A 72,089-nucleotide genomic window follows, 5' to 3' on the forward strand; every position below is an offset into this window, starting at 1 on the left:
AGGCAGCAGGAACAGAGCTGCCGATGGCAGAGTGGTCAACAGTGCTGTTAGAAGCAGGTGGATACATTAAGTCACCTGACAGGGGTGGGTGTGTTGCAGCCCCAGTGGAAAGTACTAAATATTAGAAGGCTCTTTAGAGTTAAAAGAAATGCAAAATGCAGCCCCTCCCACCCACATGTTTGTGATTACCAGGAAAAAATTACCATCTTTTTTGGACTATAAGACGGACCTAGGTTTTAAAAGAGGAAAGTAGGAAAAAAATTTTTGAAGCAAAAAATGTGGTAAAATATTTAATAACATAAATAATGTAATATTTCACCAATGTAAATGTAAACAAAACTCAACAGCAGCATTAACAGCCATTATTTCTCCCAAATTTGGTGGAGGGGGAGTGTATTTTATAGTTGGAAAAATACGTAATGCTCAGGTGTTACCATCTAAGACACGGTCTTGAGAGGCCTCAGTATCAGGGTTCATTTGTTCGACCTTGCTCAGGTTCCTCTCTGCTCCTGGTTAATGATTAACAAGTGGCACCTTGGTAACGGGTTCAGGGACCCTCTCTCCCTGTTCTCCTTAAGAACAGGAAGTAATCCTGAGCCTGGGGGTAATCCCATCACTCATTGTCAGAGCTGCACCCAGGACACTGTTGGAGCTGACCCGAGCTTTGTTCAGTGAGATGGCTGGTCCCCAGCCTGATACTCTGCTGACAGCTGCTGTTTCCCTTCTCTCTCTCTCCCCCCCCCCTTATGCCAGAAGGACATTTATGTAAGCTCCACTGGCTTGGTACTGAGTAAACCAAGAAGAGAAATGAAATGGCTGGACTCAGCAAGGTAGTGAAGTGCGTTTTCCACAGTGAAGAAGAAGCACAGCCCCAGAACTGCCAAGATGAGCTAGAGTCATTCTCTGGAGATTCCTGTCCTGGAGGTTTTTCTTCCTATGATGGCTCTTCGGTGCCCACGACTTCATTCTAGGATGGAGGCAGCTGTCAGCCCTAATACATGTTTCACTGGGGAGTTGTGAGAATCAAATGAGATTGTGAATGGGGAGGCATTTGGTTAACTGTGAAGTGTCATACAACCCTAAAGAACTGTCATTTCCACTCCTCCCTTACATCAGACCTGGGGGCTGCCTCCCACACTGCCAGGCTGCCTTTCAGCCTGAAAGCCAGGTCTTTTTCCCAAGAAGGAAAGCTTCATTCAGGACATATTTCTGAATGCCAGCCACTCCTGAAAAGAATCCACCAATATTTATAATTCACATGCGGAAATGTGTCAAACATATTTAGCAAGCTCCCCATGAATTTCTTGTGCCTAAACCAAAACAGAAAAAGCAACATAAGGAATTTGTGGTTATTTAATACCAATTTGATCTGAATGAACAAGCAAATTTTCCCATGTTTCCAAATGTGAACCTGGTACAATTACTATTGCCTATGTGTGGTGGGTATATAGTGTTCTTGCTACTAAAATTTTAGCACTTCTGTTTTTTTTTTTTTCCAAAATGAGAATTTTAATCCTGGCAAAGAGAGCCATTGAATCTAGTATGTATGTACTCCGATATCCCAACACACTTCTCTATGCCCTGCCTTTTCTAATTGGAAAAGGTGGGGCCTAGAGAACTTCAAGTTTCCCTCAACTTCAAGGTTATTTTCTCCCTGCTGGGCACATTGTATCAGGCATTATGGCAGTAACAATTTTCTCCAGAGGAAAACATATGGCCATTAACTCCACCTCAGGCAGGAAACCCTTTGGGCAATTCTCACTGGGAAACAACCAGAGAATACATTTGTGGGGTATATCTTACAAACATATCCTCTTCAACATCCCAATTGTCTTGCAGTTTCACCCAGTCAATTTTAGTAGAAGATGTGTCTTCACAATTACCCACTGCCAACCCTTCACCCCTCACTTACTCCTCACTTCTCACCATTCTCACCCCTCACTTCATCCAAATCCCCCTGTCCCCCTCCCCTGCCAACACAAAAAGTTTTGGAATTCTAGGATCATTGCTGGGGACAGTAAACTCAACCAGGAGTTTTACCCTTTTTGAGTGTCAGTGACTTGAGTTCTTATCTTTACCCTTCTACCTCCTTCTGCTCCCATAAGCCTATTATGAGATTCTGTGGAGACAAAACTAGTGAAAGGATTCATCATGAGATACACACGACCCTCTCTGTGTAGCCTTGGCTGGCAAACAGCTCACCTTAGCTTTCTTACCAAGGTCTGTAAACTGGGTCTAAAAATACCTTTTTTGAAAGAATACTGTATTGTAATAACATATAGTGGGGTACTGGTGTCAGTCAGGGTTTTGGCTAGAAATCAATGGGACATTTATTTCATCTGCATGTTTGAGAAGATGTTCATGAATAAGTAGTTGACAAAGGTTAAATCACAGAGGACCAGTGATTAAACACTATAATTAACTCTAAAGGAAGTAAATTAAAATTCTTGTAAAATTAAATATATCATGCTTAAGTATTATACATGGTATTTGTAGAAAATAATAAGTTAAAATTAAACTATCTCTCCAGTTTCTCTTCTACTCAGATATAGGTATATTCCTTGCAGACGTCTCTACATGCAGGTACATGTAGCCAAAAAATGAGTCTATACCACACTCAGCACTCTAAAACCTCTGTTTCCTCTTCTTTACAATGGTCCCAAAGGGCTGTTGTGATTACCAAATGCGTTATTACACATAAAAGTATTAGTTTTTCACTCAACAATACAGGAATTCATCACAGTATATGCCAGAAACTGTTCATAAGAACTTCACATCCATTAATTAAAAAATGGTCCCCTAGAGCAAGAGACATAAAGGAAAGATAAACAAATGGGATCTCATCAAAATAAAAAGTTTCTGCACAGATAAAGAAAACAGCATTAAAATGAAAAGAGAACCAACCATATGGGAAAACATATTTGCAAATAATACCTCAGACAATGGTTTGCTCTCCAAAATATATAAAGAATTCACACGACTACACTCCAGAAGACAAACAATCCAATTAAAAAATAGGCTAAGGACCTGAATAGACAGATCTCCAAGGAGGACATACAGAGGGCTCAGAGACATAAGAAAGGATGCTCAGTATCACTAGTCATCAGAGAGATGCAAATTAAAACCACAATGAGATACCACTTCACACCGGTGAGAAGGGCCATCATAAACAAATCAACAAACAACAAATGTTGGAGAGGATGTGGAGAAAAAGGAACCCTAGTACACTGTTGGTGGGAATGCAGACTGGTGCAGCCACTGTGAAAAACAGCATGAAGTTTCCTCAGAAAAATAAAAATAGAATTCCCTTTTGACCCAGCAATACCACTGTTGGGATTATACCCTAAGGATCCTGAAACACCAATCCAAAAGAATCTATGTACCCCAATGTTCATAGCAGCACAATTCACAATAGCCAAGTGCTGGAAGCAACTTAGGTAAGTGCCTATCAATAAATGAGTGGATCAACAAACTGTGGCACATTTACACAATGGAATACTACACAGCAGAAAGAAAGAAGGAGCTCCTACCCTTCATGACAGCATGGATGGAACTGGAGAGTATTATGATAAGTGAAACAAGCCAGGTGATGAGGGACAAATACCATACGATTTCACCTATAAGTGGAACCTAACTAACAAAACAAACAAACAAGCAAAATACAACCAGAGATATTAAAATAAAGAACAATCTAACAGTAACCAGAGAGGAAGGGGAAGAGTGATAATAAGGGATAATGGGGGACATCAAGGAACATGTATGGAGAACACATGAACAAAGCCAAAGGGGGTGGGTTCAAGGGTGGGAGGCCAAGATGGGTAGTGTGGGGTGGTGCACTAGGGTAAAAATGGAGACAATTATACTTGAACAACAATTTAAACAAAGAATAAAATGAGTTTATTGTGCCCAAGAAGTTCATGAATAAAGTAAAACTTCTGTAAGTCCCTCCTGATCCTCTCTAAGAGCCAAGATCAGGGTCATGGATAATAAATAACAATAATATTTTTCAAATTTCTCTTTGGTTTCAGAATTTCTTTTATGTGCTTTGCACTGTCTTCCAAAAAATTTGTCTATTTAATCATATTCTTGTCTGGACAAGGTTAAAATGAGGTTTTTTTCTGCCCAGAAAAGCCCTCCAAAAGGAACAGGTGTTCACATGAACTGTAAAGGAGTCAATATTAGGAGCCTCGGGACAGTCTAGTAACTAGAGATTTGGGTTTAGAACAGGCTTTGGGTTAACCCGAACCCTGTGCCTGGCTGTTTGACATTGAAGAATAAGTATCTCTACACCTCATTTTCTCACCTGTTAGATGGGTGTGTTATCCTCTGTTACAAGGCTTCTGAGGGAAGATCATTGGAGAATGTGAGTGACATATTCTCCATCTTCTTGAACAATATAAAGGTCTAAACAAATGAAAGTAGTTTAGATTTTGCAACAGAACCAAATTCTAGGTAAAAAAAGAAAAGGATTTTCAACTCTTCTTCATCCCTTTCCTAACCACTCTCACTTAGGCCTGGAGCTTGATGTCCTAGCTGAACAGTCTACCTTCTTTGGTGTCAAAGCTGGATTCTATCACGTACACATCACTGGCTCCTGCTATCCAGTTGACCCTGAGAGTCATGGTTGGGTCAAGCTGTGGAAGGAAAAAAGCTGATGTCCTTGCCCTGGTCCCTGTTCCTTTATTCTTTTCTCCCTTTAGAATCATGTGGAACTCAATGTACCAATAGCCACATCCAATCACCTAGAGCTTCATTAACAGTAATAATAATTACTAAAATAAATCAATAACATGGTTTATCTTCACCTGAGTACATTTTTTTTCATTACTTTTTAGAGAGAGAGGAAGGGAGAGTGAGAAACCTCGATGGGAGAGAGAAGCATCAATTGGTTGCTTACTGTACATACCCGGATGAAGGGTGAGGGATTATGTACACCTGGACTGGGGATCGAACCCACAACCTAGATATGCGCCCTGATTTGGAATAAAACCTGCCACCTTCCTGTTATGGGATGACATTCCAACCAACTGAGCCACACAGATCAGGGTAATAAATCAATCAATATGCTTAATAAAGCATTTAACTAGTATCAGACAATGTGAAGAGTTATTGACAAACATAACCAAATTTAAAACAATCCAATGAGATAGGTGGTTATATTATTTTCATTTCACAAATCTGGGAACTGAGGTTTAGCATGGTTAAGTAACTGCCCAGATTACAAAGCTATGAAGTAGGAAGGGAGGAGAAACTAAATCAGTGTCTGACTCACAGTTGAGGCTTGGTAAATACTTGGAGAAAAAATACATACAAGTTAATCAGAGATGACCATGGGACACTACTATTATGAGGGACTATTATTTTTATAGGGTCATTTGGCTCTGAAGCTTGTGCTTGTAAGTACTCTTCAGCTACCTGTCATTCTCCTGTTTTTTTTTTTTTTCATTTAATTCTTTTGACTCCAGAGAGCATCCAAGCACATGCTAGATGTGAGTTCTACCCCAACAAAGTACAGGGATAAGTGAAGCTAGAGTTTGCCTTCCAGTTTTCTTAAAACATTACTTTTTTTACCCACCACTCACTCACCTCCCTTCTTCTCTCATTCCTTAAAAAAAGAAGTCATTACATCATTGTATTTTCTCACCTAGGAAAGACTTTTTAAGTACCAGCCATCTTCAATTCAACACCCTGCGACCCTAGGAGCGCCAGAGAAAAATGTGGTAAGGAGAGCAAATATATCAAAGTGAGGAATAGATGCTTGCTGAGTATATTAGCACCCAGGCACAGAGAAAGAAATTGCTATTTTTATCAAATCCACCTTTATTGAAATAAATTTCAGAGTAACTTGATAGAAAAAGGGTTCCTTTGGAAATTTTTGTTTCTTCTAATAAGGACTGTTGTCTTACATGCCCTTTCTAGCCTGGTTTTTATTCCTGCATGCATAACATGAAAGTTTTTGCATTGGTTCCCTTATAAAATCTTCATCTCAGCCACCAGCCTTGGTATTGTAGCCCAGGAATAGGCCTGACAGGAAGCATATTTTACTTTTGTAACTATGAAAAATAATTGCTGGGTTTTTCTTTTTAAAGAAAAAAATGTTGCATTATATTTCCTCTTTCATCTTCGAAGTCACAGAAAACAGGTAAGGGGAGGATGGCATATCAGACCTAGCTGCCTCTGCTTGGGCTGTTGTCCAGGTGAAAGCATTCTGTTCATACTGCACTGAACAAACCACAGCTCCCAAGAGAACAAGACTAACATCCTTCCCTGAAGACTGGCCTGCCACATTTCCTTGCAACTTCTTCAGAAGTATGGAAAACCACTTTTTGAGCATATACTCATTTTCCTCCTAACATTTCTAAATATCTCCCTTGACAAATCTAAAGCTTAACATTTGACAAATCAAGAGGCCATGTAGAGTGGAAAATGCACCAGACCATAAGTCAGAGAATTGGGATTTGCCCCACCTGTGTTAACACTAACTTTGGTTCTGGACAAGTCACCAAAACTGAGACTCTGAGATTCTGGTCCTTTAAGCAAAAGCAAGTACCAACCATTCTATACTCTGTCTATTTCATAGAGGTGTCAAATACAAAATAAGATAATACATGGGGAAAGAGGTGAAAAAAAGCATATCTTCAAGTGTTTGTAATCATTATCATGATTGTTATTATGATTCTCATTATTACTATTACAGCTCTTACAACAGAAGAAACTAGTAGATGATATTGTAATTTGACTTTAGTTTCTTAAAAGGAAAAAGACCATCCCTGATATCCAGATTACCAGGTTATCGTTGGCCTCAATTGAGTTTGTATTGTTATCCTTTTTAATGAAAGAAGAGTCTTGCCTTCATGATGTCAGGGGCATATACAGTCATCTGCTTGCTCCTCTAAAAGAAGGCACTAGAACACTATTGCTCATGCTCTTTTCCATCTGCAAGTGGTTGCCCCTCACCTCTCCCTTTATTTTCTATAAAGAAGGACCAGCTCCAAGCTGCTTCCTTTGGGTTTATCCCACATATCTTCTATATCCTCAGAGATGAATATGTATAAGTACTGTGTTTGGTATATATGTGCTACAATAATAAATGATTTTTTTCTGAGCGCTTTTTAGGCAAATCACAGTGATGGGAAAACATGGGGCAAGGAGAGAAGCTTTTAAACAGCAGTGGGAAATGCAGACCAATGAGCATGCATTATAGGGCATCAGGGGCTCCTGGAAGAGAGAAAGAGAAACTACAGTCAGCATAGGTGGCAGTCAGAGGTCTTCTTCATGGTCTAGGAGAGTTGAGTTACATCTGGGACCTACCACACTGGCCAGGGTTTCTGGATGATGCAACGAAAAACATGGCTTCTCAGGCTTTTGGGTGTGGAGATGCTCAGGGTGCTTCCAGAGATAGGCCATATGCTTAATCAACATAAAATATTCTCTCCAACACTCTGCCAACTCATGATTCTCGTGACCATGCTTGGGGAGATCTGGACTAGGAGTCAAAGGACATATGGCTTTGCCAGTCACTGCTAATAACCTTTGTCCAGCCCAGGCCATCTGTTCCTGACGACATGAGCAACCACTCTCTAGATCCCACCAGTCTTAACATCCATCTAACCTGAAGCTCTTTATTCAAGTTTACTCTCTAGATCTAGGTTGTATCTACAAAAAAATGAAGGAGTGAGTGAGATGACCTTTCTTATCCACCTCAAGGTCCTGTGAGTCTACATTTTCATTGACTTATTCAATCACTTGTCATTTGTAAAGCCTTGCTCTGTGTCTATACAGGAACTACAGTCACAAAGATCATTATGAATCATCAATACCTCAGAAAACTTCACAATGTTATGTTGCACTTAGACACACAAGAAAAGAATCTTTGGTGGGGGGGAGGAAAACAAAAAATGCTCCAATGAAGGATCTACTGAGAGCAGGGTAGTAGACCAATATGCCAGGTTTCCTAAAGCCTCATCTAGCAGAGCTTCTTGGAGGTAGTGTCATGAGGAGTTATACTTGGCTTCAACATCACACTGCATGAGCCAGAAACTAGACACAGCCATGGACAGGCTCTGTGACCTAGGAAAGTTGATTTAACATCTTCACATTTTGGTTTTGTCTGAAAAGTGGGTGTACTTATTCTTAGCACTTTCCTTCTAGGCTGTAGTGAGGATTAAAGAAGCAATACTTAACACATATTTCCTGTTATTGAAATCATGAATAGAAATCTTTAGACCATTCAGATTTCATATAAAAAAGTTTTCAGAAATTTTTTTAATTGCCTTTAGAGAAACAAAAAATATGGAGGGGAAAAATAGAAAATTAGGTAAAAAGGGAAAATGTCTTTGGCAAAATCAATTATTTGCAAAAAGTTTGGCCTCTGCCTGGAGACAAGCAAAGTTCCCCAGATCAAATGTCTCAAAAGTCCCAACAGTCACCGATTCTATATTTAGGTGCCATATGTTCCTACTGGTCAGAGTTGTCCACAAATACAGACATTTCAGTGAACACAGCAGCAATTTTCAAATATGTCCCTTTTAGGAGAGAGAGATGCAACAAAGCTTAATCAGTTCTAAGTGATTCTGAAATATTGTATCAGTTTACAGCAGAAAGGTCATTGTGGTGAATAAACATGAGGATTCTGCTCAGTGACTGGGATTTAGCAGACTAACTCCCACTCATGTTAATGGGGCCATGCTCCAAATCCCCAACCATCACCCTGGTTATTTGCTCCAATCCCATACTGTTGAGATTGAAATGTGTTTTCCAAATCAAAGCTGATCCTGAGCTGGAATCTCTGCATGGTCAGACAGGGACAATGTGGCTGATGCCTGGAGCTCAAAAGGACAGTATTAAGGAGCTTTGTTGAAAGGTGTGTCTTCACATTGTCTACCCAATTCAGGGTGTCTTTCTTCGCCTGAAGCACAACATGGTCTGCTCGCTTTACAAGCACTTCTGCCACTCCGTCTCTCTGTGAACTCCACGCACAACAAAGTCCCCCCAGTTCTCCAATATACTCCAGGCTTCTCTGCTGGAGGGGAATGTTTATGTTGGTCCCTACCTCCTTCTTACTACTTTAAGGGGGTCCATCTCAATGCCACCTTGTCAGTGAAGTTTTCCTATACCTGTTACCACCTCACCAACACTCACATACACAGTGGATGTGGTGTCTCCCTCCTTAGATCTTAGAATATTTGGAGCCTTGAATATGGCACAGTTCACATTCAGCTTTACGAAGTTTTATTATTCCCCTCAGGTAGCCTGGAGGCTCTGGGAGTGTAGGGAATGCATCACATCTGTCTTGGCAATGCCTTTAACACCTAGTCCAGGCCCTTGCACACCACTGGTGCTAAAGAAAGCAGTAAATTGAACTCACTGATTTTCTATTGCTTGATGTTTTTGGAAATTGGGACTTTCAAGGAAGGGGTTAGAATGGGAGAGTTGGGGTATAATTATAGGTGATAGATCCTTTGTTAAGTTAAACATGTTTCAGCATTCCTAGTCTTCAGGCTCAGAAAAAAGAATTGGTCCATTTCTCAGAACTCTTCTCAGCCACACCTGCTGGAGACTGAGAGCACTGGCCACCAGCCTGAACCACAGGCTTGATTCACAGCAGCAAGTCAGACACTGACTTGCTGGCACCAGCATCCCTGAAAAGCCTCTAGGTTTATGACTACAGCCCTCAAGACCAAAAGCTGACAAAAGCCACAGAGTACATTTTAGCCATAACTATTCTTTTCAGTTTGGTTCTACCAGATGTATTTTAGCTAATCTATCTGGTGTGTAACAATCTTCTTCATGAACATAACCTTTGGGTAGTCACAAAACTGGCTCACCATGCTTGACTGGATGGCTGAGCCCTGGAGGGGATGAGATCGATCATTTACCCTTCGCTTGCTCACAGTTTAAATGCTTCCCTGGAGCCTGCAGGAGTTCTGGAGGTTTGAAGCAAAGGATAGTCTGTGCTCACTGTTTCTATATTCCCACTTACCCACCAAATCTAGTGGATGTGTTTCAGGCTTTTATTTAGCTATTTGTCTAGCTGAATACTTACTAAAATTGAGTACTAATAACAGACCTTATTTCTTGAGATTCTACCTCCCTCAAATTTATGACATCACTTTGCAACTTTCCTTTGACAACCAGCTCTTTCAACCTCCATCCCAGGCTCCTCCTCCTCTGTCCACTCCAGGCCCTACCCTTGGTCAGCTCCTCTCACTGCCATGGCCGCAGCTTCCATTCCTGAAGCCCTGAAGATGGCTGCTAGTTGTCCATCTATAGCTCCTCATCACTAACTTCACATGTAATGTAAACAGGGCAGCTCTTTTGTGACAACTTCATACTTTCCTACTTCTCCTTTTCCAGCTTCTCCTCCAGACATCTGATTCTCATAATTTCATATGTATGTCTCCAAATCGGTTGTTCTCAACCATGGCTACACATTCAAATACCCTAGGGATAGAAAATTTAAAAAAATGTTGATGCTAGGCTACAGCAACAGATTCTAATTGAGGTATTCTGGAGTGGGCCAGGGGCATTAGTATTTTTTAAATACAGTACTATTTTCCCATTATTGACATAAATTTTCACCTTTTTGTCTGATAAGTAGCTTTGACAGCGCTTCTCAAGATCTAAGACTTAGGTATTATACTTATCTCCAGGGTCCCAGGCCCTGGAACACAGGCTCAATGGTTGTTTATTGTCTTAAGTACACAACTTGATTTGCTCAAGACAGATTTAATTTATACCCATTGTTTTAGTGTTTCATTCAATTAGCTATTCTGCCCATTTCATTACCTGAGGTATCCCATTTATCCCACTAAATTATACAACCCTCCCTAACCATAAAGACCTAAAGGTTTGAAAATACTCCTATTACTGGCCGAATTGTGTTCTTCCAGATCAGAATGTGACTCTATTTAGAAAGGAGACTAAATTCGAATGTCATTAGAATGGTCCATAATCCAATCTGACTGGTGTCCCCCAGTCAGAGGGGGTATGCGGGTAAGAAGGTATGTGGACACATAGAGAGACACTAGGGATATGTGTGTGTGCAACAAAGAAAGACCACACAAGAACAAATGAGAGGGTGGCCATCTGAAAGCCAAGGAGAGGGGCCTCAAGCAAAACAAAATGTGCTAACATCTTGATCTTGGACTTCCAGCTTCCAGACTGTGTGAAATAAATTTCTGTTGCTCAAGCCACCCAGTCTGTGGTATTTTGTTAAGGAAGCCTGAGCAGACTAAAACCAATACAAGTATTGTTCTCTAAATATTCCAGTACTCCGAGATGAATATTCACACTGCTTTCCAAGACACCCACTGTCCTCATTTGAGGTGTTTTGGATTCTTCAACAGTGCAATAAAGGGCTTGACTTAATGTCTTCATGGGATGCTTTTAGCTTTCATACATTCCTAGTCTACCAGACTGTTCCCAAATGACAGGCTGTGGCTCCCATCTCTCTGGTGGTAAATGAAATGGTGATAATAAATGTCACATATGGTAACAATGGGTAAGGCACAGTTCCTACCCTCAAAGAGCCACATACCTATATAGAAATGTCTCATCTGCATGCAGCTAGTGACAAAGTGACTTTTATGGAGACTCAGTGCAGGAGTACCACGCCAGTCCTGGGAAGAGTTTAGGATAGGTTCCTGTGTGTGTGGACAGCCAAACTGATTTTAAGGGTAAAGAGGAACATACCCAGTGAAAGGAGGTGATGGGATGGGTATTCCCTGCAGAAGAAAGGGCTTTTTTTTTTTTTCAAAAAGCAGGGATGAAAGAGAAACCATGTTATTTCTGGTAATTCCCCAACCTCCCACACCAGTCCAGTCTTTCTTCAGCCCAGTCTTTTTTCTCTGTCCTCAGAACTCAGTGAGTACAGTTATCTCCAACATGTTTTAACCTTTTAAATATTTGAGTACATAAAAATGACAAATTCTGTACTTTCAGCTTTTCTTTTTCCTGACTAAGTAACTTCACTCTCTCCAGGATATTCTTCAAATTTTAAACCCAGTTCATGCACTGGCACCAACTATCTACACCAAAGTGTGTGCATGTGCACACACTTGATACACACATGCACACACAGGCCAGGAGGGCCTGTAGTTCAGCAAAAGGCTCTTAAATTTGAGAGAAGATATTGGTGCTGTCCTCTCACAAAGTACAGATTAAGGTCACAACAGTCACATAGCTATGTGAACCATCAGATCATCAGTATTCTTCCTTCATTAAATAGAAAGCAAAAGAATCAGACTGACACCACAGTCCTTCTGAAGGCTGGCCCATACACAAAGAAGAAATAGATCTGCCCCATAGATATGAAATGTATTTCTACCAGGAAACACTATTATTCTTCTATCTTACATAGTGGCATAAATACAACAGTCCTTGTTTTCCACACAGATTCCTACTTCTTTCACACCCAAGCATATGCTAAGAGATCTTAAGCAACACTCTTCCTCCATCTCTGGGAGGTGTCTTAAAACATTTTTAGCTCACCAAACACAAAACAGAGGAGGATATGTTTCTTTATTCAAGAATAATCCTTTTTCAACTGCCTCTTTATACTGCAGATGGGAACCCATCAATTGAAATAAACATTTTCATGCTAAAATTGGTATCTGCCCCACCATAGTTAAAGGGTGCAACAACTGTGTTGGAAAAACAATCATCCAGGAAATTCCACACTGCTTCACTCTGTTCAGACCAAGTGCTCATTGGAATTAGAAAGTGAATACCATTAAAGAATTGAGAAAGAACATTAGCATACTGAACTAATGGGGCCACTGATAGGCAGAAAATGCCAAAAATGATAGCAAAATGTGTGACTAACAAGTAATACATTGTGACATATCATCAAGGGCTCAGTCCCCTTGGAAAGAACCCCAAAATAAATTATTAAAAGTCTACAATTGTGCTGTATAATACAGTAGCAACCAACCATATATAGCTTTTTAAATTAATTAAATTTAAATAAAATTAGAAACTCAGTTCTTCTGTTGCATTAGCCACATTTTAAGAACTCAATAGTTGTTTCTGTGTAGAGCAGCAAAGATGGTTTAAAATTTCCACCATTATACACATGTGTTTGCACTGAACAGTGTTGGTCTAGAGGGCTCTGTCTGACTACTGGCTTAGCATCATTTTACACATCAGGCCTTAAGGAGATGATGGACAGCACAGTGTGTCTGCCTATGTGACCTTCCATGTCAGGAAAGTATGGTGGGAAGGGAAAAACATTTCACTCCTGGAATGAGCTAATGTGATATAGCATTGGCAAGAAAGAGCCTCAGAAAAACAGAGAAATCTTGGGCTAATGTGGAAAGGAGTTAGTAAATACTATTATTTGAATAATTTGTCACACTCTTCTAAACATTCATAAAATGTGGCAACCTCTTCTCATTTGTTAGTGGCTATTTGGACTTTATCGGTCATCCCTCAGGTCCTGTTCATCCAACGCTCACTTCCAGCCCCCAATGTTCTGCTTTTAAAAATAGGTAATAAAATAATTTTGAACACATATTCAAATAAATAAAACCCCAAACAAAATAGTAAAACACAGACTTCCCATTTTACAAAAAAGGCAAGAACTTTATTTTAAACGAATCCTCAGTTGTGTGTTACACCACATCCATATCTAAATCAAAATCATAATGATAATGCAAAGGAAACAGGGCTTCATAAAAGCACATTATCCAAATATTACTCTCAGCCAGTACTTTAACTAAACACACAGTAGATGTGAAAGGTACAGTATGGCACTTAAATAAATAAGAGCAAAGAGAAGGAAACATATTCACAGTCCAAAGCAATAGGTTTTTGAACCTTTGGTATATGTCTCAAGCATCCGTAAACACATGTTAACCAATAGTGTTCAGTTCCAGTGATTTTGTGTGTGTATGCTTCAAAAATAACTGATAAAATAATAATAAATAGGGATTGACATGGGCCAATTAAGGTCTCTGGTGTGAGCACACAGGAAAATTCAAACTCGATGGCAAAATGAAGTGCAGTTGTATTGCACAAAAAAACTAGATTAGAAAATGAGTGAAATACACCAGTTAGAAATTCTGTGGCTTGGGTAGACACCCTTGTTATTAACAAAACAATATTTTGAATGCTATTCAAAGTCCACAAACTGGAAGGCAGAAATATCCCAAAGCTTATAACCACATGCCTAAGAGTGCAACAACCAGCTCACACAAGTGTTATAGTTGCATATTGCAATTCCCTCCCTCCCACCCAAACCCTGTCCCTAATAAACAGCACCAGTGTAGTTTGAGTTAGAAAATTGGAAATATTGAGACATTCCTAAGGTTTTCATAATGACCAAGGGCCAGTCATATGGGGCTCTAATGCAAACCTTTGCCATGACTGTTCTCCAAAAAGCACCCCAAGTAATCCTCTGTAGCTTGCAGATAAACCATATTGGGTCTACTGGAAGGCCAGATTCAGAAAAAAAAAAAGCTGGCATGCTATCCTGGGTTGAGGGAAAGGGGCATGCTGATAGGGGAGGTATGTGAAGGATGTCTCAAGGATGTTTGTCTTGAAGCCCAGGATGTATGGATATGCTGAACTAAGTCACACATTTTGTATCAATGAAGTATTTGACTCATACCATTCACCAGGATACAGAGCTCAGCAGAGCTAAGTCCTACTTGGCAACTGTGCAAGGCCACTCTTATCAAGATCACACTGGGCCATAAAATAAAAGGTCCTGAAGAAGTCTAACTCATCCATCTCATCACTCTAGCCAACTGCTTCTGTGAAGCCAGAGGTGTGACATGTAGTAATGATTCTATTTTCTCTCTTCTCCCATTGATGCGAGAGCTTCTCTTAGCCAACTTTATTCTGTATCTCAGTGTTGAGAGTCGCATAAATGAGGACAGGTATAGCCATTCCTGAGCAGTTGTCTGCCTTGGGGCTGCATGTCACCCCCTGGGCCTCCCGAAAACCTGCCCCCTCAAACATAAGCAGAGTCACTGGACTGAGTCCTGCCAAAGTTGGGAACACTGACCCTTGGCAGGTCCTTGTTGCGGATCTCGTAGACTGACTTTCTCTTGGCCTGGGCCCCTCGTACAGCCAGCTTGATCTTGCGCCATCCCAAGTGGTTGAGTTCAGCCAGGTTGAGCACAACACAGATGCCACTAACAGCAAACATGAACACTAGAAAGACGGTCTTCTCAGTAGGCCGAGACACATAACACTCCACCTCCTTGATGCAGGGGTAGCGGTCACACTCATACAACCCTGGGACGCTGAAGCCATAGAGAAAGTATTGACCCACGAGAAACCCAATCTCCAGGGCATTTCGGAACACCACTTGGATAATATAGAAGCGAGAGATGCCTTCCTGCCTTCGAAGCTTGGATCGCGTGGCAGTGCGCAGCCCTGATGGGTGTGGGGTCAGTTCCTTAACCTCTAAGCAATCTGGCTCTGTCTCCTTGCTGGTGTTTTCTGTGTTCTGCAGCACCCCATTGAGGATAGCATTTTGCAACTTCTTATCTTCTCGTTTTCCACCACCACTGCCCCCACCCCCAGTTCCTCCAGGACCCCCCATGGACTCAGGAGGGTCTCTGTCCAGGGCCAGGAAGACGGTAGAGTAGCGGCGTTCTCGCTGCTTGGCAGACTGGTGCACAGAGTAGGTGATGAAGCAGAGACTGGGGGTACACACCATTATGATCTGGAAGACCCAGTAACGAATGTGGGAGATGGGGAAGGCGCGGTCATAACAGGCCTGGTTACAGCCGGGCTGCAGGGTGTTGCACACAAACATGGTCTGCTCATCATCGTACACTGTCTCCCCCACAATGGCCACAATGAGGATCCGGAAGATCACCACCACAGTCAACAGGATCCTGAGCAGGGGGAGAGGAAGGGAGAGAGGTTCTCATGGGCTGAATCCCTGACTTAGGAAACCCCTGCTCCTCCCTCACCCGCTCTGGTGTTTACACCAGTGCTTTGACTGGGGAGCTGTCCACACCTGAGTGGTACTGAACTGGGAATCTTAAGAAACCTTTGCCTTTTCCCTATCTGCTAGGTGCTGGCAGCACTTCATATTTCAGGGATCTCAGATATGTAGGTCTCCATACACTGGACATGTTACATTTGCAACAGATAGGTTTCATCAGTATATATGGAATGTAAAAATGCACAAAACAAACCTTCACTCTGGATATGGCAAATGCACACGGAATAGCTGAACACAGTATGTTTCAAAGTCTACACAGAGTGTGTATGTAAGTATACCAACTGGATGTTTATCCTCAGTTGAATATTGAACCTAATGCTTTACATAAACAGATATTTATGAATATATATACATGAATATATATTATATATATATATATCATATATGAAATTGTTCATTGAGTGCGTGGGTTTCCTACGCTGTTTTAACAGGCAAATCAGTTTAGCTTAATAAATGTTTGTTGGGGAAAGATATATCTGCTCTGAAGAGCAAATCCATCTTCCCATTTGCCCTTCTCTGTCCAAATACAATCCTGCTTTCCTTGTAGATTCTATTTAGGGAACCGATGGAGATTGGCTCTGACTCCAGAGAGATGGGGGACAATGACTAAGCCAACAACTAATTTTTCGTTCGGAGAAGAGTGAATTCCCCCTCACCCCTGGTGGTGCTTCATGTGGAGGGGATGGGGACAGTGAGCAGGAGTAGCTGAAGGAGGGGGCCATCACTGGGCATCAAGTAATCCCTCAATGCCGGGAACACAGACGCATGGGCTGAGGACGATGGGCAGGGGCAGAGAATGGACTGGGGGCTGCTGGGGCTCGGTCTGGACGTAAGAAGGGACTCCTAGGGGCCGCCCGACGGCCAGCTCGGCGCCCTTACCTCCCGATCATAGTGGAGTGCTGCTGCACCGCGGCTTCCAGCAGCCTCTCCAAGATGGTCCATTCCCCCATCGCTGTGCATCCGGAGGCAGCAGACAAAGGCTGGGCAGTACCGGGCACGTTCAGGCTCCTGGCCCCTCCCCGGGCCGCACCTCCCGGCTCGGAGCAAATTGCCCCGCGATTAAAGAAGCAAACAAATGTTTCAAAAATCCACGAATCCCCTTTCCCTTTTATTGTACTTAAAAAGGGCAAATGGGGATAGAAATTCAAGCGCGCCCCGATTGATGGGGCAGCTGGCGCAGTCCGGAGAGCCGGCACAACCTCTCGAGCCGTCCCGGGGGCAGGTCTCGATCCCGCGGGTGCTCGGGCCAGGGGCAGGGGCGGGGGTGGCAGCGTGCAGGTCCGTGAGCTCTCTCGCTCGCCCGAGAGAGGTCTCTGGGCACCACTCAACCCGGGGGTTGGGGGCCGGAAGGGTCTGGACACCAGCCGGGGTGGCTGGCACTTCGGCCGGCACTGAGCGCTGCCGCGCTGCCACCTGCGAGGCTGGGGCGGAGCGCGCAGAGCAGGCTGCAGGGTTCGGGAATCCGCGGCCGCCGCCTCTAATCCGCCCTTAAGTAGTCTCCGCCTGCGTCATGCCAGGTCCGCGGAGGGGAGCCGAGCGCTGCGCGCGGCTGTTGCTGCGCGCTGAAGCCGGAGGGGCAGGGGACAAGCGCAGGGGCGGAGGGGGAAAGAGTCCAGGGGGCCCGGCGGGGAGTGGGGCAACTTCGAGAGAAAGGATCGTACCGCCCCTCGGGGCTTAAACGGGATCCCAGGTAACCTCACCTGACCACCAGCTCCCTGCAGGAGAAGGCGGAGCCAGGAGCAGATGCATGGGTGAGTGGAGAGGGGCGTGAGTAGGTAGTTTAGCTTCTCTCTACGTGCGGTCCTCACCTTTTGCTTTTTTGTTTTCGGGGAGACAACTGAAATTCCCTCTCTAAATAGAGATGTTGGCTAGGGAAGGAGAGTGGAGGCGACAAGAGGACGTTTTTAAATCTCCCTTGGAGAAGACTGCGTGGCTCAGAGTGAGCCTGTGGTTTAATGCCTCCGTGGATTCGATGCAGGGGTGAGGGAAGCTTGACGAGAGTCCCTGTAGGCTGAAGCTGAAATGCAGGTGTGAAGCTGCCTCTGAGGATGGGGGTCTGGGCCCTATTTGTACTTAAGGTGTGCCTAGTGTGAGCCATTGTGTGGTTGTGATTAACGGTCTCTGATGTTGTGTGTGTGTTTGTTTAATTATTTGTTTATTTTTTTACTAAGAGGAGGAGGAGGTGCTTCTCAGGTAAACTGTAGTCGAATCTGAATTCAAGGAGGCTCAGTATTCTATTCAATACTAGCAGAATCAGAGCCGATCACAATCTCACTCCACTGGCCACTTTCGTGCTCTCTCCTGTCTTGGCTTTCTCTTCTCAACCAGCAGAGCCTGGTTTCTGTTTTTAAATTTCCTTTTTTTGTTGTTGCGAGTTCTGTCTAGAGCGACTGTTTAATTGGTCTCTAGAAAACTGAAATAATCACACTAGACTGTTAATTAGCTCAGGGGTCAGTGTTAGGAGACACAGTAGTTGGGAGTATTCCATATAAATGTACCAAAGCACAATGGGTAAGTGGTTGTCACCCTTTTAAAAATACAACTGTGAAAGGGTTGCTAACTCACTGTAGGAATATAAAGGAGTCTTAATTATCCAGAGTGATAAAAGCACATAGGAGTATTACATAAGCCACACCATGATGAGCCTTCAGTTCAAGAGCCCCCGGGGTGGTTGAGTAGCTGCTGGCCTGGGGCCTGGGAAGAAGGGTATGTGGCACAGGCTTCAGTCCACTCACAATGCACGTCTGCATGAAATGCAGAGTTTAAAGGCACAACCCAAGCTTCGTTGAGATCAGTGAGGGATGGGTGAGATCTCTCCTAGGCCTGACACCTTTACCCCAAGGAAGCAGTTTTTCACTGCCAAGAAGTAAAAGAGTCCGTGAAGAGTGGAGAAAGGTATAGGCGTAAATGGAACATTAGGGCTATTGCAGGCACTTTTTACTTCCTGCAGGGCAGGGAGGAGGTGCAAAAACAGAGATGGATGGGTAATCTATTATCCAGTCTGTTTCCAGATGGAATGGTGATCTCCCAACTCAGAGCTGGTGTGTTTTCTGACTCCCCACCCCCTGCTCCCTTAGGCTCTGGCTCCCTGTGTTCCCTCTTCTCCAGCAGACACTTTGGGGAAAGCGATCTCAGACAGGGAGTAAATGTGTGAGAAAGTCCCACAGGAAATCTGTTTAACATCTTTAAATGTCTGAAAATAGGCTGCACAACTCAAAAACCATTATGTTCTACACATGTAGCTTTTCCAAACTTGTACAGATGATATCCTAAGACCACAGACTGCAGCACATACATCTTAAATATTCTTACAATACGATTTTCAGGCACTAGGCTATAACTACCTTATTGATTATTATTAGTTCATTACTGTGAATTATACTTTAATATATCATATATATTCAACATATGAACACATGTATATGTAATACATGTGTATAAACAGTATAAACACACAAAAGCACCTATATACAGAACTTGTCTTTTTAGGTAAAATCTTTATTATCCCCACCACACATTGAAAACAATGAGCTGTTTTCATTTTTAAAAGTCACTTTTAAGTTGTTTTACACTTATGATGTCGCATTTCCTTTTTGAGCCCAGTCAGTGCCGCTTTCAATTAATAACTTGCCCTGATGGCACCACATTAAAGATGAAAAGGTTCTGGGCTCTATGTGGAGCTGGGCTTCTCTGCGTGTCCTCAGGGTATTATCTCATCCAGTTAGATTCTTACTGACTCAAGTCCCCTCTGATCCAAGATCCCCGTTCAAGTCACCTGGGAGGTTCTTTTCTTTAGCTCTTACTTAAAACTCATTTTACTCTATTAATGCAATTGTTTTGGATGGAAAACAATGGAACTTATAGGATAAACATTAGACCATCTGGGGGTGCTCACTAAAAATACAGGTGCTGGGCTCCTGCCCCCAAACCTGCTAAATTAAAATCTATGGAAGTGTGCTTTAAGTACCTACATTTTTATTAAGTTCTTTTCAGTGATTCTGATAACAATAAGGGGTTGAGAACTTTTGCTTCTGTGAGTATTAGGGCAGGAAGGGATCCTAGAAATCAGGAAATCCAATTCGTCCTGTTTCAGAGATGTTAAAATTGAACCCCAAATTAGGTGGCTTGCCTGAAATCAGACAAGTAGTTATGGAAAAAGCTATTTAAGAGTCTTAGAGACTCTTAGAGACCAAATATTTTTTTAAGGGTTTATTTGAACCAAACTGATGACATATGCCAGGGAGCAGGATCTCAAATGCTCCTAAGCATCAAATAATTTTTAAAAGATGGAAAATGTGGCCCTTGAGGAAGGAAAGGGAAATTAGGGTGGGTTGGATCATGAGGGTGTAGCCACCTGCAAGTATCTAAAGGAAAGTAATAACTGGGTTGTTGGCTTTATAAAGCCATGTCTCACCAAACAGTGGTTTTCACTAATAGTGAAGGGGGTACCCTTGCATCTAGTGGGAAAAATTGTAAAGGCACATAGCAAAGGGTACAGTTGAATACTCTAATACAAAGAGGGAATGGAGAGTTACAATGGTTACTACATAGGTGTATCTGGTTTAGGTCTTATCTTTATATGTGCTTAGAGTCTCATACTCTCTTAACCTCAGATTCCTAGGTGAACCTATTAGCTTTGCACCTTCAAATATTCAATAAATGATCCTCCGCCCCTTCAGGAACTTTGTATAAAGTATAAGAATGAAAGTGAATATGCTGGCCTCTCCTCTCCTGGACCACATATTCCTGGGGAGCAGGGGGCATGCTTATATATCACGGTGCTTTCCATAGTGTCTTTAGTGTTGTGGAATCTTAAGTTTACTGGAAGAGTAGGATAGCAGCTCTGGCTCTCCATCCCCCTCAACTTGGAAAAGCTGCGTGTTCCCAAAATAGAGGTGGGTCCTGGCTCCCACATGACCTAATAAGTTCATGCAAACCAAGAGGAGAAAGAGGTTTCCCTTTGCCAAGTAAAAGTCCCTACATACTTACTTGCCTGGACCCCTCACTACAAAGTCTTCTTGCTAACCACTAGCCTCCTGCTTTCACTTTATGCTGCTCCTCACTCACTGTGGTTTCCAAACCTGCTGAGCTAACCTGGAGAATGTTGCTGAGCAAGCCTTGGGCTGTAGCATCAGAGAGGCAGAGACAGACTCGAAAAGCTGGTCACAGCCTTGGATACAAAAGCTCCAGGAAGTGCCAGCGTGTGTAGCCTCTTGGGATTCATGTGGCTCCAGAGGGGTGAGGATTCAGTTTGGGACTGGTCTCTGTGTTAAAGTTCTTCACATTTCATTCACAAACAGGGAGGATTAACTTAGCTTTATCTCTCCCAGTGGCCTACATACATCTGCTCCCTAATGAAACCATCAAATTGTCTTCTGACGGACCAAACCCAATCTGTCTTATGAGACTTATAAGAACAAAGTGGCAAATGAAATCTCTGCCTCCTGGCAGCAAAGTCATTTCTCTCTCTTTTTCTTTTTTATTTCCTCCCCTATTAAGCCCCAGCTCAAGTGTTTAGGGGAAACACTTTTGGTTTTGCTGTCCAGAAAAAAAAATTTGCAGAGTAATATTTCCTATGGGAGTCAAGCTGTCCAAACTACTAATCTTAAGTAGCCCTAACTAAATATGGCAGCTTGCTGTGTGGCCTGGGACTCCATTGAGTCTGCTACCTTCAAAACTTCTGTAGTCTTATGAACCCAAATGCCAAACTCTGTCTTAGTCCCAAGAGAGTGTGATTCCAAATAGTGGGCAATCTAACATTTTCTGCCTGCTAATTCTTTGAATAAAAGGCTATGTGTCCCTTTAAAAAAATCATATATACAAACTCCTCTTTTCCCCCCCACCGTGTTTATAGAGAATATACCTATGTGTAATAATAGCACAGGGATTAACAAATGTAATACGGCATTGTGGCCAAGGCAGATGTGTGAAATCACAGCAAATAAATTAACACTTCATTAAGAATCAAATCAGCCCTGCTGACACATAATCTTTTATGTTTTTTTGTCAAGTCCTGATTCCCATTCACATCAGGAGCTTCCCAGGGGGCACTCATTAAACCTGCAGGAAGAGATTTCTTTTAAGTCAACACTATTCAAAAATCATTCAGAAGAGTCTGCCTGGGGTCTGAGCACCCATTCATTGTCCCTGTCCAGCCAAAATTCCAGCCACACTGGATAAAGCTGGGCTTCCTGCTGAGTGCATTTCCAGTCTGTATAAAAGAGATGAGGAAATTGCAGGGGAAATGCACATGGGTAGAACCTGTGTTTGGCAGAATCGTTAAACTCAGAGAATATCTGTTAGTTCCCACACGTACTTCTTCCACATTAAAAGGTGCTGCTAAAGTTGGATTCAGTCTGTTGCTTCACATCTATCATCACGAAAATTATGTAGAATTGATATTCGTCTCCAAAGGAACCTTCTCTAAGATGAGTTTATTTTTAAGATTCTTTCTTACTTTCATAATCATACACTGATTCTCCTGCTTGGTTGCCTGGTATCTTCACTTCCTGAAATTCAATAAATTCCTGTTTTTGTCAGGAATCTGGAGGCTCAGGTATTACTCAGCCCAGAGGCTCTTGTGACTTCCCAGTTCCTACCAACCTACCTGCCTTCTGCCTTCTGATCATTCTGGGGCACCAATGTCAAGTCTGGTATGGAGAAGCTCTTGTTTCTGGAGCTGAGATGAGAGTGGAAAGGGGTTACTACTCCCTCGTTACTCACAACATGTTCATGTACCTTGCTACAGCATTTTGATAGTCAGTCAAAGGTATGTCAAGAGTACTGGCTTTAACTTGCCCATTTGATTGGACTTATAGCCTCTGACCTTCAGAACCCTTACGCTGAATTTCTCTTTCTGATATAAACTCGGCCTTCCATCCTGACCATAGCCTGTCTTGGTCAAATCCCCCATGCCTGGAACTTGCCTTGAATCCACATCCTACTGACCTTTGAGCTCCCACCATTTTGCTTCCCCCACTCCTGTGCCCTACCCCACCACCACAGAGAAAAGTAATCTGATAAACAAGCACTCCAGGGTGTTAATAACTGATAACCACTTAATGTATTATCCTTCTCAGAGGAATTATCCTCATTTAAGTTTCAAAGCCCTCATTCAAAGAAATGAATTTTTCTAGGTAGTTTTCCAAACACTACAGAAAAAATAGCTATTTGGGGACAACGGTTGTTTTGAGGCCTCCCAAATCACAGCACACAAGCATTTACTTTTTTTTACTGATCCATAAAGTTGTTTTACTTGTGGAAATATAGGAATCACATTAACGCAATGGTTATTAAATTTTACTGCACTTTAGAATCACCTGGGAAGCTTCGAAAAACCTCAACTCTTGGTTATATCCCAGACCAATTAAATTAGCATTTCTGGAAGTGAGCCCCGGTGTTGGTATTCCTTTTAAAAACTCTCCAGGTGATGCCAATATGCAGTCAGTGTTGAGTACAATAATACTTACCATCTACTACTTAGGCACAACAGCCCTGCCTACTGAAGTCTAGTAAAACAAGCTTTCTCCTCTTGCTGGGACTAGTGTTTCTAGACACAAAGACAGAATTTCATTCTGAAAATGTGTTCTATGGTTCTGTAAGTACTTAGTATAATCCACACAGGCTAAGTAGTTAGTTGCTAAACTGCAAACACCCATCTCATTTCATCTGAGTCCACTCCTGGCCATCTGGTCCTCTGTATTCCTATTACAGGGCCATGTGTGTATTAATGAAATGATTGCATCCGATTACATCAGAGCACAAGAAGAACAGTCCATGTTTTTTGTTCTCTAGCATCACTGTTTCTGTTGTGATGTCAATAATTAATTTATTCTTTCTATTTCATGCAGAGGTGGAATGGTCTTCCAATATGATAAGAGTATAATCTGAATGTGTTGCTGTTTACAATAAAGTTTTCATTTTACTGCCTAATATCTATAATGTAGATATTTTTGTCACAAGCGTACTTTCCAATGTCAGACATTTGTTAGTGTTCTCCATTTTAAAGTATCTATCATGTAGTTCATATTAATAAGCAAATTATGACAAGTAGGATAAAAGAGGACTGAACTAGTCACTTTTTTCTCTAGTTTCTCTAAACTTCATCTCTGTAACAGGTCAGAAAGCCACATGCCTAGACTGTATTTTTCTGCCATTGCTTGGTAGAGTTAGGGAAGGGGGGGAAGGGGACCCACTTATTGACCTAAATACTTACCACAGTCTTTTGTGTTGTCATTCCTACTAAGGGAAATTGTAGTGCCAACTGTTCAAATAAAAAGTTTTTCCATCTCGTGGCATCTGAATGAACAACAGTGAATAAAAGATGGATGGATGGATGAATGGATGAATAGCATGGTATTCACTCTTTATAACTGTCTAACCTTTTTATCTTCCTAGAGTATACATTAAAAAATCAGTAAATGTATATCTACTGTGTGTATATGCATGCACCACTACAACCAAATCCCACCAACCCATTAACATTTGATCTTTGCACACATATATCCTTGGCCCTTTCATTTATTTGTTTGTCCAAAAACAGATTTATGACCTACTGTGTGCCCCAAGGATACAGTAGTGAGCAAAACATTATGGTCCCTGATCTCATAGAGTTTAAATCTGGTAGGAGAGACATACTGATTAATCAAATAACTGCAAATGCTAATGTGTAATTTTAAAAACTGTGATAAGTGCTACCAGTGAATAGTTCTACCAATGGATAGTTCTGAGATATGCAGCCCTGAGTATAGAATGGGGCAGGGAGGGGCTGGCTTCCTATGTGGAGAAGGGTCAAGGGTAAAAGCATTCTTTAGCTGAGATCGAAAGGAAGAGGTGAAAGGGGTGGAAGAGGAATAGTCTGGGCTGCAGGAACAGCAAGCAGTGAACAGGCCCTGGGCTGGGAGAGAGTTGAGCATGGAGAACAGTGAGGTCTCCACCTGCGGTCCACAGAGTACAGGGGAGGGTTTGAGACAAGGCTGGAAAAGCCAGAAGGGGAAGGGATCTAATTAAGAAGAGTCTTTTGGGTTAGGGTAAAAATATTGGCATTTTTTCTAAAAGGAATGTACAGATTTGAAGGTTTGTAAGAGGGGTGTGCCATGACTAGGCTTGTTTTTTAAAGCTGAATCCATTTGCATTATGGAGAGAATAGATTAAAGGCAGTGGGCAGGAGCCAAAGCAGGGAAACGTGTGACCACACAGCCACTGCTCATGCGTTCCACTCACTGACCCTCCTTCCCCTGGGGACTTTCTGGCTACACTAAGGAAACACTTCTAGTGTTTAACCCTGTCTGCCCTCAGGGAAATGAGCTGGATGAATTTTCAGGAACCATCCTAAACTCATAATCCTCTTTAATTATGTAGGAATTAAATAGGCCCCGATTGCAATGGTCAGTGGAAGTACCTCCCTGATGAGTGGAATTGTGATGCCTCTCAAACATGTGCATCTCTGGGAACGGTAAACAAATTGTGGAAGGCAATTTGTGGAAGGTACCAAACCCCTCCTTGGTACCTAGCAATTTCAAAGAAACAGTAAAGATGGGCACTCCAATTAGGGAGGCCAGAGTTCCTGTGCATTTACTCATTTTTTTTTTGGTCTTAGAAACCCAGGTTTTGCCTGGGTTCTACAGTTCAGCAGGGGCCAGAGCAAAGTCTAGATGGAGGGTGGTATTCTTTGCAGGAGGAGGAGTGTGTCAAGACATTAGTATTTGGAAACTTCCTGACATTTTGGCCATTCATTTTAAATGATATTGTTTAAAGATGGTGTAGCTATCAAATCGGACTAAGGAGATCAATGCTGCTGTTCATAAACAAATCCTGGGAAGCAGAACACCAATGAAAGTTGTCTTCTTAGGGGAATGTCAATTTACTCCATATTTGATTCCATAAAAACTGTTTCTGAGGCTTGTCTTTTGGAATTGTGTCCAGAGCCCCTTGTTAGCATGTAACAAAATCCTCATTACTTGAAAAATCACACCTTATCTTTTGCTACAAGTTGTATCAGTCAGCTTCATTACCAATTTATTTTCATTAGTGGCTTCTGAGAAATATATATTTTAATGAGTCTGAACTGAAAAGATAAATAAAAAAATGACTCGCACCTGCATCATGTAGTTTCTTGGAACTGTGAATTGGGGTTCAGGCTTCTTCTTGTGTTTAAGTCAGAAGGATTCCTTGTGTTGCCCATTAATACCCAGTGACTTTTGGCTACTTACAAAATCAAACCCCCCTTCAAAGTGTGGCTTTGCCATCACTGAGGACATTTATAAACCTATTTTCTAGCCCTGCAATAGAGAACAAGAGCTGGGTAATCTCCTAAAGTGCTCTGTGCATGGGCAGCATGCTGCAATGCACACGCGTGACCTTCCAAGTGGGTCACAAGAGGAGCTACTTTGAAATACGTCGCTATTATACTGCTGTGTGTGTGTGTGTGTGTGTGTGTGTGTGTGTGTGTGTGTACTGACAGGATGCGATGGAAGTCCACACAGCCTTTTTTGATGAATGCATAGGTCATATAGTATAGGTTCGCCCTTCACTCAAAATGTGTTTCCAGAGAGTATATCATTACAATGACAGCATCAGCAATACCACCACCTATGTTTGCTTCATTTCTTGGTATCTTATTGTGAGAGCACTCTTTTTCCCCAGAAGAAAATATTTAATTCCTAGTGTTATGTACATAAAATATGTGAATCACTTCATTTAGAAAACCTTGGAATTATATTTTATAGCATTATTATATTTTACATTTATAATTTAGCACAATTCTTAAAGCACCAAGAGATATGTATGAGAAAAATAAATTACCTAAGCAAGAAATTTATATACATATGCACTGGATATGACACAGAGAGATTTAATACATTCAGTCTGTGTTGAGAAAATAGAGTGTAGTTTGGTTGTCCACTTCTTATAGACATATAAAATTATATGGAGCACTCTTCCATATAATTTTATACCTCTTGTCAGCTACTGAAATTTCCAAGCTACTGCTAGTTAAATGCAAAAAAACTGCAAGAACTAATATACTCTCTCATAGGATCACTAAATGAGTATTAGTGCAGGGCACTTTTAAAAGCATTGACATCATACCCAGTCCCCCTAACAACCCTTGAGTAGACAGGTTTTGTCACCATCCAACTGGAATGTGACTCCCAAAGATATGTCTGCAGCCTGGAACTCTCTGCTGAGCTCCAGAATTCTGTAGCACACACAATCTATTGGGCATCTCCACGTGGATGCCCCAGAGATGTCTGAAGTCAAAATATTGATGATAAGCTTTATTACTTCCTCCCAAATCCCCTCCTATTCAGTTTGTCTTCCAGACTCTCAGACCTGCTCTATATCCTGGGAGGCTGATGTCTTTAGATGGCAACTTTGGGTTTGCATGTGGGTTTGGTCAATGGGAGGCCCTGGCAGAAGATTGGGGAGCAGAAGGGGTGAGAGGTCAGGGCACATACTCCTCCCTGCCTTGCCAAGTTTTGGTTGCATCTTTTCTTGACTCCAGGTTCTTCCATGGCTTCCAGAGCTCACAGCTTACCTCTGGTAATTCTGTTTCTTTCCCTGACCTTTCAAGTCTTGGGATAGTAATAGCTTCCCACCGTTGCTAGACCTTGGGTGTCTTCAGTATCTCTCATTGTGGTTCCCTTAAGTCTGCTCATATAGCTATGGAACGTTTCTTTAAAAGTTTGTTCAAAAATCCCAGGTAAGTCATGTATTCCCTGCTGGGATGCTGATCAATAGATAGCATCACCCACCCTTATTTAACTTCTCCTTGTATCAGCTTTGTTGTACAAAATAAAACATAGCTGCTCTCTGCCTGGAAAGCCTCTCTGCCTTCTCCTAACCCCTACTTATTCCTCCAGCCTCAGCTCAGCTATGCCCTGCAAACAGACTCTTCCTACTTCCCCAGGACAGATCTTGCACACCTGTGTTATGTGTGTCTATCATATAATTTTCAATACTGTATAACAGTTGTCCTCACCAATAGACTGTAAGCTTATCCAGAGCGGGAACTGTTTTATTTTTGTTTTGTTTTGCTTTTGCCTTTATATCCTTCAGTACATAGCACAGTGCATGGAATTTAATAAGCACTCAAATATTTGCCAAGTGAAGCTTCATAAATAGAGCAGCCATAGGACACTGGTTCAGGAGAGACTTAGTATCTAGATGTTTGCATGGCCAGCAGAATCCTTTCATCAACCCTCCCTTCTGGTACCATCTTCTCAGAAATCCTTTCGGACTTTAACCTCTGTTTGTCTAGGTGTGATGACCTTAGCAGGCACATGTTTTTGAAGAGAATGACATGGGGCCATGAAAGGTTTGAGCCTATATCCTTTCTCACCATGAAATTTGGGTTCAGTTACTTAGCCTTTCTGAGCATTGACTTCCTCCACTGTAATTATAGATAATACCACTGCATTACTGGGAGCATTACCTGGTATTACCTGGCACAATAGATGCTCAATGTTAGTCTCCACTTCTTTGTATTCCCTCAGCACTCTGTATACATCACATGAGCTTCCTTGTCTACTGCCCTCCTTGAACTTGAAGTCAAGGACTGTATTTTTTACTTCTGTACTCATAGGACCCATGGGAATCGCTCAATAATTGTTGTTTAAATAAAATTTCCCATGTTACTGGGTATCAACTTGAGGCTTAGAGAGCTTAAGTGACCTGCTCAAATCATACAGCTAGGAAATGGCTAAATCAAGAGCCATGATACATATCTAATGCTTCAGCTGATACTTTTTGGGATCCAACTGTGAAGCCATGAGATCAGGGAATTTATATATCTGTGGAATAGGAACTGTGCACATCTACACAGGAATGTTCTCACAGTGGCTGATCAGGTACCAGGCCTGATCTAATTTTACATGAGGGAAGAAGAGGATTCAGTGGTTATCTTCATCACTACCTCTTTGTCCCACCACACACTTCACCTTCTTGCTCTACCATCTTCCTAAAATAATATAGTTTTGTTAAGTACTCAGAGTTCATAGTATCATGGCTATGTAAAAACTTCCCAACTGAATCCTATATGTATTCCAAAATTTCTCATTTTTTAATTTTATTATTTTTATGTAGTTAAATCATCAACATTTTCTTTTTTATTATTTACTGATTTGAGAGGGGAGACAGAGAGAGATGGAGAGAGAATGAGAAGAGAGAAGTGTGCAAGAAACATTGATTTATTGTTCCATTTATTTATGTATTCATTGGTTGATGCTTGTATGTGCCCTGACTGGAGATAGAACCCACACGCCTATAGTTTCAGTATGATGCTCTGACCAACTGAGCTACCTGGCCAGCAAATTTCTCATTTTTTTTGTACAAAATTTTATTCTCACTGATACGAACATTTATGTATGTTTGCTTAATTTTTTAAGGTCTTATCATTATTTCAACCCCAAGTTCTCTGTCTCAGTCACTTCTCAAAACATTTGAATATACCATATTTTATTAATTACATTTTCTTGGAGAAATTTCTTCCAGAACATTCTGACTTCTCCAATCTAGAATGCTTGGAGAAGTAGACAATGTATGTGCTGGGGTATACCTTCACCATCATCCCAGAATTCCTTTCCCTCTCTCCCATGTGGAATCGTTTGCTTTGTTTTCTTCTTTCTTGATATTCTCCCTTGTACTCATGAAGCACCTCCTCTTAATAGCTTTTTGAGAAAAAGTCCATGGGAGGAAAATATTCAAGCACTCTCACATCTGCAGTTACATAATCATTTCCTTTAGAATGTATAGGCATTACTCTATTGTCTTACAACTTCCAGTGTTACTTCTGAGAAGTACAAAGCCTTTTTGATTCTTCAATAATGTATGCAACTTTTCTTTTAAAAAATTATTTTTTGTTGTTCAGTTACAGTTGTCCCCATTTTCCCCCCATTACTTTTCCCTACCCTACCCATCCCCCCACCTCCCATCATTGTCTTTGTCCATGGGTCCTTTATACAGGTTCCTTGACTTGTATGCAATTTTTCTTTAGAAGCTTTTTCAGATTTTTTCTTTGACCCTGGTATTCCAAAATTTCACAATAGTTTTGCCTTAATGTAGACCTTAATGCTAGAGCTTTAGAGGGCCCTTTTAATCCACTAACTCATGCATCTCCACTGTAGGAAAAGTTCTTGATTATTTTGTTGGTGATTTCCTTTGGACCCTCACCCCTCACTCTGGTCTCTGTTCTTTCCCATTAGAATTTATCACTTGAATATTGGTTCTTTTGGACTCATCCTCTAATTTTTATCTTCTTGAATTCTCAGTCTCTTTCCTCTGCTTTCTGGGAGATTTCTCCAATGTTTTATTGCATTTAAAAATTTGTTTAATCATATTTTTAATTTTCAAGAGCTCTTTTGTACTATTTAGTCCCTCAGGATAATCATTATAATTTTTGAGATCTTCTCCCTTGCATAGTCTGTGTTTTCTCTAAATATTTTTTGAAGTTTATTTTGATCTCCATATTTCACATTAGAGGCCTTCCTCCTAGGTTATCTTCTGATTTTTGGTTGTCAGCATGTTTAATAGCGAATTAAGTACTAAGGAACGGATTGGAACCTCCCAGTTCATGATAAGTGGGACCTGCTGACTATGGATGTCAGTGTCAGCTGTGCTACTGGCATCTGGTGGGTAGGGGTCAGGGATGCTGCTCCACATCTTACAGTGCATAGGACAGCCCCTCACAACAAAGAGTCATCCTGACCAAAATTTAAGTAGTTTTGGTTGAGAAACCCTGGTGTAGAGTATCTCACTTGGCTGTTCAGATTCTGGAGATAAGAATCCACAATATCCTGCCTAGAGGGTGCAGCCCTGGCTTCCAACATTTGGGGAGCCAGTGGGAGAAAGTGAGCTTGTGGATTCAAGAATCCAAAGGCCACTTAATCACTCTGTTGACAACATTGTCTCCCTGCCATCAACTATGGCCGGTGTGCCTGTAGTCCTGGGACTGTCTCCTGAGGCTGTCTCCTGAGGCCAGCTAGCCAGTTTTCTGCCAGGGTGGTGGAAAGGCAGTTATTTGGCTATATGGCGGGAAAAGGAAATACAGAATTTTAATTTCTTCTTAAATAGACTTTTAAGCAATCATCCTGATTTTAGCTACATTCTTACCTTGCCTTCACTCCTAGTTTCTAAGAGGGTGGGGTGGGGGAGGCAGGTTTCTGCTAAATAACGTAGTTGCTGCTGGCTTTTTTCTATATCTGACTGCTTAGTTATTATCACTTGTCTGTCTGCTTCCCATTTTTCTAGTCATTTTGCCTTTATAGATTATGTCTTCTTAAAAATCCCTTTTCTGGTTTATTAGAGATATTTCTGAAGGGAAATTGAGTAAATGCATGTGCTTCTCCATCTGTGATACAGAGGTCCTACAATTTTACTTTTTATGTTGAAGTTTTCATTGGGTTTTTTCAATAAGGAAATCCTGAAAATGACATCTCTATACTGAATACAAGGCAAAACACCTGCCTTCTGTTGAATTTCTCATGGCCAGTTTGGAGGTGCATGTCACCAAATGGGTTTTCCTGTCAGGAGTGGTTTGGTTGAATGTTATCTTAAAGAAATCTACTGGCTACAAATATGAGGAGGAGAAGCTAATTTAGAGACTATATAATCTGCAAGATACAATGTGATAGGAGCCAGGGGGAAAATTTTAAACCTAAACCCAAGAGGAAACAAGAATCCAAACATAATCTGCTAAAAATAAAATAGCAGTGTGGACTAATTGACTGAAGTTCTGTGTGAACAGAATTCAGATTTCTCAAGCTGACCAATGCCCCAAGCAACTGGAAAGGTGATGTTAGCTCAATGTCACTGGCTGTGACCTCTCCCTAGGAAATCTAATTTTTACTGCTGTCCTTTGAAATCTGGTGACTCTGGAGGGGACCTGGGTTGTGCTCTGGATTTCCATCCCATGCACAGATGCTGTTCCCAAGGCCAATTGGAACATTACTTGCATAAAAAAAATCTGCTTTGAAAGTGGAAAAGGGATGTAGCCATACTTTCCAGGTGCAGGGGTGCTCGCTATGATTCTTTCACACTCCAGCTTCAAGTTTTACACAAAAGCAGACACTATATTCCATCACTGGGTAGGGGAATTTATAATGCCAAGCAGAAAGTAGGACTGAAGGCATGCTTGCATTGAAGTTGTGCAAATGGATGCTGAAACCTACGTCTAGAATGAGGGGCAGCCTCCTCATTTTAATTATCTAAGGGGGCTATCTGTACGGTGTCCTGGCAACACTATCTCCTTCAGTGGTTCTCTGGAAGAAAATCTTGCAGAAACATGATCCGAATACATGAAGATTTGGCACTTATTTGATGAGCTAGTGATCAAAATATTTCAGGTCTTTTGTTGTGTGTTCTTTAAGTTTTGAGAAATTATACAAATAATATTCAGCTTAGAAAAATCAGAATATGCAAGTGCCTAAAGAAAACTACCAGTATTTTTTCTTTCAAATATAAGCACTGCCTTGTAGTTATTTTAATACACCTATATACCCAACTATATTAAAAGAGAGTATTAAAATTTTTTTGAGACAAAGAATGAAAGGGTTACCTTCTCACAAACATTTGCTGAAAGAATTTCAAAGAATTATCAATCAAGAAAGAAAGAAACCCCAGACTGTGACATTGGGATATGAGAACAAGGTCATTAAAAAGGTAGTCTTGTTTATAAATTGAGTATCTACTGTAAATACTTAATGTGGGTGAGTAGGGATTAAATAAGGCAAACATAACAGGAAGGGTATAGAGATTAACTTCAGATTGTGTTGAGTTAAATGTATATTAAATGTTTAAGAGCAATCACAGTAAGAATAAAAATGGAATGTAAAACTTCCAGGGTAGTAGAGAAAAAAACTCCCAAACAAAAATATAGTAGAGAAGACATCAATTCAAAAGAAGTCAGTGTCTTAGTCTGCTCAAACTGCCATACAAAAAAATCATAGGCTGGATGGCTTAAACAACACAAACTTATTTTCTCACAGTTCTGAGAAGTCCAAGACCAAGGTGTCAGCCAGTTCAGTTCCTAGTGAAGGCTCCCACCTTGGATTGCTGTCAGCCACCTTTTTGTTGTATTCTCACAAGGAGGGAGGAACGACAGAGAAAGCAAGCTCTCTGGTTTCTCTTCTTATACGGGCACTAATCTCATCATGAGGGTACCATCCTCATGACGTCACCTAATTCTAATGAACCAAAGGTCTCCTCTCCAAATACATTGGAGATTAGGAGTTCCACATGTGAATTTGGGAATGATACAACACAAACAGTCAGTCCATATTGTCAGCAAAGGGAGAAGAGGCAACAAACAAAATGAAAAAAGTAGTAAATAAAAATCATACAATTCAATAATAGAAGTATCAAAATGTGATTATTCATTTGGTGGCATACTATCTAGTAGTTAAAAGTAAGTGAAATTCATATGTATTTTATATATATGTCCTTGGGCATATATATAAAAAATAAATTACTGAAGGAGATGAATAGAATCGTACTATCTACAAAAGACAATTTAGAAACTAGATGAAGAGACACCAGAATTTACTTTACTATTGTCACTGCTTTTATATATATTTGATATTTTTCCCAATAAAAATTTTTTAAAAGAATATTTAAAAATTGATTGTTGTAAACCAGTGATTTTCAAACTTTTTCTCATTGAAAGCATTTCATGTTGTAATTTATTATTTACCCTCACTATATAATCTAATATATTCTATTCTCTGCCTTGCTTGATTTTTTTATGCTGTTTGAAATCTATGCCATCATAAACAAATCAACAAACAACAAGTGTTAGAGAGGATGTGGAGAAAAAAGAACCCTAGTACACTGTGGGTGAGAATGCAGACTGCTGCAGCCTCTGTGAAAAACAGTATGAAATTTCCTCAGAAAAATAAAAATGGAACTGCCTTTTGACCTGGCAATTCCACTGCTAGGATTATATCCTAGGAACCCTGAAACACCAATCCAAAAGAAACTATGCACCCAATGTTCATAGCAGCACAATTTACAATAGCCAAGTGCTGGAAGCAACCTAAGTGCCCATCAGTAAATGAATAGATCAAAAAACAATGGTACATTTACATGATGGAATACTACACAGCAGAAAGAAAGGAGCTCCTACCCTTTGCAATGGCATGGATGGAACTGGAGAGCATTATGCTAAGGGAAATCAGCCAAGCAGTAAAAGACAAATACCATATGATACCACCTATAAGTGGAACCTGATCAACAAAACAAACAAGCAAGCAAGCAAAATATAACCAGAGACATTGAAATTAAGAACAAACTGACAATAACCAGAGGGGAGGTGGGAAGGGATAATGGGGTGGTGGGGAAAGGAGGAAGGGTTTTCAGGAACCTCTATAAAGGACACATGGACAAAACCAAAGAGCGATAAGATCAAGGGTAGGAAATGGGGATGGCTGGGGTGAGAGGGAGTAGTGGCGGGGAAATGGAGAAGACTGTACTTGAATGATTTTTAAAAAAGTTAAAAAATAAAAAATATTCTGAAAAAATAAAAAAGTAAAGAAAGAAAGAGAGAGACAGAAGGAAGGAAGGGAGGGGGGAAAGAAAGAAAGAAAAGAAAGAAAGAAAGAAAGAAAGAAAGAAAGAAAGAAAGAAAGAAAGAAAGAAAGAAAGAAAGAAAGAAAGAAAGAATCTGTTCAACTGATTTGAAGACTCATCTAGTGGCTCATGACCCACAGCTTAAAACACATAGTTAAAAACAGTGTCAAATTATTATAGGGCAATGTAATATTTGCCTGTTGGCCTGGGTTAAGAGGAGAGTAGTGACCATTTTCAAAAATGGAAGAGAAAAAGTCATGGGAATTTTCCCAGCCCTCTTGGAAAAGTCTGACCCCCTACCTGGCAAGGGGGTGTCATCAGGGCTTAGCAAAATGAGGGAGTTCACAAGTTACCAGTTCTGGGCATGTGTTCCAGTTGCCCAGCTTTTCTTACACAGGTTCATTGGCTACTAGAAACTGTACTGCTGGCCAAAGGTCATGGTTGGTGCTACTTCTGAGCAGCTTCTTCCTCACCAGCCTCCTGTTTCTGCCTCCCCTGTGGTTCGAGCAAGTCCTCCGGCATCTCTCTAACTCTCCTGGGTTATGAATTTATACCTGTTCTCTTTTCTCTTTCCCTTCCCCACACATAGTGACTGTCCTCTCAAACTCAGTGTCATCAATAAGAGCAACATCTCCCAAAGAGGTGGGGGGAGGTCGTGGCTAAGATTCGATCAGCACTTAAATCCCATTAAAGCAAAGCCTGGCTCAGCAAGCAGGGGGAAGACAGAGGGTCTGACCTCTGAAAGAGAGGAAGAATAGAATACATTTGACTTTAATATTTAAGAATGAAATGCCAACTGCTCAATGCTTCAACAAATAGCAATCAGGTACCCACTGGGAAGAAGGTGAGAATATCAGGACTGAGTCATTAATTCAAAAGATATCATGAAAATACAAGGTAGACAGCACCTTGATCTGCTATTAAATAACCTCAGGAATGCAATTGTACAATACTTTCAAAGGGGCCCACAAATTCACCAATGTCATAAATGTGAAATATTCGCTGACTATAAAGAAGCATTTGCATAGGATGAACTACCTCATAAAAAGCCCATTTCCTCAGTTAATGCAAATGTTGCTATTGGTGCTGAGCAGAAGAGCATTTCTACTTTTCCTACTGCAAATGCTGTATTTCTTTCAATATTAAGGTTAATGAGGGCTGGGGCCCTATAATCTACATGAGTAGGTTAATTCTCATGTGTCCTAGATCGTTGAGAGAGAAAGAGATTTAGAACTTCAGCTGAAGAGGGATGCCAAACTGGAAATGAAGGTGTGCAAAGGAAGCAAGGAAAAGCCTTGTGTCTCTGTACCTCAGCTCCTCCATCTATAAGGTAGAAATGCCAAACAGGACATCGTCCTCCCTGTGGGTGACTGAGATGCCAGTTCACAGGTATATGATGTAAGGTTTGATTATATTATTGCAATAGAAATATTTTGTCAAAAAAGTGCCCTGATTGGCTAAGTTGGTTGGAGCATAGAGCACATACCAGAGCCAACTGATTGATGCTTCTCCCTCACATAGATGTTTCTTTCTCCCCCTCCAACTCTCTAAAATCAATAAAATATAACCTTGGGTGAGGACTAAAAAAAAGTAATGGTCATATGATATTGTTGGTAGAACTTACATCTTGAGCTCGAGTGTATTTTCAGAGGTGGAGATATGGCTTGAGTTGATACCATGTCCTATTATCAAAGGCAGGGATTTACCCTTAAAAATGTCTTTATGAAGTTGAAAGCTATAAAACATTTATGAATAAATGAGGCTATATTTATCCATTCTTTAAAATGATTAACACATTTTACCCAAAGGTAAAAGAATGTGACCCCTATTGTGCCTTTCTCCACCATTCAGGGATACCCTTGACATTGTGGTAATGAAAATGGGGAGGGCAGGGAAGATGAGAAAACAAAAGACTCCTGTTTGTTAACCCCTTGCAATAAAGTCCTCACTGTTACCCTCAAATATTTATTATTTTTAATTATATTTTATTGATTATTCTATTACAGTTCCCCCTTTTGCCCCTCCTGCACCCAGCATGCCCCACTACTTCAGGCAAACCCCCAACCATTGTTCATGTACATGGGTCACACATCTTAGTGCTTTGGTTACTCCGTTTCTTATACTGTACTTTACAGCCCCATGGCTATACTGTAATTACCTATGTGTATTTCTTAATCCCCTCATCTCTTCACTCATTCTCCCACACCCCTCTCCCATCTGACAACAATCAAAACACTCTCTGCATCCATGGTTCTGTCTCTGTTTTTCTTGTTTGCTTAGTTTGCTTTTTAGATACTAGTGTTGACAGGTATGTGTTTATTGCCATTTTGTTATTCATAATTTTGATCTTCTTTTTCTTAAATAAGCCTCTTTAATATATCATATGGTTTAGTTATGAAGAACTTTTAGTTTTTTCTTGTCTGGAAAGGTCTTTATCTGCCTTTCAATTCTAAATGATAGCTTCACTGGGTAGAGCAATCTTGGCTGTAGGTCCCTGCTTTTTATGACTTTGAATATTTCTTGCCAATCCCTTCTAGTCTGTAAAGTTTCTTTTGAGAAAGCAGCTGACAGTGTTATGGATAGAGGATGCATCAGATATTAAACTGATAAAAACCGATACTATACTTGATCTTAGCCAAAAGGCCAAGAAGCAATCTGACGGTATTGTGGGAACTCCCCTGTAGATAACTATCTGTTTTTCTCTTGCTGCTTTTAAGATTCTCTCTTTATCTTTAACCTTTGGCATTTTGTTTGGGACTCTGTGCTTCCTGAATTTACATGTCTATTTCTTTCTCCATATTAAGGAAGTTTTCTTTCATTATTTTTTCAAACAGATTTCCTATTTCTTGCTCTTTCTCCTCTCCTTCTGGCCACCCCTATGATGTGAATGTTGGACTTCTTGAAGTTGTTCCAGAGGCTGCTTAAATTATCCTCCTTTTGGGGGATTCTTTTTTCTACTTGTTGTTCTGATTTGTTGTTTTTGCTTCCTTATGTCCCATATTATTGATTTGATTCTTGGCTTCATCCACTCTACTGTTGTTTCTCTGTAAATTGTTCTTTATTTCAATTAGTGCATCCTTTGTTACTGATTGGATCTTTTTTTACACTGTTGAAGTCCTTACTAAGTTCCTTAAGCATCCTTATAGATAGTGTTTTGAACTCTGCATCTGATAGATTGCTTATCTCCATTGCATTCAGCCCCTTGTCTGGAGTTTTGATCTGTTTTTTCATTTGGGCCATGTTTCTTTGTCACCTCATTTTGGCAGCCTACCTGTGTTTGTTTCTATGTATCAGGTAGAGCTGCTTTGACTCATGACTTGGTAGTGTGGCCTAATGTAGTAGATGTCCTGCAGAATCCAGTGGCACAGCTCCGCTATCCCCCAAGCTGGGTACTTGAGGTGTGCCCTTCATGTGGGCTGAATACACCCTCTTCCTGTAGTTGAGATTTGGTTGCTGTTGGCAGATCAATGGGAGAGATTTACCCAGGCCAGCCAGCTTAAAAGATTAGCTGTGACCACTGACCACAAACCTCTGCCCTCTATGGAGTATCAGCTATGTAAGATCAGGGTGTTGGTGCTCTGACATGGTCTGTAGGTGTTCAGTGGGTGTGCTAGCTCTGGGGTTTCCCAGGTGGTGTAAGCCAAAATCAGTCCCACCTGTATTTTGTCTGGGGCCATCCTTCCTGAGCTATAAAGCAATCTAAGATGGCTGCTAACTTTGTTGGGTTTAGAGATTCCCAGATGAAGCCAAGCTGTGAATCTAGGCTGGCTGCCGCTAGAGCTTAGTCTGGGGTTCCTGAGGCCAAATGTTACTTGTTTGATAGGATTTAGTAAGTTGTGAAGCATGAGCCAAGACCAGCTATTCATATGGAAAGTAGCTTGGGTGGGCCCGTAAATTGGGTGGGGTAAAGTCTCTGGGATCTCCAAAGTGTGTCAAACAGTGTTAGCCAGGTTGATGGAGCCTCAGATATGGCACCAGCTTGCAAGCTCTGTTGGGGGAGGGTTTAGAAAAGGAACAATGCCCTCTTCTCACTTTGATGCCAGACACTTCAGTTTCTCCCTGTATACCACTTGTGCCTTTCAAGCTGCTACCCTGGTGCTAGAGCTAAGAGGGGGGAGTCTGAGTAAGTCTGTGTGTGGGTTCTTGGAAGAAGAACAGCTAAGAGCTCCAGAAGTTTCTTCCACTGACTCAATCCCTGCTGGTTTTTATAGGCAGAAGTTGTGGGAACTTATCTTCCTAACCTGGAATCCTGGGCTGAGGGGCCTAGTGTGCAGCTAGGACTTCTTGCTCACAAGATAGCCCTCCCAAATTTTTTTCCACCACACACGGGTGAGGGGCCAGCCCATTCCATGTCTATTCACTTCCTATCAGTCTGAATGGATGTGGATTCTTTAATTCCATAGTTGTCAGACTTCCATTCAACTCAATTTCTGACAGTTCTAATAGATTGTTGTTCCATATGTTAGTTGTAATTTTGATGTCATTGTGTGAAGAGACAAGCCATGTCTGCTTATGCCGGTATCTTGACCAGAAGTCCCACCCTCAAATATTTAAATACTTCAATTTTTTAAATCAAAATTGATAAAGAGAATGATTTGGGGTCTTCATGCTGGCACTCTCTGGCTCCATGCCAGACTCTCTGTGCTAGAGAAAAATCTGGTTAATAAAAGTCTAGCAGTACAGACAGAAAAAAAGATAAGCAAACTAATAATTTGAATTATGATTAATATGAAATTGCAGAACAGGTAAAAGTAATGTATGGTGACAAAAAGAGTTGTCTGTGGTTGAAGTGCAGAGAATTGAATTGGAGGAGCTTGAAGAAATTTGGTGGGTTATGAAATGTGCTATGTTTTCATTTGGGGTTTTGTTTACTTTGTATATACATTTGTCAAAACTCATTTAATTTCATGCTTTATATGGGCACATTTTATTGCATGTAAATTACATATATATAATGTTACATGAAAACAAAACATAATATATGTAATATGAAGAAAAGGAACCAGGAGTGGAGGTGAGGCAGGAGTCCAGCTTAGATGTGTGTCAAGAAAGCTCAGTGCAAATGAGGTTCTCCAATACGAGGAAGAAACAGGCCATGCAGAAGGAATCACATGAACAAGCGCCCTGATCATTTTTCTTGCAATAGAGGCATTTATTAAGACAAAAGTCATAATTTTACTTTTCCCTGGGGAGAAGGTATATGTAAGCAGATAATTCCACCAAAGTCCTTTTAGATAGGGGCACAAATGACTAAGAGCTAAAGGGTCTGAGGCTTCTTTTTTTAAGGTAGTGAAAATGTTCTAAAATCGACTGTGGTGATGATGGCACTTATCTGTGAATACACTAAAAAACAGTTGAAATGTACACTCTACGTGAGTGAATTGTATGGTATATGAATTATATCTTGAAGCTTTTTTTAAAAATAAGGAGATATATATATATTTTAAATCCTCACCCAAGGATATGTTTCATTATTGATTTTAGAGAGAAAGGAAGGGTGGGGGGAGAGAGAGAGAGGGAGAGAGAGAGAGAGAGAGAGAGAGAGAGAGAGAGAGAGAGAGAGAGAGAGAGAGAGAAACATCAGTTGGTTGCCTCCCAAACCAGGGATCAAACCTGCAACTTAGATATGTGCCTCAACCGGGAATTGAACCTGCAAGCTTTTGGTATATGGGAAGACATTCCAACCAAATGAACCACCTGGCAATAGCTAAAGGTAGTATAATTCTATGATAAGGCAGGTTTGGATGCAAACTTTGGACACAGACTAAACCAAAATAACCTGGATTAAATCCTTCATTTGTACTTTCTTAGCATCCTACTCACATGTTGAACCAACAAAATGTAACTGGAGTAACTTCAGATAGATTTTCTATTTTATTTGTATGCCCAAGAAAAACAAAACTCCCCTCACCATCAACAAGTGGAATAAAATTGCCCAATCACAGATTTTCAATGGAAACCCAGAAAAACGGTTCTGACTAAAATAACAAATATTGTGGATTACATTTATTATTTCAAATGTATTATTTAGCTGGCATAACATCATCTCAGAGCCCTAAAACCAAGTGAAATCCTGGGGAGGTGAGTGTCCAAAGTGAGTTTGTGCAGTGGTAACAAACACAGTTGCAGTGGCTGACATAACAACAGTTTATTTCTTATTCATGCTGCATGTCTGCAGGGGTCCTGCTCATTCTGATGCAGTGGGGACCCAGTTGATAGGATCTCCCATTTGACATATGCATATTGTGGCAGATTTTTGATTCCTGAGATCATGTTTCATTCTCTTAGAGTATGGATATATTTTTTTAGTTTTTGTATCCTCCCTATTAAGATGTATATTTAACGTAAGCACTTACCAAGTTCTTCCTCCTGAATCTCTCACCCCCACCAACCTACAGTTTTCTTTGTAAAAACTGGAATCCTCCTATTATATTTCAGTGACAGAGCTCCCTTTTATGTATTAAAAGTCAAACCAGTTATTATAACACAATGGAATTAACACTGTGGGCTAATGGGTATAAAAGAGAATGTGGCTACCCTTTACTGTAAGGTTTAAACAGTTTTAAAATAAGGTCCTTCAACTGGGGAGGAGCCTCAAAGTGGCATGAAAAGTACTTCCTACCCTGAGAATTCAGGAAGCTAATTTAGATTTTTTTAAAAGACCATGTAATGTAAGGATATGGTGATTATTAATTAACCTCTTTAAACCTTCTGTCATGAAGTCATACATTTTCTTAGTGCATACATTTATTGAGGTCAGTCTCTCTTTTGTCAGATGAAAGAGAACCTAGCTCTATATTCTTGGCCTTTGAGTATGTACTCTAAATTCTCTATTTGCTCTTGGACTAGTCATTCAGCAAGGACCTGTGTTTACTAGACTATTCTGGATTCTGGACCCAAATTCCAGAATTTACCTTCTTTAAATATCATTCAGTGGACCACTTCTCTTCTCTAGAAATGTCATCAGCAAAAACACATTCTTTCATATCAAATCTAGATTTCCAGACTTGTCTTTCAGCTTTCAGTTCTTTCACAACACACACACACACACACACACCCCTCCCCTTCCCAGGCAGGGCCCAGATCCATGGGGACTCAGAGAGCTGTACTTGAATGGAAGCTCTTTATCCTCCTAGTCAATAAGTCTTGCATCTATTGTGCACAGAAGTGGTGAGTGAACTGCACATGCGTGTGCATAATGTGTAATTGTATATTATATGCTATTTATAATTATGAGAATATTAGTAACAATAATTATAGAATGTTAATTAAGATCTTACTATGTATCAAGTCCTGAACATATAATCAATATTATCCCATTTAGTCCTCACAGCAGTTTTGAAGGGCAGTTCTTTATCATGTGTGTTTTATAAGGAAGAACACAGCACATCTGCATTTCCAAAGCCCATGCTCTAGCCTTACCCAGCCGACCTGATTGCTGCGTCCCAGTCCATACCCCCTACTCTAGTCAGGTCTCCCCTCTACCTTCCTGTCCCTAAAACCACCGTCTGCTCATTCAGTCTACCTCCCTTTCTCTCAGCAAACCCTAACACTGTTCAAGACCCAGAGCAAACCCCATCTTTGGGTGATGCCTTCTTCCCAATGCAGGACTGGAGATGTCTTTGAATCACCTTGAAATCTGAATTTCCTTTAAAACACATAACCCATGCAAGCCAGCAGCCTTCTTCTGCCTGCCCCATCCCACCAGCACATCGTGTCATTGCTGCTTATATCTCAGTTTTGTCCAAACTTCTCTCCATCTCCATGCTTCCTTCACGTTCAGCCCCAGTGTCTCACTCTGCACCATTGTAAGAGCCTCTTACTGGCCGCCACTCTTATAGTTCTAATCCAGTCCTGTAGCACCTAGAATGAGCTTTTAAAATATATGTTTTATATTTCCATGCTTAAAACCCTTTAGCATCATTCTGTCACAGAATATAATTCAAACTTCTTATTACGGTCTAAAGGCCCCATGGGATAGGTATTCTGACCATGTCTCCAGGGTCACTTCCTCTTCTCCTCAGCCCCCCATTGCCATCTATTTGCTTCGCTCTTCCCACTTCTTTGGACATGATAGACTCTCCCACCAGCAAGTCTTTGCATGTGTTATTCCCACTGCTTGCTTTTTCCATTCTTCAGGTCTCAGATTGAATGCTTGTCTGCTCTTGAGGACTACAACAAGTAAGGGACAGGTAGGGGTTGTTATAATAGGAAAGGTAGGGAAAGTGTCCTGACTAGCCAGCATTGGGTGGAAGACACTGAATGAAGTCCAAAAGGTAGATCCTAGTCTTGGGAGAACTTTACTATTTTGCCTAAGGCAAGTTTGCTTTTAAATTTCCTTCATGGTGTGTGCACTGTCATATCCTACCCTACATGATGCCTACCTTGTCACTTTCCAGTAGTATTTTCAAAGTTATACAAGTCATCTTTCTGTGTTAAACCCAAACCTGCTCATCCAACTCTTTGCTTACACTTGGCTCCAGAGTCCATTTTTCGCCTACAATTAAGGCCGCATTTTATTTACTTATTTATATATTTATTTAGGCCATATTTTAAAAAAAGATTTTATTTATTTTTAGAGAAAGGGGAAGGGAGGGAGAAAGAGAGGGAGAGAACCATCAATGTGTGGTTGCCTCTCATACACCCTCAACTGGGGACCCAGGCCACAACCCAGGCATGTGCCCTGACTAGGAATGGAACCCGTGACTCTGGTTCTCAAGCTGGCACTCAGTCCACTGAGCCACACAGCCAGGGCTAAGATCCCATTTTAATTCAGCTTCACTGCAACCTTCCCTTGGGTTTGTTTTCTTCCTGTCTCCCAACCCTGATTCCCATGGTATAGCACTAAGCAAACAACACTGTGGAGGAACACCCCCACTTAACTCTCACTTGACTCAGCTCTCCTTCGCAGACAGGGGAGAGGACCCAGAATCCTAAGGACTCAGAGAGCTGTAATTGAACTGAAGCCCTTTTTCCATCTAGTCAACCTTTCTTGCATCTATTGCACAGAGCTGATGAGTGAACTGCAAGAAACATCTTCTAGCATCAGGCTCACCAGTGACCAACAGTACACTTTTGCAATCTCCCCATGAGCTTTTTTCCTGTGTCTTAAATGTGAGTTTGGTTGCCATAGAAACAGCCAAGCTCTGTCAAGGAGAGATTCCTTGTAAAATGAGCCTGGAAGACCTTAAGATGAATATAGACAACCTTTGCTGTTTTAGGTCTAAAAGACTAAAATTTCTTTCCTACCTATCAGTTACTAGGAAATATTTATAGTATTTTTATCATGTTAATCTTAAAGTGAATCTGACATATTATTTCCTTTTAAACACCTGGTTTAATTGGTCATATAGACAGCATTGGGTTCCTGGGTCTGAGTCACACTGGAGTCTGGAGAAAGTTTTTAGTATATTTTATTGATTATGCTATTACAGTTATCCCAATGTTTCCCTTTCTGTCCCTCTCCTTTCAGTTTCCTCTTCCCCTCCAGGAATCCCATCCCACCTTTATCCATGTCCATGGGTTGTGTAAGTTCTTTGGCTTCTCCATTTCCTATACTATTCTTAACCTCCCTCTGTTTATTTTGTGCCTACCAATTATGCTGCTTATTCCCTGTATATTTTCCCCCATTCTCCCTTCTCCACCTCCCAGCTGATAATCCTCCAAATGATCTCCATATCTAGGATTCTGTTCCTGTTCCACTTGTTTGCTTAGTTTTGTGGGTTTTTTTAGATTCAGTTGTTGATAATTGTGAATTTGTTGCCACTTTAATATTCATAGTGTTGATCTTCTTTTTCTTAAATAAGTCCCTTTAACATTTCATGTGTTAATAGCTTGGTGATGATGAACTCTTAGCTTTTCATTGTCTGGGAAGCACTTTATCTACCCTTCCATTCTAAACAATAGTTTTGCTGGATAGAGTAATTTTGGATATAAGTCTTTGCTTTTTATCACTTTGAATACCTCTTGCCAGTCCCTTCTTGCCTGCAAAGTTTCTTTTGAGAAATCAGTTGACAGTCTTATGGGAACTCCTTTGTAGGTAATTCTCTACTTTTCTCTCACTGCTTTTAAGATTCTCTCTCTATCTTTAACTTTTGGCATTTTGATTATGATGTGTCTTGGTATGGTCCTCTTTGGGTCCAACTTGTTTGGGACTCTCTGTGCTTCCTGGACTTCTATGTCTATTTCCTTCACCAAATTAGGGAATTTTTCTTTCATTATTTTTTCAAGTAAGTTTTTAATTTCTTTCTTTTCCTCTTCTCCTTCTGGCATTCTTATGATTCAGATGTTGGTATGTTTGGAGATATCCCAGAGGCACCATCTTAGTTTGTTTGTTTTTTTATTCTTTTTTTCTTCTTGCTGTCCTGGTTGAATGCTTATTTCTTCTTTACATTCTAAATTGTTGATTTGAATCCTGACTTCATCCCCTGCACTGTTAGTTCCTTGTAGATTTTCTTTATTTTACTTAGTGTAATGTTCATTTCTTCCTGGGTCTTTTTCATTTTGTTGCTGTGCTCAGTGAGTTCTTTGAGCATATTGATCACCAGCGTTTTCAACTCTGCATCTGATAGGTTGGTTATTTCCATTTCATTTATTTTTTTCTCTGGGGTTTTGTTCTGTTCTTTCATTTGGGCCATATTTCTTTGTCTCCCCAATTTGGCAGCCTCCCTGTGTTTGTTTCTGCATATTAGGTAGAGCTGCTTTGACTCCCTGTCTTAGTAGCATAGCCCATCCAGATGAATGTGGCTTCTTTAAATCCTTGGTTGTCAGACTTCTATACAGCTCGGTTTTTTTAAGGTTCGGATTGTTACTTGTTTTGAAGTCTAGTTGTAGTTCTTCCTGTGGTTGTGTGAGGAGGCAAAGCATGTTTATCTACACCTCCATCTTGACTGGAAGTCCTGAAAAAAATTTGATCAATCACACATATCACCATCCAAAGATTCTTATTCTTGTCTCCCAGTTTTGTTTGAGTCAAGTCATTATTCTTTTTTAGTCCTTCTCAGGGCCTGCTAAAACAAATGAAACTCCTGGACTAGAATTTGAAGCCCTCCAATGATTGGGCCCCCCCCAAAATACCATAATTTTCTCTAGTTCTTAATCATTGGGTATGGTGTTTATGCCATTTTGTTTCCTTCCTTTGGAGAGTTACCCCTCTCCCACTAAATAATATCAACTGGTCTCTATGGTAGGTGTAATATGCCTCAGTCTTCAGGACTGGGCAGACTGAGGCCTCCCTGGAATTTTTGTCAGAACTATATGGGAAGACACTCTTTTTGTACTGAGTCTGGTAAACTGATAGACTATGAATCTTGGGCCATGATGTCCAATATGTGGAAAAATCCTCTATTAGTCTATTTGAGCTACCACAACATAACAACACAGACTGAGTGGCTTCAACAACATAAATTTATTTTCTTGCAGTTTTGGAACAAAGAAGTCAAAGATCAAGGTTCCAGCAGGGTTGGTTTCTGGTGAGGCCTCTCTGCTTGGTTTGTAGATGGCTACCTTCTAGCCTTGTCTTCACCTGCCCTCTCCTTTCCTCTATACATATACTATCCTAGTGGTTCTTCCTCTTATGAGGACACCAGTCTTATTTGATTAGGGCCCCAACTTATGACCTCATTTAGCCTTAATTACCTCCTTCAGTGCCTCATCTCCAAACATACTAACATTGGGTGGATAGGGTGTCAGCACATGAATTTTGGGGGAATATAATTCAGTTTATAACAGACCCCATAGAAGAAATGGAGAGGAAGGTGGAACCCCAGTGACATTGTTTTTAGGCCATGGGTACAATAAATCAACCCTACCCCTCTAAATATTCCATTTTTTTTTGCAAATGACAAAAGGTATATTAGAAATGAACAATAACACTCTTTTACTGTAAACTGAGAAGAAATAACATGATCTATATATGTTTGTTTATATTGCATCTTAACCAAAGACATATTCACTGTAGGCATCTTCATTATCTTACACATGTGAAGATGGCCTTAAGAAAAACTTTGTTGCTTTAGTAACTTCCTTAAGCACAATTATTAGAAAATTCAGTTGTTCTGATATTTTATACCCCATCATTAAGCAGAGATGAGAAAACTTTGGAATTCAATAAGAATCTCTGTGCTTACCACTTCTGAGCACTGATTATAAAAGCTTCCACTCGTAAGTAGAAATAATAATACCCATTCCCTTTCCATTTATACATGGAAAGACCACAGGTGATATCCAAGCCAATTGTCTAAACTTAAAGTATTAATACTATATTTAGAGGTTAAAACTGATAATACTTATGGTCCTCAACATGAGAGATAAAAACAAAGAGAAACAAAAACTGGCTAAATCGTATCTCCCCATACTTTCCCCAATTCCATCTCATGGCTGAAACCTAACTTTGAAGCCAAGGTATCTGTGCTGAAGGATACAATTAAGGGGGGGAAGTGAAATCTACAAAAAAGTTTATATCTTATCCATAGAAAATGCAACCAGATTTATTTATTATTTAACTCTTCATGCAGAGAAAAACTTCCATTCAGCCATGCAAAGTATGGAACTCTAAATGCTGAGTTTCTTAAGCACAGAAAACATTCCCTGGTCCACCTCTATTTCCCTTACACCTACTATCTTGCTTGGCCCAGAGTCAGGAATCAAGAGTTACTTTTTAATGAATAAGATAAAGAAAGACATAATTATAACCTTGAATGATAATGACAATGGCAACTTACTAAAGATATGTCTGACGAACCTAAAATACTCCAAATTTTCAACCCAGACTCCCAAAAGGGTGTGAGATAGAATGGAGTTAACTCTTGATAGGCCATGGCTAAAGTTTTATGTCTATATGTTTATGTTTATAAGTTTGACTTTAAACTTTAGTTATAAGTTTTGTTTTAGAAACACCATTAGATTACATGTAAGAAAATCTGGGTTCTTCTTTGGGGAATTCCACGAACAAAGTCTTTAACACTATATCTGTTGCTTAATTCCCTCATCAATAGATAAAAGTTCAATTAAGTCCATCCAAATGCTCTAACTACAGTTCATTAACAATTAATTTGAAAATGAAAAATGTTATAGCTTCTGCCATGAAGTTGAAATCTACCTCTCCAAACTGATTTCCTAAAAATTCATCAGTTCCCTCTAGCCTGTCTTGGGTATCCCTTTTATGCTGGCCTCTGACCCATTTCCTTCTGCTGAGATTTCCTCCCTGCTCTTCTCACCTATTTCTTAACCATTCTTCAAGACCCAGGCCCATGTCTCTCTCCTTGAAGCCACTTATGCAGAGCATATGTGAGCCCCTCAAGGACACAGCACAATTTACTCTTTTGGCTGCTGCCCCAGCTCTGCCCCCTTCATACTGCAGAGAGCCCAGCATGGAGGAAAGGAATATTGTGGCTTTCTGCTGCCTTTCCTCCCATGGGACTTCATGGCCTTAATGATACTCAATGCAAGATCCCAAGACTTAAAACAAGTGAAGAGATTGAAGACCTCTGTACCACAAGTTAGTCACTGACTGGACAGAAGTTTCTGGCACCTGTTTTCTCCCGTCTATTTTGAATCTGCAGTGTCCTGATTTGTTTAGGGGACATTTGGAGTGGGTCACAGCCAGGTGTAACTGTCAGCTGGCTTCAGTGTCTCACTGCTGACATGCATAGTCCTTAGGAATACAACTAAAGAGTCCAGGAATTGAGAATTTAAGCTAATTTGTATAAAACAGTCTTCGACTTTCTCACTACCAATATATACGTGGTTTCTACAAAGTTACAGAAACAGTTGTAACATATGCTAAAACAATAATTTTCAATATCATTCATGGAAACTAGTCTCAGAAAATTGTTTTATCTTCCATTTCTTGTGTATGTGAATCTAATCCTAATCTGCTCTTCAGATGAGACATAGGTCCATGATTCTGTCCCAAAGTGTAAAATCAAAATTTAGTATTATAACTCCCAGCTAAATGTCACACTAATTCATCTGATGACCATTACCTTTGTGTAATGTTACAGTGCACGTGGTGTCAAAGCTGCCAATCTAGAGGTTCACAGTCTGAAGTAAGCAAACACTGGCCGCATCCCATTTCTATCCCAAAAAGAAGAGAGGCTTTGTAGGTTGCAAGTCCTGTCTGGTTTATTTATAAAGCAATAAATATTAGAAGCACAAATAAATTGCACGTGTGTAAACAAACTGTACAATGATTGATGAGAGATGAGGGACAGTGGGTCGGAAGACTCCAAGAAGCATAATACTGTCATCCTGAATGCAGGTAGACTAAGAGAAAAGGCACCTCCTCAGAAGCATTTACGGTGGACAATGGATGGGCCTGCCTCATCATACTCTTGCTTGCTGATCCACATCTGCTGGAACGTAGACAGAGAGGCCAGAATGGAGCCTCCGATCCACACAGAGTACTTGCGCTCAGGGGGAGCAATGATCTGCAGAAAGAAAACAAAAGCTTCCAGGCAACTCTGAAGCAACAGATCAAGCCAGATGTTGAGGAGACTAAGAAAAAATATTAGATATTAATTTACTGTCATATAAGATACTTCAAAGTAAAAATTAATACGGCCGAATCAAGTTTTATGCACTTTTCCTCTACTTCATTATTTCTATTATCAAGGGCTTTACAAAATAGAATTTCCCACTTCTCTGAACTCAAGTGAAATGCAGCAAAAAGCTAAATTTCCCACTTCTCTGAACTTGAGTGTGATGTGGCAACAAGCTAAAAGCCCCAAAATTGAGAACTTTTAAAACAGGAGTTTTTTTTCCCTTCAAAGATTTTTTTTTGTCTACTTTATTGAACGCATTTTTAAAGTCTCCTATCTGGGGAAAAGTGCTGGAAAAATCAGAAAAAAAGTGCTAGAGCAGCTAAAAGGTAAAGTTTTTGGTAGACAGAAAACTAAGTGTGAGGGGAAAGGACTTAGGGATGCATTCTTCTTGGAATACAAAGACCCACTTTGGCTTTCCCGGGGAACAGAAGTTCTTTACCTTAATCTTCATGGTGCTGGGGGCCAGGGCAGTGATTTCCTTTTGCATGCGATCAGCAATCCCAGGGTACATGGTGGTTCCTCCAGATAAGACGTTGTTGGCATACAGGTCCTTGCGGATGTCAATGTCACACTTCATGATGCTATTATAAGTCGTTTCATGGATGCCAGCAGATTCCATACCTAGGAACATGTTTAAAAAAAATCACAGTGCACTTAGACCAGAAGGCCAGGGTGGAGGGGTGAGAACAGGACTCCTCTGTGTTGGTGAACTGTCTCCATTTGTCTCTGAAACATATGTTGCTTCATAAGATACACTGAAGGCATTTGCGGAACAGGTGTCTCTAAAAGTGCTCACAGTCCACAACAGACTGCCAAGAAACAAACAATTGTGTTTAGCACCTGTCTGGAGTGAACACTTGCTGTACCCACCAGATGGATGAAGATGTATTGAAAAACGATAAGATACACATTTCAGTTAAATTCCTGTAAGTTTCATTTATGGACTAAAATAAGATCCTCAGAACCTTCCTTTTGTAAATCATTCCTTAGGTAAGATGCTTAGTGACATATAAACATTATTACTATAAGTGTGATTATTGTTGCATTTAACAATGAATAACTTAAAAGGAAAGTCCAACTGTTTGGTAATGGAGCTCATCGGAATCAATCAGCACCCTTGAGTTATCATCTCTTTCCTGCAGATATGGATTACTCAGTTACTACTCTGTCTCATCCTTTCTTTTGAGATAAAGTCAGTGTATCATCCTTTATCATTTCACTGCAACAGAACACTGATGGCTATCCCTTTAATGAGCCACCAGAACCTGAGGCTGAGCTGTGTGGGACTCCAAGCTATGACTTTTTTAACTCAAGGGCCCCTAATCCTTCTTTAGATTTTACTCTGGGTCTACCCAAGATTTCCAGGGAAGAGTTGTACTTCCATACCAGACCCTACCACTCACCGATGAAGGAGGGCTGGAAAAGCGTCTCAGGGCAGCGGAAGCGCTCATTGCCAATAGTGATGACTTGGCCATCAGGCAGTTCATAGCTCTTCTCCAGGGAGGATGAGGAAGCAGCTGTGGCCATCTCATTCTCAAAATCCAGAGCAACATAGCATAGCTTCTCTTTAATATCACGGACAATTTCACGTTCAGCTGCAGAAATAAAAGTTATCCCAGTCAGGCTCTGAAGAATGAAGTCAACTGTGGGAGGCAGATGGATTCACTGGTGAAGGGAAAGAGCAGACACATGTAGCGTGAGACGCACACACTCACCAGTGGTGACAAAGGAGTAGCCACGCTCAGTGAGGATCTTCATGAGGTAGTCGGTGAGATCCCGACCTGCTAGATCCAGACGCATGATGGCGTGGGGCAGAGCGTAGCCCTCATAGATGGGGACGTTGTGAGTTACACCATCCCCAGAGTCCAGAACAATGCCTGTCAATGGACATGGACAAGAACGAGGTGAATCCTTGGAGATACCACTGCTCTTAGCCATGTCAGAGCCTACTTCCAATCATGGCTAAGATAAACTAGCACTGGGCATGGATCCAGATAAAATTAGATCCCTTACACATGAGGAATTAAAATGAGCACAATGAATGCTAAATCTGAAGCCAGTCATAGCTCACCCTTTTAAATATTGTGGTAGATAAATTTCCCCAGGGCACTTTCAAATGACCATCCCTTTTATCAGCATTAGCACATGAGGTAAGCATCCGGGCGTGTTTTTCTTTCTTCCCATCTAACTCACATGTGTTTCTCTCTCTCTATGTTGACTCAGACCCTGTGGGGAATGTGGGTTCTCCTCAGTCATGTTTGCCCAGGGGCTGTAATGGTATGAACACACACCAATGACTACTGTGTTCCAGGTTGATACATCATTTGGAGCCTCACCGTATGACACCACATAGTTTCAGCTCTGAGAAATACACATGCTCTGAAACTAACCTCTGGGAACTATGGTTTCCTTTCTCTCTTAGCACCCACACCTTCCCACAGGGTATGAGAGAAGGGATCATTTCAACTGGGGAGACTGATTCACAGCAAGGTCAATGACTTGGGAATGTCATTAATCAGTGACTGTCCCCAGAGCCCAACTATACCTGTGGTACGGCCAGAAGCATACAGGGACAGCACGGCCTGGATAGCCACATACATGGCGGGGACATTGAAGGTCTCAAACATGATCTGGGTCATCTTCTCACGGTTGGCCTTGGGGTTCAGCGGGGCTTCAGTGAGCAGAGTGGGGTGCTCCTCAGGGGCCACACGGAGCTCATTGTAGAAGGTATGGTGCCAGATCTTCTCCATATCATCCCAGTTGGTGATGATGCCGTGCTCAATGGGGTATTTCAGGGTCAGGATGCCTCGCTTGCTCTGGGCCTCATCACCTACATAGGAATCCTTCTGACCCATACCCACCATGACACCCTATAAGAAGAAAAAGATGGGAACATCAAACTTCCACCATGTCAGGAATATAACTGATGCCTTATGAATTCACATCTGACTGCCCAAGTCAATGAATACCTCACGAAGACCTGAAATAAAAAACAATAGCGTTTTAGCCAAATTTAGAAATATCACTTTAAATCAATCTAGTACCTTTTTCTCACTCATCCCCACCCCTGCAAAAAAGAAGTATAATTTTAATGTTTAGAATATAATTGGGGGAAAGGGAATAATGCTCATTCCCTGGAGTAGAGCCTCACCTCATTTTAAAAATACCGTAATTCCTTCATTAAATTATTAAGCTCATCACCCATATCAACTAGAATCTAAATGACTGACTGCATTGTGAAACAACCGAATTCCTGACATTATATTCTTCCTAAGAAGAGATTCTGACATTCATCAAACAGACACGGAAAGCTGGGCCGGCATGCCAGTGAAATCCAGCCTGGCCAGAGCAGTCCTGGGCTCATCACTCACCAGCACTGAGGATCACAGCTCTCTGCTCTGGCAGCCTGTCTGACCAGGCATGTGGCAAAGCCAGAGAGGGTGGCATTTCTCTTAATAAACAAGGTGGTATGTCACTATCACCATGGCACTTACTGACTCTGTCACGTCTGGCTTCTAAAAATGCATCAGCCAGGAAGCAGATAGATTACAGCTTTGGGGAGCTCTGTAAGCTGGCTGTGAACAAGAGGGAGGAATGTGGCTTGGCTCCTGGTTGGTTGAGAGAAGTTATATTATTACGTTTTGAACAGGACTGAAAAGAGAGGCCAAGGAGTAAAGTGAAGTGTATGAAAGAGAGAAAAGACGCTGAAGACTGAAAACACAGGTCAGGAGTGGAGAGAGAAGCTGCTGCCTTCTCACACCGGGGAGGTGGACCTTTGAAGAGTTGTGTCCCTGAAGTGAAGAGGAAAATGCACATTTCACACCGAGAACTGCTTGTCTTGGTTTGGATTTGAAGCTCAGTCTTTTCCTTATTTGACCTAAGAGTTTATGAAACAGGAGGCTCAGGTGAGACATTTCCTGGACTGCTGGACTGAAGAGGTGGCAGGAGGGGTGTGGAGAGGGGCTGGGGATGCTCCCCAGGACAACGAGCTGGATGGACAGTTTACCTGGTGACGCGGGCGGCCCACGATGGAAGGGAAGACTGCGCGCGGCGCGTCATCGCCCGCGAAGCCGGCCTTCACCAGCCCGGAGCCGTTGTCGCACACCAGGGCGGTGGTCTCCTCGTCGTCGCACATCTTCGCGCAGCTTCAGCGGGGTCTGCAGGTTGAGGAAAGTGAGGTGGCCCACGCTCAGTGCCTACAGAGATGGCCTTCTCTGCGTCCCGGGGAGAGGGGACAGAGCAGAGGGGGTTTGGAGGATGAGGGACACCTGCCACTCCCCGGGGAGAAAAACAGAGAGTGGGGGGACACAGCGGGGACTGGGGGTAAGAAGGCGTAGAGAAGGGAAGAGGAACCACCCAGGCTTCCTGGCCAGGAGGCTCGCCCTCTGTCCCAGGTGTAAGGAGGGCCAGTCACCTCTTACCAGGTCCTCCCCAGTCCTTTACATTTTCGCCTTTTCACAAACTGGGAGCCCACATTGGCCCCATCAACATCCCCATTCGTGCCCGTGCCCCAGCTGGAGGGAAAAGCGCACGAGAACACGGATCCCCCAACACCGCGCACCCTTCTCCAGTGACTTCCCAGGACGAAAGAAGTTAGAATCAAATTGAAAAGTTTGCACTCTTAAAAATGAAATGACCGGAGCCCCCGAAGCTGTCTGAGCGCGGGGCCCTGGCTCTGAGAGGGCTAGGCGGTGGGTCCGGGTCGGGATTCGGGGTGGGAAGGGTGAGGCACAGGCGACACTGACTCACCGTCTGCGGGTCAGGCTCGGCTCGGCTCGGCTCGGCTAGGGCGGCGGCGGGCGCTGGGTGTCCGGCGCAGAACGCGCTGCTTTATAGCGCGCTGATGGACGGAGTCAGTTGGAGCAACCGGGGGCAGGGGTGGGGGGCCCGGTCGGCCACCTTGCCTTATTTGGTCGCTTTCGTACCACTGAGGAGCGCCGAGGCCATTCATGGAGCCAAGGGCAAGGGAGAGGATCAGCCAGGGGGCCCCCCGGACCTTGTAAGGAAGGGGAGGGGGCAACCTGGGGATGGCCAAATAGGGAGCTAGGGAGGGGCAGGCCGTGAAGGGTCGGGGGCAGGGGAAGACTAAGCGACGCCAGCCCACCCCTCCCCCTTCCTAGGTGGGGGTGATCCCTGGGTGTGCTGTGGGCTGGTCCCTCCCAAGCCCCACCAGCCTAAGAGACCGTAAGCCCCAGTAGAAGCCAGAAGGCTTGGCACCCTGCCCCCTGCCGAGGGGTCGTGACAGCCACACTAGGGCAGCACAGGGGCGACAGCAGCTTCTCGTCTCCCAGGACCAGGCGCTGCAGGACCAAAGCACTGGGAGGCCTCATGGGCCCAAAGGGCACCACAGCAGCACATTTGAGTGCCCAGAAATGGGCACCTGGGACAGGTCACCCTTCTGGTCACCAGCCTGGATGACTTTACTCCAGGAGCCGGAGCTGTGCTCCTCTGGAACAGAAAGCTGAGATTAACCAACAACATCCTATAACCGAGGACACCCTAGTCCCCAACCCATCCATGGCCCAGGGGCTGGCCAGGGAGAAGGCTAAGGAGAGCAGCTCTGAGCACTACCACCCCTTCCCCCTGTGCTGCTGGAGAGGCGCTCAGGGTCACCCCGGCTCAGATATCAGGTAGCTCTCCTCCATGCTGCAGGGGTTTTGCTCACTCTCAGACTCTGGTCTATATCCAAAGAGGATCCCCTGCTGCCAAAGCCAATGAAGAAACAAATGCCAGAAGTAGCTTGTCTACTTGCAGGTGGATAGCTGACCATCTGTAAGCTAGGGGCAAAGCCCTTCATTCCAGGTGGAGACAAGAATGAGAGAGCAAATTCTTGCCAAGAAGATAATGGTGACTTCAACCGTATAAACGTTCATCATAGGGACGAGCAGTGTTATCATAACCAGCAAAGAGTTAGAACAGCAGAGTCTCGGGGCCCACCCCAGAGCTGCTAAAGGAGAATTTGCATTTTAGCCAGATGCCCAGTTGATTTATGTGTACATTAAAGTGTGAGAAGCGTTGGTATAAATGACTAGTGTCAGCTTCTTCGTGGCAATAGATTTTTGAAGGATATTGAGACTTTAGAGAAGGGAACAGAAAAACGATGTGATGCGGGGAGAAGGACGTGAGATCAGAGAGACATGAGAAGGACACAGATCACTAGTTTGCCCTGGGGTGCCCTGTATTCTCAGTTTTCGACTGCACTTTGATTTTTAATGCTTGTGTTTTTCCTCCTGTTAACACCAGTTAAAAATAGAAAACTGGGCACAGGCATCTATCTCTAGAGTGGTCTTGGATTGATATGCTCAGGAGGCCTGCTGATTAGATACTTGTCCTGACTGGGGAATGCTGGGCCCTCCCTGCTGAGCTCCCTAACCATGTTTGGGTTAGTCTGGAGAAGAAACTGTGGGGGCAGCTGGGTGATGGAGCCAGGTGAGAGGCCTGACTGGGATTTCCCACCAAACAGTAAGTCTTTTACAATGAAAATAACAGGATGCAAAGAGCAGAGCTGCCTCAGCTCAAGTAGATGGAGAAAGACCAAAAAGAAAGAAAAAGAAGAAAAAGGGGAAAAAAAAGAGAAATGCTGTTACAGGCACACAGCCCTGGGTTCAAATCCTGCCTCAATCACTTACACATTTATTTGATCTTGGGCAAATCACTTCACTTTCCTGAACCCCAGTTTCCCCCCGAAAAGGAACACAATAACTCTTTTCTGACGAGGGTTATTAATCATTATGGTAATTGGGGATACCTGAAAAAAACACATAGATGATAAATGATTACAATTCAGTCACAGTGATGCTTGTGGAGGCAGCCATAGCTCTCACTTTTAAAGAATCGGGTTCATTTCACTTATCTATTGGTTCAGCAAATATTTATGAGGTAAGAATTGTGCTCGGCACAGGGATAGGTGATAAACAAACCAGGCTTTACAGGATAGACTGCAGGGCAGTTACGGGAAAGTCAGGGGCAGTTACACTATCTGCTGGGAAGGAAAGGAGGGAATCACTGGGATAGTCACTAAAAGAGAGAGCCACTCAAAAGAAAGCCTTCCTTCATTGTTTGAAAAGGTACATGGGATCAAAGTTCACGAACGTTTGGGTGAACAAAAGCAGATAGTAGAAAGATTCTACTTGGGAGTGGCTGATGGCAGATTCCCATGTTCATGGCCATATGGGCAAAGAAGCTCCTGGAAAGTTGAGCTCGTCACTGAATGCCATGGTTACTGACCTGAATCCTTTACAAATACCCCTCTGGCTTGGGAGGCCAAGTCCAGCCCACATGCCTCTGGGCCAGTCTGTTCTGGTGGGGGCAGGCAGGTCAGCGAGGCACTGAGACCAGTTTCATAAAAACAAACTTTGCCCTCAAAATGTTTTTAAAACAACTTTGTTATTTTCCACGTAGAAAAAAATGTACTTTTATATGCCTTATATTTGTGGTCAGAAAGAACCCTTTTCCCTTAAATATCTATGATGGTTTGGTATTTATTCACTGTAGTTCTGTGCAATTTCCACTTTTAAAAATTTGAATCCTATTTCATGCACTGGGTGGAGCAAAAGAAAGTTTACAGTTGTTCATATGGAAAATAATACAGTAAATAATAAATGACAAGAATAAGCTGTGTCTCCAGCACTCACAACTGTAAACCTACTTTTGCCTCGCCCTGTATTTTAAATATAAGTCAGTGGGAAAGTAGGATTCAATGACTGATTTTCACTTGACAAGATTTTTCAGGGATCCATTTCATTTAAAAATTGAGATTGGTTTCTGTCAAACCTACTTAAGTTGGTTTATTTAAAATGACTTTGTCTTCTGTGATGCATTGTAGATATTCCCTTTTTAAATATTGTGGTAAAATACACATAACATAAAATTATGTTACCACGTTAACTTTTAAAATCGTACCGTTCAGTCGTGTTAAGTACATTCACATTGTTGTGCAGCCGATCTCCCCATTTCACTTTTTGTGTGAACTGTGACTGAAGTGATGATTTCAAAACCCAGAAACGGCTATGCTGTGCATTTTGGGGAAAACAGGTTTTTGCCCTGAGGAGTGAGGACTCAAATCCAGGCGCCCGACCTAGTGCCCTGTTCCTCATTACCACCCCACATGCCTCCAGGTCCACTTGGGCTGCTGTCCTCCGAGTAGAATGTGGGAACCATTTGCAGCCAAATTACTTGGACTGCCTTATAGAAGCTCAGCTCCCTGGTTTCACCCTGGGACATTGCATCTGCATTTTAAATAAGACACCACTGCTCTTCCCCAGGTGACTGACAGAGCTAGACAGATTTAGCAGCACTGCCTGGTTGTTCCTTTCTAGGCCTGCGGAGTTTGCTGAATGCTGCCCAAGCTGCCAGTGCTGACCAAGTGGAGGTTGGCTGACCTTGAGCCTCCCAGTGGGATGGCAAAGCCCGGGTGTGTCCCCAGGGCTCTTGAGGGCCAGCAAGGTCCTCCGGGCAGGGACAGGCCATGAGGGAGACGTGCAGGGCAAGCTGAAGGAACAGAAGGTGGGACAGTTCCCGCTGCCCTTGCCTCGAGGGAAGCCTGTTTCATCCACCATCTGCTGGGATCTGGAAGGGAGCACCCGGCTTCCTCCAGGCACTGGAGGATTAGCAGTTACTTATCTCAGCTGTTCCTCCACTCTGAGGTGTCCCGGTATTTACAGAGAAGCCAGAAACAGACTTAATTCCTCCCCACAAGCTCTCTCTGTCTCCTCCTGCAGCCCCTGCATTCCATGGGCCAGGAGGGAAGGGAGGCTCTTGCTAGACCAGACAGTGCAGGGGGTGGGGAGAGCCAGCCTTCTTAAACATTTCTATTTTCTTCCCCTACACATTTGTTCACTCTCACTGCCCTCTGGCTGGAGCTGGGTTTCAATTTTCATTAAAAGAAGAAAGTGATGTGACTGAGGGGTGCAGGCCCCCACACAGCCTGGTGCTCAGAATTCAATACCGAGGCATGCCTGATCTGCCATGTGCTTGCCTGTGTTGTACATGCAGCCACCAAAGAGATTACCTAAAGGGGGAGGGAGTTTTAACTCCAATTGGAGTCTGTTCTGGGCAGATTCTGGCAGTCTCTGCCTTCTGGCATGAGAGGACCAACTGTGATGAGCCCTTTAAAAAGACTTGGAAAGGGAGAACAAGGCCAGCAAGTAGCAGGGAGGCAGGAGGCAGGAGCAGAATGAAGAAGGGAGATCCTTTTGGGTCTTGGAGTCACATGGGCCTAATGATCGAAAAGCCGAATTTTCACTTTCTTCTATCCTGGGGTAGGTCCTGGAAGTCACAAAGGACTTCTAAAAGTCTTTCTGATTCCTTCAAAGGAGTTTGTCCTTCAAGAATGAAATGCTTAAGTTCGCAGGTTTCTGCTTGGAAGGTATTCCTCTGAGCTCAGATTTGGCTTGCTCCCCGACAGAGGCGGTAACTCTATTTATGGAGTTTCAGTTTTTCGAGTGTTACCTGGAGCAAGCCTGCCTTTGAGAACCCGAATGTGTCATCGCCCAACCCAAGCCTGACCGTGTTCCATGCTCCCACGAGTGCTGGAGGGCCTGCGGCAGAGGGAGAGCTGTGAGCTCACAGAGGCTCCTGGCGCTGCTCTTGCTCAAAGACATAGCAACGTGGAGCCTGTCTCTCCCCCATTAAAGAGCAGGCACACATCTGACCCAGAACAGCAGTGGCAATAATACCAATCAATCACTGACATTTACTGAGCATTTAGGGAGGCTGTGCACTATCTTGGGACTGTAGATGTGCACATGGTCCTGGGGAAGCTTTCTAGGTGCAGCTGGACTGCTGGCCGGCTGCAGAGCCTCCATTCACAGAGCTGCTCTCTGATGTGATGTCACCAGCTGCATAAGAAAGGTGCCATCTCTAGCACAGAAAGAGGTTCCACTGCCTCTAGGTGAGGATGTTGTCAGGGCGTTCATCAGAGTATGCGGTCTTCTTTTTGAGTCTCTTGGAACAATTTCCTATCTGGCGTTACAACCAAGAGCAGTAGCACTTCTACTGAATGACTGGTTTGTTTTGATCCCGTGGATCCTGAATCTAGTGACCAACCAGGTTTTCCTTTTGGTAGTGGCTAAGGAAAATTCTAAAACCACATGTTTGATCTAATTGTTAACGTGATTATAAATTATTATGATTTCCTTTATGGACCTACCTTTATTTTTCATTTTTCTATTTCTTCCATTTTTAACTTCTATTTGTCTGTCTTTGTAAGATCTGTATATCCTTTTGTGGGACAAGACAAAGGATGGATTGATGGACAGATGGATGGATGGATAAGAATGTGCTTTGGAGACAATGGAGAAAATACTTGAAATTAGAATTTGCATGGTCACTGTACAGGTAGCTGGGAATCCGAGCTGAATGTCTGTAGGGTCCTTCTATCTCCATGTGAGCATATATTAAGGAGAACACTCACTGCCTATATATTATCATGCCACTTTGACTTCCCTTTTAACATCACAGCGAGTATCAATGTAACTGGCCATCATTGTAGAAACAACATGTGCTTTTTTGGTAAACTAGCAAACACTAAACAGGAAAGCACAAAGAAACAGACATGTCTGGTTGGGTTTTTAAAGCCCTATATTTTAACCTCCTTAAAATAAAACTTAATGTGATATAAAATTTATGAGGCCTCGGCTTCCATAGCTACTTACAGCCGCTGGGTAGAGAAAAGAAAAATAGCTTCCTATTCTGGTAGTTGCAAGAATGTACACTTGTTCTTCAGAGAGACATGCAATGCAAGGAATTTGCATTAAAAGCATTTCTTGATTTTACTATTGTAATCCAAATTATCTCTAGTCAACAGCTGGACCCAAAGAATGCCCAACTAGGGGCAGGCTGTGCCCTAGGGATTACACCACCCATCTTTTGCTTGTATTTTAGAGGGTGGGTTTTAGTTTCCAACTCAGCTGTTGAACTCCTTCAAAACTACAGTCTAAAAACAGAGCTCTCACAATAACATAATACTAAACCATGTAAGTATATTGCTGAAGGCTTTTTCTTTATGCAGTGAGTTTGAAAGCAGGTGTTCTACACAACTCCTCTTCATGAAGACTACAAATAATCAATTTATCTTAATGTCACCATCTCTAATTTAATTTCATAAACTAAAAAATCATAAAAATAAAGTCTTTGCCTAAAGTCAGTCCTCCATGCCACCTAGGGGAAGGAAACAGAGATTATGCCTCCAAAATAAAAGCAACTGAAATGCCTTCTCAGGCCCTTTCTCAGGTGGCACTGTCACAAATAAGTAGATCTGGGTGCCTTGGATGTTGCAAAGAAGAGGCAGCCCTCCAGAAGAGAGAACAGAGTCTACCACTAACCCATGATGTGACTTTGCAAAATGATCAGAAAAAGTCTTGAGCATGACCCAAAGGAGACAACCAAGTACAGAGTATCTCAGGAGAAATACCTGCCAGAACTGATAGACCTAAATTGAGAACATTCTTTGTGGACGAACAAGAAGGGATCCTCTGATAAGTTAACTGTTTTACAAATGATATTAAAATATGCAATTTTCCAGGGAGAGATTCCATATATGTAACTACCACAAAAGATTCATGCTAGGTTCATCTCTCCACCATGGCTACAGCCATCTTCTCTCTGTGTCCTTGGTCCCATGACATGGGAGTCCAGAGCTCTACTCCTGAGGGTTCAGAAAGGAAGCCCTAAAACCCTAAAGTAACCTTATCCCCAAGTCTGGAATAATCAGCCACTGTTGGTGTCCACCCAATGATCCCATCACTAAACTCGGGCCCACGGTGGTGGGTGGTGCTGAAGAGAGGATGATGGGAACAGTATGCAACCCCTCTGCCCGTCCCATGAGTTTCTACCTGAATAGAACACCGACAGAGATCAACCAGAAACACGTGCTGATACAGGTGCGAGGGCTGAGTCTCTGCTTTCACAATGGCAGTGGAAAACCTTAGATAAGCTATACTCATGATGCCCACCTCAGGGATGTGAGCCCCAAAGTGGTGATGGAAAGGGCAGAAATGACTCATGGAGCAGAGGCTCATGGAGCAGAGACTCACGGAGCAGAAAGCAGTGTTTATTAGAACAGCTCCAGTGTTTGGGAAGTGCCTGCACCTCAGGCCTAAATATCACACCATAAAACATCATTCCATAGCTTATAACTGTATCTAGTCAGATTCTCCTTTGATCTATCTGGAAGCTAACCTTTATTCTGATTAAATATGAAAAATGAAATGTTAAGCTTGCCAGCTATCTTATCTGGAACATGTTTGTGTGAATCTGAGAGAATCAGTCAGGAGTAAAAGATTTATTGTTTCTGTTTCCGGTGTGTCATAGAGCCATCACTTGGGTAGGTCAAGTACACCTGTCCAAAGCATCTGATTCTCAGTCATGCAGACAGGGTTTTAGAAGCCTTAAAGCTGGGGTTGGGCAGCAGCTAAGATTGACAGATGCTCTTCATTTTCTCAGGTATTTATGGGTATGGAAGGTCTAGAAATGTTTCATACTGTCACCACACTGAAATCATGACAAGCAGGAATATACTGTTTACAAAATTGTGGTATGCTAGGAAAATATAGTATCCTATTGTCAGAGTTTGTGTCATTCCCAATAAAGTATTTTTTATCCCCCTAGTGTCTGTGAACATCGTTTAAATTCTCACCATCATCCAAGAAGACATCCAGGTCTCAGTGACTGATTTTGAGCAAAGGACTTGAAATAATTTCACTAGGAGAGTCAGGCTTGCTGTTACCTGTGGGGAAACTCTCTCATTTTAGAAATAATTAGCAAAATATTTCAGATAGATAAACTCTTTAATTAAAAAAGAAAACATTACTTCTAATAAATAAAGTCAAAATAATGGTGCTTATTGTGTAGATGTAGATCTGAACAAGAGAAAAATTTTAATTTTGTAGCCAAACGGATGGGGGTCCTTTGAAATCAAGGTGTGGTTAAGGCAATTTCTCTGTCTAACTGATACTAGTTAAATGCCTTCTCTGGGCAAGGCATTTGTACCAGGCAGAGCAAGGAATATTAGAATAAACGGGACAGGGCTTACACACCAAGACAATGTTTATGCTACACTAGTGGTGCACCAGTCTAGCCATCCACCACAAAGATCTGTGCTAAGCAACATAAAAGAGGTATTCAACAAAGGCTGGGAGTGAGGGTGGAAAAAGGGAGAGAGCCCTGCTAATTGGACACTTGGTCAAGGTTTCATGGTGGATAGATTTTGAGCTGAGCCTCTAAGAGCTATTTGCCTTATAGTTCCCTCCCAGCTCCAACACACCAATTCTGCATAATTTTGTAAATGAGTTAAAGAGATTGCACAGTACTACTGAGGGACAGAGAGGTTTCAAACATTAGAAAAAACTGGGGGGAAATAGTTAGTAAGATTTAGTATAGTGTGCTATATTTGAGAAATTATTTTCTATCCTAATCATTTTTGAATGGGGAACACAGACACAGGTACGTTGTTCCCCTTTGGAGTAATTAGTGTCTTTAACAGACACTTGCTGAGTACCCACTATGTACCACTTGCTGCACTCCTGGGGAGATGACCTGAGGTTCTATCAAGTCAGAAATAAGCACACTACTGAAGGCCCCAAAGACATGGTGATTTCAGATGAAAAGTGTACGAAGTGTCTGTGTGTGTGTGTGTGTGTTTTCAAGGGCAGTCACTTAGTCTTCATGAATTGAAAGCTAGCAGAGACCTTAGAGAGAATTCTTCCCCACTTACCACAAGTCACTGCCCAGGACTGATTGCAAAAATCTTCAGGGAATGAGAAGTTGCAAGTTCATCTGAACTTAGAAACCTTATTTAACCAAACACACCGAAACTATGTGTTTATAGCTCAGGGATGAAGGTTGAAGGGCAAAAAGAAAGGAATCTGTTACATTCGCTGTTTCATATTTATGTATTGTTTGAATGTTTTTCCAGACCCATGTATTAATTTTATAAATTTAAGAAAGGAAGAAAAAATCTAATTTAACATCTCCTTGCTTGAAGCCCAGCATGTTTTTGTCTTGCTGACCCAATGGAGGTTTCTTCCTAATAACCTCTGCCTCCTTGGAGAAAAACATTGCATCTCAAGGGTCCTTTGGGATGTCTTTCGCCAGCAGTGCTGATTTTAAAGTTGTTTTCATATTTGGTCAATAATCTAACTCTGCTCCAATAAAATTTGCAATAAATTTTCTTTTAGCCAAATTGGTTATATGTTGGATTTCTGTTTAAATGGAAAACAACAACCATTGTTTGGAGAATTGAACTCATCTGAATATACCCACACGAAACTACAGAGAAGATAATTTAATTTTCTTTGGTGCTTCAGAAGTTCTTTACAGAATATTCTCATTTGGAAAACAAAGTCCTGTCGCACTCGATTGGCATGATATATATGACAGATGTAGAATGTTGAGCTAAACTCAAATTGTGACATCCCGAAAAGTTGCTATATGAATTAATTATTGGTATCACCACACCCATTATCTCTTTATTTCCCTTAAAAATCAAGTATGGATCTGACTTCTGGTTTTATTCAAGATGGAGCATCCTATTTCTTCCAGGTTCTCCATCTTACAACTGTGGACACCACAGCAAGCAAGCATAGGAAGTCTCAGAGATGGAAAGAGGTGAACTGCCTGGTGAGTTCGGGACTGAGAAATAGCATGGTGAGGAGCTCCTCTGAGAAGCTTCCAGTATCCGTGGGCATGTGTGCTGAGCCAGGTATGATGACAGTAGGCACACCACAGGGTGATGGAGGAGCCCAGGAGGAGGCTCTTTTCTAAACCTACTTGAGATGGAACCTGGCACCATGCGCAGGCTCAGCACCGGAACCTAAAGATTAGAGAGGAGTGGCACTCCCAATGAATAGCATGCGGGCTTTTAACAACATACCAACTGAGCTACTCCAGGAGCAGGTGAACTCTTTGAACCAAAAGGCCTATGTTTCAAACAAAGACAGCTATCTCACTAAGCTCACAGGGCCTGAGGGCTTCTGCTGGGAGTACCTAGTAGAAAAGCGGAACTTAAAGGTTGGGATGTTAAGTTTCCTGCTCTGGTCCAGATCCACAGCTGACTGAGTGATGGATAGCCTGCGATATAGCACCAGGAGAAGGTATCTATCTGTGAGGCTTATATGTTGGCAGCCAGGGGAGCAAGTGGCAAAAGTGGTGCAAGTGACGGCCAGAGTGGCCTGGGCATGGCAGCTGCCAAAGAAGCAGTCCAAACATTACCTGACGCACCTGTGAGACCCTCCCTGTGGGTCTCCCTTATTAAGGGAGTGTAGAAGAGGTGGGAACCTTAAAAAGCAGGAGGGTATGAGAGATAGAGAAGAGAACAAGAATAGCTTTGCAGATAAGGGTTCTCAAGCAGACAGAAATCTGGGCCAGTGGTTCTCAATCACCACATGGAATCGCCTGGCAGGGCGGAGGGGGTGATGCCTGGGTCTTGCCTCCATGAGCAATGAACTGAGAAAGAATTCTTGTTCTGTAACACAGGGGTCCCCAACCTCAAAGCTGCCCACTGTCCCCTCCTGCCCCCTGTCTTCCACAAAACCGGTTCCTGCTGCCAAAAATTTTGGTGACTGCTGTAACAGATGACCTTCAGATTCTGTTGAGTTACACTTAAAAAAAAATTAAGGTATGTGTGTAGGTTGAAGGAAGGAAAGAAAGGGATGTGTAGCCTCTGCTCTGGGCATGAAGCACTCACATCTATGTGTCAATACAATGGAAAACAATTTAACTTTGGCCGAACGAAGGAGGGGAAAATCACGGTGCATCAGGGACCCATGCTGGACTTGCCACTCTGCCCTGCCATCATAGTCGGGCGAGATTCCTATCTTGTGCTAATTTATGGATTTTCTCTAGTAGAAAGTAGGATGTGAATCTCACCTCCAAAGTGAAGTTGAGATATTCAAGTTAAGGAATATGGAAACAGAAATAAAAGGCAACCAATCCACAACCAGAGTTCTTAACGTGTCAGCAAGTCCTCAAAGCTGATGTGTCCTATTTCATATACATGAAAAGAATATAAGATAACATGAGGCCAAGTAGATAAACACCGTGGTTACAATTAGAAGCTCTTTTGGAGGTGTGGTCATGTTGATGTGTGATACGATATAGTCGGAGCATTTCACGAAGCACCAGGAGGGCAAAAACCCCCTCTCTTCAAAGGAAAAGCCCCATGTATGTAAGAAAAATGCTCATAGTATCTGGCTACCTAGTTCCCCAGCTGGGTGTTCTGGAGGGCAAGGGGGTCTCTGGGAATACTTGTCCTGCTCCCTTCTCCTCAGTTCCCAAAACTGCACTCCTTCTGTTCAGCTAATTAAAGACTCATTTGAAATTATTAAGATATTCCTTATTTTCTTGTCTCCCCATAAGGCTAAGCATATTGTATTACAAATACACATTGTTCTCAGTTACTTAACTTAGGTTTTACACAGCTTGATCATCTAAAAGTAAAGATTCAGAGTGGAGCCAGAAGCAGTAGATCTTTTTTGCTGACTGGAGGTGCCCTTTGTATTGTATCTAGTTTAAAACCACAAAGACACAGAGAAGAATGCTAAGTGGCACAGGGCATGCGTACTTAGAAGACTACTGGGGAACTTGACAGTGAAAGGAGAAAATTGCATGTTATTTTTATCAAGTGCCCTCCAGCAGGCAACTGTTGACTGTCACTTGTCTCCGTAGCTGGAACTCTGCTATGACCACACCTCCTAGTATTCATTTGAGAAAAAGATAAGACACGATCTCCAAGGACTTTGTCCAGACAATCAGTGTTGAATGGAGAAAGAATTTACTAGGTTGAAGCAATCTGGAGAGGCTTCCTGAGCGTGGTAGTGTTTGGTCTTGAAGTCTAAGTGGAGTACACCAGAAGTACAAGAAAGGGAATGGCAACCCAAATAAAAGACACAGAAAAAGCAAAGCCACAGAGGTGGGAAAGTTCAAGATGTTTTCAATGGAAACTAAGGAAAAGGGCCTGGTTGAAGCAGAGATGCTCAAGGATATAGCTTACTAATAGCATTTAACAGTTTAATTAAGAAGGAAAGAGATGCATTCCAATGGCACTTCTTTACCAGGAACTCATCTTTTAACCAGAGGCCATGATAATATCAGAAGCACAAGGGTAAATGTAAGTCACCAGAAGAGGCTGGTTTGGGTGCAAACATTGTAGTAATTAAACACAGTATCCAGGTGGTTGACAAAAGCCCCCACCCCAGGGAAACTCAGCATCCACCTGCTCCAGGCTTCTTCCCCAGCAGATAAACATTTGTGGGGGCATTTTGCCCCTGAGAGCTCTAGCTGCCCAGCCATCTTTATATGTTTCTCTAGTCAGTTCATGATTTTATTCTCCACATTATTTCATGCCATCTCCAGTCTCTTTGAACTGTCAATGAACTCCCACTCCTGAGCCAGACTTGTGAAAAGGAGTATTAGAAATGCGACTAGTGGGTGAATCCCAGCCATGATCTGGAGCCTGAAATGACCTATCTGCAGCGGTGTCATTTTCTAGGACTTGTGCTTTCCTTCCCTGAATTTCTCCTTCCACACTTTACACATACTAACTCCAGGGCTTTTTCTTCTCTGCCCTATCTACTCTCCCAATAGTGGTGTGCCAGTAAGTTGGCTCTCTAAAAAAAGAAATACAGCCTTGATTTGTAGTGTTTATTGATTTCTGTGGTAAAAATACTCCCACCACAGCTAATTGCAAGCTGCTCCCAGCTTGTAATATTTACCAACCCACCAGAAAGTCTGGGTGCCTCACTTTCTGAGTGCCCCTGTTGCACCGTGCTCCCTACTCATTCCCCAGACAGCTCTCCCAATGGGCCTCTGCTCTCTGGCCTTTGTAGGGATCTTGTGCTTGATAATAGGATTGCAACAACCAGGATCAGATGACTGAAGTATCCTTGTCACTGCCGGTAGACCTGTGTGTTAGAATTTGTCCTACTGTTCCATGTGTTGGGGTTCACCTTCCATCTCCTGTGAAGTTCAATATTCTAGCAGAACCAGGTTATGTTTGAAGAGCACAGCAAGAGTCATTGAAAAGCCTCTTCCTTCCTCAACGAATATCTGGTTCCTGAGTATTCTGGGCATATTCCTTTTGTGTGTTTGACAAGAGGCAAGAATTCTTATGCACTCCCCTCTCTGTGCTTGATAATTACAAGCCACATACAATTACTTGGAGATCTGGTTAAAATGCAGATTCTAATTCAGGAGTGGAGAGGGAGCTGACAATTTGCACTTTTAACAAGCTCCAAGAAGATGTGTGTGTTGCCGGCCCAAGGACTACCGTTTGAGTAGCATCAGACTAGAAGACTCCCGAGGTCCTTTCCAGTGTGGCTGTGAGCCCCATGCGGAATCATGAGACCCTGCCTGGTGTGCAGGCCTTTCCTTCTACGCCCAAAAGTGCTGAGAATTCTAAGAGGTCTGCCAGCCCTTCACCTCTGTGGCCCCACTGTCCTCACCTTTTGCCATATCTTGGCTCAATTCTCAATTACATCAATTCTGACTTGCTTTGTTAATACTTCAGGAATAAAACAAAATCAAGGAATAATCACAAAACCAAAAGTAGTTCATGGAAGTGAGGGGGGAGTAGAAATTAATAGTTATCTTCTTATTGGAAAGTTTTGAGAATATGAGAGGAATTGAATTAATTGAATTGGCGCATGTACAGCTTTGCAAGCAACCATCTAGGAAACAGGGCTGGATGTAGGCAGAGTTTTTCTATAGTCTTGTAACACTCAGTTGGATCACCACTGGAAATTTAAGAGCCCATATTTTTCTTCTACTGAGCATTTATAGCTACAAAATCCCCATATATATATATATATATATAAAGCAGTGAGGTCTGAACTTATGTTATTTTAGCATATGGTATTATTTCTGATATGCAAATTTTGGTAGATATTTTGGGCAGTTAGTGCTAAAAATTGAAATAAGAAAAGCTACCTCCTACATTCTACTACAGTAATTTTTCCCACGTAAAGTTAATGTTTTCAAATTGCCCACGCTTTAATCATTTTCATTTTCTATTGTCCTATCGTCACTTTACTGAATCAACATATGGCAGTTGTATTAAAAAATAGTGCTCATGATTCAGCAGCTCAGTAATCAGGCCTTTCTAACTAGAGGGGAAGAAATAAATCTTGAGATAAGGAGTCAAGTCTTAGGTCTTCCAAGTGCATTTCTCAGAATGCATGCATTCCAGAATTTTCAACTAATCTGAACTTAGTGTGATATCCAATAGCATGAAGAGAAGATTTTAGAAGAAGCATTTCAGATCATATCTGCAACAAGAAAATTATTAGCATAGCAGACTGATTTTTTATTGACAGATTATTTTCTTTCTTGACAGGTAAATACAGTTCACTAAATAAATATTTGCAATCATTAAATAAATATTTGGATATCAACCGTGTGCAAGGCAGGCTGAACCAACGATGAAGAAGTTGTTCTTTAAGTTTCCCATGTTTTAAAGTGTATTTTCTATTTTTCTACCTATCAATGTTTCTCTTGGAGGTGCCCAATCTATGTATCTTATTATGCCATAAAATGGCCACATTTTTGTTGATTTAGCATAACTTCCTTGAAACTTTGGCCAAACCAAGTCAACTTTTTTTTTAGTAAAATAAGTGTTTCTCAAATGTGTCTTTTTCTGGGCTTGAGTTATGTGAAAAGCATCTTTAAAATAGTCCCTAGAACACACAACCTGATACACAGAGAATGCTGATTTTGTGAATAATTCCCTGCTTGTTTAGTAGGTCTGAGCACTTGGGTTTCTGATGAAATGGATACTAGGACCTCACCCTTTCCACCAAAAGTCTCAATTCTCTATGTGCGTACATAGTACTTTCATGTTAAAAAACTATTGATTGTGAAATGCATCATTGATTCAATAACAGATATTTGGGGAAAAAGAAGCTTCTCTATGGGATGTATACCTGGTTAATGTTAATGTAGAGAAAAAAAGTACATCTTAGAATTAGGTAATATAATGTTCTCACAAACATACATATATGTACACAAGCAAACCCATATATATTTTAATCTCTCCTCTCTCCCTCTCCCTCTCTCTCTCTCTCTCTCTCTCTCTCTCTCTCACACACACACACACACACACACACAATCTATGTGGGAAAACCTCCAACATCACAGTAAATATATTTCAATTTCACACCCTGATTAACACATGCCATCCGTAGAAGCACACTTCTCACATGAGTGATGTAATTTTCTCAGTTTAGGTGCCATTTTCCCTTCTTTAAATATTTTAGTGCAAATGAGAATTTTAGTGTGACGATATCATGGGAAGTTTAAATTATGGAGCCAGGAAATTCCCAAGGTACACGAAGAACTTCTAAATATCACATGTACACACAATGGCTGAGTGTAAGTAGCAGTGATGATCCCAATGTTGATTTTTGTTGTGTTTAGAACTATTGAAATCACATGACAAAAGAAACTGGATTCTTTCTATGTCGATTTATGTAATTTAAATTATTTAGGGCCATTTTCTAAAACTCAATAAAAAATTAGATGTGACATTTTTGGAGGGAAAGTGAAACATGGTTCCTAACCATGAGAGAAAAATATAAGGCAAAAGATAACACAGAAACAGGAACAGAAGATGACATGGCCATCTGTCAGCCTCCCAAAGGATATGTTGGTTTTCATGATGGTGCTTTCCGTTTTCTTTTTCAGTGATCTCCTGGGCAGCGTGCCGCTCAGTTTTCAACATTCAGGTAGAGGACTGAGGTAGACACTACTGATCAGAGTCACTGGCTTTGGGTACCACTGACAGATAGCCAGGCTTGTCCACACACAGACTTTGGACAATGGTTTTAAAGCACCAGTTTTAACCCAAGATAAGAATCTTAAAGCTGAAGAGAGGACAGACTTTTTACGTGTATTTATGTATGTATGTATATGTGTATGTCCATATATAAAAATTCAGGGCAAAACACCCTATCGACAAAGTCATTAGGGAAAGTAAAGACTTCTGGTTCCAGCAAATAGTGTAACAGCATAATCTTAAACTATCCCAAGGCAGACAACTATAATTTTTTTGTAAGTGTATAGAAGTCTCTGTAAGAAAAGGAAATCTCTAGATGCTAGAAGTGAAGAGGAACCCAAAAGCCTGAGAGGTAAGAATGTGTTCTGAGGAAGGGGCTATTCTAAAAAACAGCTACCCACTGCAGTCACATAAGGGCTTGACTACTTTTTTCCTCTTAGGTTGACTTAACATTATATAAATTTTGCCTTAGGATTACAAATACCATGTGCATGTATTTTAAATGTGTATCTTGATGAGATTTTTAAAAAATGCACACACCCATGTAACCAATACCCCCAGTCAAAACATAGAGCACCCCCCATCGCCCCAGGAAGTTTCTTAGGCCCCTTCTAGCCAGTCCCTGCACTCACAAGCAATTATTGTTCTGGCTCCCATCCACATGGATCCTTATCTCCACGTTCCTGAATCTTATGTAAGTGGAGTCACAATGTATGTATTCTTTTGTGTGTGGCTTCTTTCAACAATGGGGAGGCAAATCCAGATACCTGCATATAACTGTGCCAAAGAGGGTGGTGTAACTGACAAAAGGTAATGACGATGACAAAGGGCTTTTATGAGACTGGCACCCCACACTCTACTGTACTGTAAAGGGGACACAGAGGACTCCAGTGTCAGTCTCCTGTTCTGTCTCATTCAGACACTGTTGGTAACACTTAACCAGCGTGGATAAGGAAGAGTCTGTATTGGGTTCACCTTCGTAGTACAAATTATTCCTGCCACGCAGGTGTGGACCTATGTGCAAATGTTGACTTTTTCTTCAAGGATCAGTTTCAAGGTGCGGCCTTCACAGGACACACTTATTTATAGACCGCCTTCATGCATCGAGTCTTCATTATTGTGTGAACCCGAGTAATCCCGCCGCTGCTTGTTCCTAACATGGACTTGATGGCTCTTCTCTTTCTCTAGAGCTGCGGGCCAGGCCAGCTGCCTTCTGTTTTCTTGGGAAAAAGATATAGGAAGGCTTCAATATCTAGTTTCCTTGTAAAATTCCCTTTCTGTTTGAAGAAGCTTTTGTGCAACACATAGATGCCTCTTCCAATCAACAATAGCGCAGGACTTCTATTTGGTTATTTTATTTCCAAAACTGCAGGAATTACATGCACTGCAAGCAGTCTGGAGTGGGGAGAGGCTGTGAGAGGGATCCTAGACTGGTTGCTTTTTACCTTTTCTAAAGATGGCAATGATGACAGAGGCCAGGAAACATGATGGCATTACTTTGTCTCTCCAGATATGGCAATGAATGGATGGATTTTCTTCATGCCTGGGGAGAAGCTACAATACCCAACTACAAATACCCCACCTGTAAGGTTTCCTTTCGCATGTCACTGCATCCAGGTGAATGAGCGTTTGGGAGCTTCCTAAGTAACGACTGATGCCAACCCCGAGCAACACATAAACCTGCAGGCTGCAGCACCCTTCAGGTGCTCCGAACATCTGTAAGCCATCTCTCCTGTGTAGTTCAATGGAGCCATGCTAGCTTCCCAGGCTTGGCAAGAAATGCAGGTGATGAGATCCAAGCACAGCTCAGCCCACACACTAAGCAGGTGACGTCAGCTGATGTGCTTCTCACAGCTCCTCTCCCCATGTGAACATCTCTGTCAGTATGTGGACTGCTTTTGTCCCAGTGGTCCAGTTTTAGATGCTTTGGTTAGTCCGCAACCGCCAAGGTCTTTACTGGAAGATCCAGGCAGGTTTTAATCTAATCCCAGCAGTTTAGGGCTGGAATGGCCATTACAAGGCTGCTGGCGTTCAGACGTGTGCTGTGGGATTCCTCAGTCTAAAATACCATGGATACCTTCTGTATCAAAGCAGATGAAGGAGGAAGAAAACACTTCAGCTGGGCTGAGGCAGGAGTGGGGAGGAGAAGGGAGGTGAGCAACAGCCCCCTGCCCGGTACAGGAACGAAGGACTCCGGGCTCCAGTGCAGGACAAACAGGCTGTGGGAACAGGCCCTGGGATGGTGTGGGGACAG

The 72,089-nt window shown here is 41.9% G+C and overlaps 2 protein-coding genes and 1 pseudogene across 2 annotated transcripts; all 3 read right to left on the minus strand.

The window, feature by feature from the left end:
• Positions 1 to 14,254: 14,254 nt before the first annotated feature.
• GJD2 (gap junction protein delta 2) lies at positions 14,255 to 17,405 on the minus strand. The gene is made up of 2 exons (XM_045823254.1): positions 16,844 to 17,405; positions 14,255 to 15,851 (listed from the first exon to the last, which is right to left on the minus strand). The coding sequence occupies exons 1-2, from the start codon at positions 16,912 to 16,914 to the stop codon at positions 14,957 to 14,959; spliced, it is 966 nt and encodes a 321-aa protein (XP_045679210.1). The 5' UTR covers positions 16,915 to 17,405; the 3' UTR covers positions 14,255 to 14,956.
• Positions 17,406 to 37,066: 19,661 nt separating this feature from the next.
• On the minus strand, positions 37,067 to 37,180 carry LOC123809078 (annotated as a pseudogene).
• Positions 37,181 to 48,627: 11,447 nt separating this feature from the next.
• On the minus strand, positions 48,628 to 53,973 carry ACTC1 (actin alpha cardiac muscle 1). Its single transcript, XM_045822600.1, has 7 exons — positions 53,818 to 53,973; positions 53,075 to 53,225; positions 51,614 to 51,938; positions 50,784 to 50,945; positions 50,472 to 50,663; positions 49,508 to 49,689; positions 48,628 to 48,954 (listed from the first exon to the last, which is right to left on the minus strand). The coding sequence occupies exons 2-7, from the start codon at positions 53,201 to 53,203 to the stop codon at positions 48,811 to 48,813; spliced, it is 1,134 nt and encodes a 377-aa protein (XP_045678556.1). The 5' UTR covers positions 53,204 to 53,225; positions 53,818 to 53,973; the 3' UTR covers positions 48,628 to 48,810.
• Positions 53,974 to 72,089: the final 18,116 nt, after the last annotated feature.

This window comes from Phyllostomus hastatus, unplaced genomic scaffold (assembly GCF_019186645.2).
Source record: "Phyllostomus hastatus isolate PE091 unplaced genomic scaffold, TTU_PhHast_1.1 phas_scaffold_501, whole genome shotgun sequence".
NCBI classification, from domain to species: Eukaryota; Metazoa; Chordata; class Mammalia; order Chiroptera; family Phyllostomidae; genus Phyllostomus; species Phyllostomus hastatus.

What these genes read in the sequence shown, in the direction of transcription:
- ACTC1 (XM_045822600.1), bottom strand. Translation starts at nt 53,203, where the DNA reads ATGTGCGACGACGAGGAGACCACCGCCCTGGTGTGCGACAACGGCTCC. An exon ending in TGGGCCGCCCGCGTCACCAG is followed by an intron (nt 51,939 to 53,074) that starts GTAAACTGTCCA and finishes TTCTTCTTATAG; the next exon opens with GGTGTCATGGTGGGTATGGG. An exon ending in CTACTCCTTTGTCACCACTG is followed by an intron (nt 50,664 to 50,783) that starts GTGAGTGTGTGC and finishes TTATTTCTGCAG; the next exon opens with CTGAACGTGAAATTGTCCGT.
- GJD2 (XM_045823254.1), bottom strand. Translation starts at nt 16,914, where the DNA reads ATGGGGGAATGGACCATCTTGGAGAGGCTGCTGGAAGCCGCGGTGCAG. An exon ending in CACTCCACTATGATCGGGAG is followed by an intron (nt 15,852 to 16,843) that starts GTAAGGGCGCCG and finishes CCCCCTGCTCAG; the next exon opens with GATCCTGTTGACTGTGGTGG.